Raw genomic sequence first — 66,408 nt, forward strand, 5'->3', positions numbered from 1 at the left:
AAGGACAAGTTTCTGAATTAAGAGACCAAGTCTCAGAGTTCTTGAAACTGATGAGGGAGATGTCCCAAAATAAACCTGCATCAGAGCTAAACTTGCCACTACCTCCCCCACCTCTTACGACGGTTGATTCTCACCAAGCTTCAACCTCTTTTACTTTTCAATCACCTGTTTCGGATCCGACAATCACTATCAATCCGACTCCCTTGGATAATGACCTACCCTTCTCCTACTACCCGGCTGTCCCAAATGCCGAGCCGCACCCTTCAATCCCGATCCCTCCGGTTCATCCTGCCCCTCATTTCCCAATTGGGGGAATAGCTCATGCAGTAGGAGGAGAAAGTAAAATAAGAGAGAATGAGAAGTTATCTGCTCTAGAAGAGAGATTAAGAGCAATAGAGAGACTGAATATGTACGGTTCAGTAGACGTATCGTCGCTGAGACTGGTACCAGATGTGGTAATACCACCCAAATTCAAAGTCCCGGACTTCGATAAATACACCGGGAACTCTGAGCCTCGCATTCACTTAGCTACTTACATCGCCAAGATGTCCGCCTTGACAGAAGATGATAGACTCCTGGTCCACTTCTTCCACGAGAGTCTCTACGGGGCAACCCTGAGATGGTGCATTCAGTTAGACAGGAGCAAGCTGCGCTCCTGGAAAGATTTGGCCGACGCCTTTCTGAAATAGTATAAATTCAACTGTAACGTCACCCCTACAAGGAGAGACCTCCAAAATCTAGTGCAGAGAGAAAGGGAAGGCTTCAAGGAATATGCCCAGAGGTGGAGAGAGAAAGTAGCAGAGGTGTATCCTCCAGTTACTGACAATGAACTCTGCTCCTTGTTCATTGAGACATTAAAGGCTCCGCACTTCAATCTGATGATTGGAAACACCTCCAACAGCTTCTCGAACATCATTCAAGCTGGCGAGAGAATTGAAGCTAACCTCAGGTTAGGACGATTGCAGGAGTTGACTGAGAATCCTGCAAAGAAGACTACCAGTTTTGGCAAAAAGAAAGAAGGTGATGTGCATTCCATCACCCGATAAACTCAACCTTTATTCCCTCAGAATAATTTTTGGCCATGTCCCCCTTCTCATGGCCCGACAATTGCAAACATTCCACCCCCTTTCCTAATTTATCCTCATCCATGCCCACAATATCCGCCACAAATAGCTTACCAACCCCGACCACCTCCTCAACCTATTCAATCAAGACCACCCCAAAATAACCCTAGACCACAGAGCAACCCTAATCCACCTCTTCCCCTCCCACTCAGTGAAATATACCGATACCTCCTCAGTATAAATCAAATAGTGCCAATCCCTTTTGATCCAATTCAGCCACCATACCTTAGATGGTATGATGCCAGTGCCCGATGCGAGTATCATGGAGGGGCACTCGGGCACTCGACCGACAATTGTGGAGCCCTTAGGGGAAGGGTGCAGGCCCTGATCAAAAAGGGGTGGCTTAAGGTTGAAGGGAATGGCTCTCTTCCCAATGTCACATCAAACCCATTGCCCAATCATGGTGCAGGCAATGGTGTGAACATGATAGAATCTGGGGATGAAAAGTCGACTGCAGAAATAGATCGACTAATTCCCCACTTTGAGGAAATTTTTGTTATGGCAGTAAGGGAAGGCTACCTTTTCCCTTAGACTTCAGAATCAGAAAGGAATACGGGATGTCCCTACCATGGAGGAGCAGCTGATCATGAGCTGCGCGACTGTGAGGGATTTCGGCAAGAGGTCCAGAACTTGCTGTCCCTTAAAATTTTGAGATGCCAAACTAGGTCGAAAGTGGAGGGCGAGATAAATACAGCTAGATTCAGCTAGAATGCCTCCACCTCCAATCCCAGGCTAACCTTCTCTACCCCCAATGCACCAACACCACTACCACAAGTAACAGTCATCTGAACCCCGCCTTAGCTCCCAGTCACAAACACTCATGCTGTGCCCTGAAACTACAATTTCCAAGTCTTCACTCAAGAAGCATCCAGCAGTACATCAACTCCTAACCTTGCCTATACTCCACCATCGACACCCCCTAAACCGTGCTTCGCCCCCCACGAGCACTTCAGAATGACTTATACTGGACCCTCCGGCAATGCTACTCCCCAATCAAAACCCGAACCTGTCACAACCAACAACTCCTCCCCACCTGAGCAAGAGATAGAATTTATAACCCGAAGTGGGAGATGTTATGGGAATGACGAGAAGGAAAAAAAAAGAGGGAAAGTAAAAATGGGAGAGCCACAAGAGAGCACGGAAGAGGAGGTTGAGAAAGTTGAGAAAGGAGAACCTGCTGGATCGAGTGGAGAAGAGGAATTGTTGCTTCAAATAATGAAGCAAAGTGAATATGATGTTATTGAGCAACTGCGGAAGACGCTTGCCCGGATCTCGTTGCTGTCATTGATCTTGAGCTCGGAAGTCCATCGCTAAGCCCTACAGAAGATTCTGGATCAGGCCTTTGTAAACCCCGATATCACACCGGGGCAATTCGAGAAAATAGTAGGACAAATTCAGGCATCCAGTTTCGTCACTTTCTCGGAAGAGGAGATAGACCCGGCCAGCTTGAAGCACACTAAGGCTTTGCACATGACAGTCAAATGCAAGGGGTGCATAGTCGCTAAGGTTCTGATCGACAATGGATCTGCCCTTAATGTCTTGCCCAATGCCACCTTGGCAAGGTTACCTGTCAACCGATTAAACATATGCCAAAGTGTCATGGTGGTAAGAGCCTTTGACGGCACAAGGAGGGAGGTACTGGGAGACATCGACTTGCCGCTTCAAATTGGGGCATGCACTTTCAACGTCACATTCTAGGTGATGGACATTGAACCTGCGTACACCATGCTGCTAGGGAGACCTTAGATCCATTCAGCAAATGCCGTACCTTCAACCTTGCATTAGAAAATTAAATACATCATGGATGGTAGGATCATCACTGTAAAGGGAGAAGAGGCCATGCTAGTCACCAAGCCGCAATCACTTCCTTATGTGGAAGCAGCCGAAAAGTCCTTAGAAAGTTCTTTCCAGGCTCTAGAGTTGCAAGAAACTATCCTGAGGGATGAAGGGGCTAGAGCTATGGTTGCAAAAGTGATGCTTAAGAGCAGATATGAGATAGGCAAGGGGCTAGGCGCCACATTACAGGGGATTATTGAACCCATACCGGTTATCCAGAAGATTGGCCATTTCGGCTTGGGATTTGAGGAAGATGCTCTTATGGATGGGCGATTTTGGAGGAGGAACGTGCTTCGGGATCAGAGAATTGACCAGAGAGTTGGGAAAATGAAGGTTGTCCCGAAAATCATAGATGTCTTCACCAAACCAATCCTTGAGAATCCCGAGAGGGGTGAAGAATCACCCGAAGAACCATCTGTTGATGTCATACAACTGGACTCCCTATATAAAGCCCTGATCTCGCCAATTGATGAGGGGTAAGAACTAGATAATTGGGAGGCAGAGGACCTTCTGTGCTTAATCTCGAGTAAAGTACATTTTGTTATCTACACTTGATCATTTTGTCTATGGTGACAAGTGCAATGCTGTAAATGGACCCTTTTCTTATGATTCAAATATTAATGAATTAATAGCACACTTTGCATCCAATTCTCTTTTCCTTTTTCTCTTGAAATCCATTCTTATAATATATTCCACTTTCATTTCTTCATGACCATTCATCAATTAACGCCTAATAATTCAATAGACTCAGAAATTCCTCTTTTTAATTTTGAAACTCCTATAACTACCATTACTTCAAGTGATTCTGAAGACGAACTTGCAGAAGAAAGAGGTGAAAGAGACGAACCTTCCCTAGTGCCTTGTGGAGACGAAACGAACACCATAAATCTAGGCACAGAAGAAATGAGGAGGGAACTTAAGGTTGTGGGGAGTGGAAAATTAGAAGATATGGTCAGTTTGCTCAAAGAAGACGTATTTTCATGGAGGAATGACGATATAACCGGCTTAGACCCTCACATAGTGACGCACAAAATTCCCCTAATCCCCGGGATAATTCTGGTAAAACAGAAGTTAAGAAGAATGAATCTCGACACCCTGCTCAAGGTTAGGGATGAAGTCAAAAAGCAGTATGATGTCGAATTTTTGGAAGTGGTCAAGTACCCTCAGTGGATAGCTAATGTGGTCCTGGTAATGAAGAAGGACGGGAGAGTCAGGGTATGTGTTGATTACAGGGATCTCAATAAAGCAAGCTTGAAGGATGATTTCCCTCTCCCACACATAGACGTTCTAGTAGGCAATGCTGCAGGATTGGGTAGATGTTTGTGTATTGATGGGGCATCCGGATACAATCAAATCCCCATGGATGAAGAAGACAAAGAGAAAACAGCTTTCATCACTTAGTGGGAGGTATTCTGTTATCGAGTCATGCCATTTGGGTTAAAGAATGCTGGGGCTACCTACCAATGCGCTATGGTCACGTTATTCCATGATTTGATGCACAAACAAGTGGAGGTGTATGTGGATGATATGATCATCAAATCCAGAGAGGAGGAAAGTCATGTACAAGTGCTGAGAAAAGTATTCGAAAGGCTTAGAAGGTATCAGCTGAAGTTGAATCCAGCCAAATGTGTGTTTGGAGCTAGATCTGGAAAACTGTTGGGGTTCATAATGAGAGAGAAGGGAATAGAAGTAGATCCAGACAAAGTTCGAGCCATTCAAGAAATGCCATCCCCAAAAACAGAAAGGGAGGTGCGCAGTTTCCTGGGGAAGCTGAACTACATTTCGAGATTTATTTCCAACCTCATTGCTTGTCACACCTTACCCCTTTGTAAGGCATAACATGATCCCGTAGAATACCTAATGAACTACCGAACTTCACCTACCGATAACTCATTAAGTACCCTACAAGGGATTTTAAAACAATTTTCTTCTTTTTGATAAGTGGTGAGCATTTCTAATAAATATTTAAAACATGTAATTAAATTGAAAGCTAATTGGAAATTTTGGCCCATTTTATTTTTCCGCAATTTTTATAAAAATTTTGACAGAGTTTCCTCTGTATTTTGAGAAAACCGTTCTTCAAATACCTGTAAAAAGTACTTCTAAAAATTTTTCTCAACAGCTGCTTCAATTTAATACTCAATCTCAATCAATTTCTCAAATTCACAAGTTCAATAATTCCTTCAAAATACTGTCCATCAATATCATTTATTCATATTCCATTCAAGATAAACAATTTATATATTCATCATACTAAAATTTACATTCAGAAAGTCCAAACTAAAATTTATTACAACTTTTATACAAACTTTGTACAAGCTGCTCAAGACCCATGTACATGTCCATACATTTATGTGCAATATATACATCAAAAGAAATATTCTGATTAGGGTATAAATTATACCGAAAACTTTAGGTGGTAGCTTCTCACACCTCAAGTGCTCGATCTGCGGCTCCTCTAATCTCTGTATCTGCGGCAAGAATAGAAGCTATCGCTGAGTACTAGGACTCAGTGGTGCACAATATACTAAAATAATCTTTATGCAAAACTTAAAGCACATTTATTCAAAGATTTGGCTAAACATGAAAATTAAATACAAATCATGCATTGTGAGATTTTAAATGTAAACCAAGTTCATTTCAAAGTATCAAAACACATTTCACAAAACCCACAGCTAGATCATGCCATTCGAAACAAATAGAATCTCAATAGCCAGAGGCTAAAGAGAAATCACATGAATCTCAATAGCCAGAGGCTAAAGAGAAATCATATCACAAGGCTAGCTAGCTCAAATATATGGATATCCATTCACATCCTCTTCTACTGGCACACCTCAACACTTCTCCAGAGAAGGAATCAAAATTCGAAACTAATTACCCCCACTAGTCATGCTAGTGAGGTGTTCAAATATATGGTCATGACAATGTGGTTTCAAAACTTATCTTAACAATTTGCTAAACATTGTCATTTCAAATATACACAATAACTTTCACAATTTAAATCAAACATCATAAGAATGCTATAATCCAATATTTCACATTATTCAAAACAATATGCAAAAGATGATTATAAAAGAATACGTTGTGCACAAACCTCAAACGAGTCGCCTGTTGGCCTTGACTCGACTCCTCGGGTTCTGTCCCGGTATTCTTTTTCATTGAAACACGAAATTTTACAATGTTTCAGTACTAAAACTTAAAATAAATCCAAAATAAACTTAACTCCACATTTACCTAGCTCTAACGTGTTAAATTCGACGTTCTCGAAATTTTATGTTTCGGGTTACTATTCACTGCACTATTCCAGTCAAATAGTTGACTTTTTAAGGCTTACTAGGTATGGGAACTCTAACTTCACCCACATACCACATTTTGGTCATTAAACTTGTTGGTTTTGGTCATTTTCTCAAAGCTTAGGTCATTTTGGCAAAATTGCCAATTTTCGGTTTTAGTTCTCCGAAGTTGCACTATTCCATTGGTCGATCTACTGTTGGAATTTGACAAAACTTCCTTCATAGAAAATGTTCCTTATTGTCTTAAGTGTATTCTCATTTTTGGATCACCCCAATCGGAGTTTTGTAGCTCAAGTTATGGCCAAAATAAAATTACTGTTCACGTGCACTGTTCATGCTGCAATTTTTATGCTAGCAGATTTTTAATCCAATTTTGCTCAGTAATTTGATCAAGTTAAGTTCATAATTTGGTCTCACTTTCTTCATATGAAATATTCTAATATGTCTTAGGTTTCCATCGGTTCAAGAATCGCCTAAATCAGAGTTTTCTAGAGAGAGTTATAGCTATCCAAACATTACTGCCCAAATGAAAATCTGCAGAGTTGCAGGTTTGCTAACTCAACTTAACTCAATAATTTGAATGGGTTAATGGCATAATTTGGGGTGATGTTCTTCATGAAAGTTTTAGATCTATATCTCCTCTAACCCCTGGCCAAATTTCAGGTCAATCTGACCTGTCTAACTCGAGTTATGACCAAATGAACAGTTACTATTCATTTGGTCAGTTTAGTGCAGTGGCAGCCTGCTATCATTTCACTTTGGTCAATTGTTTTACCAAGTTTTGGTCAGTTTTTGGCCATGGTTCCTTAATGAAAATTGTGCTCTTTTATGTCTATTTTCATCTCCAATTGGTGGCATATCCATTAGGCTTGTAAATTTGAGTTTTGGTCCTTCAAAGTAGGTTTGGTCATGCTGCCAGCAGCATGACCATTGGACCTACGAATTTGATTTTTATTCCAACAATTCCCACACAACTTATTTGGTCATAATTGACCATTATTTCATTTCACAATAGGTTAAACATGCCATTTATGCATTTTTCCAAATTTTGGTTCATAAACCCTAGCATTGAAACCCTAATCTCACTAACTCTTGCATTTAACCATTTCAATGCCCTTAACTATCATCACTTAACTCATTAAGGTTCATATTCCTATCCAAGCCAATCAAGCCATGCAAATTACACTCTTCACAATGCTGGCTGAAATTCCCTCTCTTCCTAATCATGCAATATTTTTCAATTTCTTCATAAAATCTCATTCATTTCTACCCTAAATCCATCATATATATACTAAAAAGAAAGGTTGGATTAGCTTACCTTAAGTGAGCAGAATTTGTCTATCCAATTCTTCAACTTTGCTTGATTTATTTACTCCCAAACTTCTTATCAAAGTTCAAACACAAGTTTTTGTTATGGGATGTAAAGATTTCATGGCAAGATTTAGGGTTTAAAGGAAGCTTTAGGTGGCTTTAATGGAGATTTTGTGTGAGGGAGAGGGAAGATGAAAGTGAAACTGCAACCAAGGGAAAAGAAGGCCAAAATTGATTTTTTTTTCATTTCTTTCCTTTATTTATTTTAGTTGATGGAAGACCACAAAATCCCATTTAATAAAATAAATAAATAAAGCCTTTATGACATCATGCATGATGTCATCCCTTTGACTTTTCCATCTTCTTCTTTTTTTTTCTATTTATTTTTCTATTAGTTCTTTAATTTAATTCTCGATCTTGAAGTTTTCTTTTCTCTGATTTTATTTGACAGTTAGGTCAGGAGTCAGCTCTCGGGGTCAATTGACCAAATTGCCCCTCGTCGGTTCATCCCGGTTTGCAAATAATCTAATATTTCTTCCGGCTCCCTGACCTAATTATTTGACTGGCTTAACAGTTCTTTTTCGTGATTTTCTCTTTTCCACTGTGTTCATAAGGGTCCTAAGGACCGCAGCGTCACTTTTTACGGTTCGAAATTTGAGTTTAAAACGACTTCGCAGTCGTTCCCGAGGAGGTCACTCATCGCTGTGACTCTCGGCTTGTTTAACCTCTTATGTTCTGTTTTTCTTATTTATAGTTAACTAATTAAACATTACTAATTATTTGTGTTTATGGCTTCTCAAGTTGTCTTAAGTGTGGCCTTAATCCCATTAATTGTCCGGACCGACACCGGTCACCGGAACAGTGAAATATACCAGGCTATGCAACGGGGGTGTTACACTGCTAAAGCTGAGCCCATCTTTAGACTACTCAGAAAGAACAACACCTCTCAATGGGATTCAGTTTATCAAGAGGCTTTCGAAAAAATTAAGCAGTACCTGTCAAACCCGCCGATATTGGTCCCTCCTGTAGTGCGAAGGCTGTTGATTCTATACATGGCAGTCCAACAGAATTCAATGGGATGTGTTCTGAGACAGCATGATGATGCAGGCCGAAAGGAGAGAGCCATTTATTACCTGAGCAAGAAATTCAATGATTGCGAGTCAAGGTACTCTTTCCTAGAGAAAACTTGTTGCGCACTGGCCTGGACGGCGAATCGGCTTAAACACTACATGTTGAATCATAAGACATTGCTCATCTCCAGGATGGATCTTATCAAGTATGTATTCGAAAGCCCATTTGTGTCAGGGAGGATAGCCAAATGGCAGGTCATACTCTCTCAATATGACATTGTCCATATGACCCGAAAAGCAGTAAAAGGTAACGTAATCGCTGATCTCCTAGCAGAAAACCCTATCCAAGATTATGAAACCTTGGATTTTAAATTCCCTGATGATCATGTTAACGAGATCGACGGCGAGGAAAAAGAACCAGCTGATGTATGGGAAATGTATTTTGACGAAGCTGTCAATTTGTCTGGTAATGGGATTGGAGTGGTGCTGGTATCCCCTGACGAAAAGCACTTCCCGATAGCTGTCAAGTTAAAGTTTGACTGCACCAACAATATAGCAGAATACGAAGCCTGTGTGATGGGTTTGCAGGCTGCCATCGAAATGAAAGTCAGGAAGTTAGAGGTATATGGAGATTCGGCCTTGATCATTTATCAAGTCAAGGGAGAATGGCAAACCAAGGATCCGAAGTTAATCCCATATCAGAAGTACCTACTGGAATTGATCAAGAAATTTGAAGAAATTTCTTTCACTCACCTCAGTCGGGACAAGAATCAATTCGCGGATGCCCTAGCCACCCTGGCTGTCATGGCTCAAATAGAAGAGGGGCAGACGACTCAGGTATTGTAGATCAAAGCAAGGGGTGAGCCAGCTTATTGTTTTATGGCCGAGGAAGAAATTGATGGCAAACCCTAGTACCATGATATCCAGGTCTATGTCAAAACTAGGGAATACCCTCCAGGGGCAAGTAGAAACGAAAAGAGAATGATCAGGAGACTAGCTTTGGGATACTTCCCCAGTGGTGAAATTCTGTACAAAAGGAGCTCCAATGGCGAACTGTTGAGATGCGTGGATGCAAAAGAAGCAAAGAAGATCCTTTTTGAGACTCATGAGGGGAATTGTGCAACCCATGCTAATGGACATATGATGGCCAAGCAAATCATGAGACGAGGATACTTCTGGACTACTATGGAGAAAGATTGCATCGAGTACTTTCGGAAATGTCATAAATGTCAAATCTATGCGGATCCGATAAATGTTCCGCCTCACCAATTGTTCAACCTCATCTCGCCATGGCCTTTTGTAATGTGGGGAATCGAAGTGATTGGTCCCATTAACCCAAGGCATCCAATGGGCATAGGTTTATCCTGGTAGCTATTGACTATTTTTCTAAATGGGTCGAAGCGACGTCATATGCCCACATCATGTAGAACACATTCCTCAAATTCCTCCAAAATAATATCACCTGCCGACACGGCCTCCCCAGCGAAATCGTCACTGATAACGCCAAGAATTTGAACGGTCCGAAGGTCTAAAGTTTATGTGACCGATACAAGATCCGACATCTCAATTCTTCACCATACCGTCCCCAGATGAATGGAGCGGTGGAAGCCGCAAATAAAAATCTCAAGAGAATCATCCGAAAAATGACAGTCACCTATAGAGACTAGCATGATATGCTTCCCTACGCCCTTCATGCATACCTGACCTTCGTAAGGACATCAACTGGGGCAACTCCATATTCGTTGGTTTACGGAATGGAAGCTGTTTTGCCTATCAAAGTATAAATTCCTTCCCTGAGGATTCTAAAAGAATCAGGAATTGATGAGTCAGAATGGATCCAATCGAGGTTGGACCAATTGAATTTGCTGGATGAGAAAAGGCTAGCAGCAGCATGTCATGGGCAACTATACCATAGGAGAATGGCTAGGGCATTTAACAAAGGCATTCGCCCGCGTGAATTTCAACCAGGAGATTTGGTCCTAAAAAAGGTGCTCCCGAATCAAAACGATGCCCGGGGTAAATGGTCGCCAACTTATGAAGGACCTTACATGGTTAAAAAGGCATTTTCTGGTGGGGCCTTGATCTTGACCCATATGGACGAAGAAGAATTTCCAAGACCCATGAATGCCGACACTATCAAAAGGTATTATGCTTGAAAAAAAAAAAAAACCCGGGAGGGCACTTTCTGTAAAATGAGTGAAGGGTGAAAACCCGAAAAGGCACCCTGAAAAAGCAATAAAAAGCTAGGGGTGAAAACCCGAAAGGGCGCCCTTAGAACCAGAAAATGGAGAAATAAGGAAGGATACTGGACCAGGGAAGGAAATAAACCGCCATGGTATGAATGTTCATCAATAGAGTACTTGAAATAATAGCAGTTAAGGGACTTCAAAGTCAACTACAAGGAATCTGTGAGATCTATCCTTGTACCCTTTTTCTTTGAAATTGTACCTTTTTCTCTCAAGCCATAATAAAATCATCCTTCCACTTTAATCTACCTTCTTTACACATTTACATTTTAATTTATCTTTTTGCTTACGATTTATCTTTCTCGTATACTCACACTCTAATGCTGTCTTTTTCTACATCTTTATTTTGTGCGCTATTAATCTGTTAAAATTTTGTCATAAAATTAGGATTTGGATATTGATAACCTCATGTACTTTGCTAAGAGACTTGCAGAAAATGTTAAAAAAAAAAAAAAGAAAAGAAGTGAAAACCCGCAAGTGCGCTTCTAGTCAAATACGCAGAGGGGAAAGTGAAAACCAGCAAGGGCGCTTTCTGTAAAATAAGAAGAAAGTCGAGAACAGGAAAGTGATCCGAGGAAGTGAATAAAAAGGGGAAGTCGTAGGTCAAGTCTTGAGACTTGTCCTCCATTAATCGTTTATCTTCGGGATCCTGTTAAGTACACTTCTCGTGTCAGGTTAGGCTTGCTTTGTAAGCATTTTAATTTTCAGCATTTAAATTTCTTGCCATCAACCTCTAGTTCCTTGATCCAAGTTAATTTTAATTTTCGCATTTTAAATTCCTGTCATCAACCTCTGGTTCCTTAATCCAAGTTGATTTTAATTTTCGCATTTCAAATTCCTGTCATCAACCTCTGGTTCCTTGATCCAAGTTGATTTTCGCATTTTAAATTCTTGTTATCAACCTCTGGTTCCTTGATCCAAGTTGATTTTAATTTTCGCATTTTAAATTCCTATCATCAACCTCTGGTTCCTTGATCCAAGTTGATTTTAATTTTCGCATTTTAAATTCCTGTCATCAACCTCTGGTTCTTTAATCCAAGTTGATTTTAATTTTCACATTTTAAATTCGATCCAAGTTGATTTTAATTTTCGCATTTTAAATTCCTGTCATCAACCTCTGGTTCCTTGATCCAAGTTGATTTTAATTTTCACATTTCAAATTCCTGTCATCAACCTCTGGTTCCTTGATCCAAGTTGATTTTCGCATTTTAAATTCCTGTCATCAACCTCTGGTGCCTTGATCCAAGTTGATTTTAATTTTCGCAATTTAAATTCCTATCATCAACCTCTGGTTCCTTGATCCAAGTTGATTTTAATTTTCGCATTTTAAATTCTTGTCATTAACCTCTGGTTCCTTGATCCAAGTTGATTTTAATTTTTGCATTTCAAATTCCTGTCATCAAACTCTGGTTCCTTGATCCAAGTTGATTTTAATTTTCGCATTCTAAATTTCTCTCATCAACCTCTGGTTCCTTGATCCAAATTGATTTTAGTTTTCGTGCATTTAAATTTCCGAGTTGATTTTAATTTTCGCATTTAAATTCCTGTATCAACCTCTGGTTCCTTGATTTAAGTTGATTTTAGTTCCTAACTTTAACTTCCAAGTCAAATTTTGAGTCTCAACGTTTTAATTTTTGATACCTAATTGCCCAAAATATGGGTCTGAATCCTTACATAATTCCTATACGGGAAAATTTTATTCCCTTCAATAGAAATTATGCAAAGAGGGGCAGCTGTCGACACCATATTTGGGCCGATCACCAAAGTCAATGAACTTTGAAAGTCAACCCCCAACTGACATTCTTCGGTTACAAGTAACTTGATTAGGAAATAAACCAATCCTGCATCTAATCGAATGCTTTCCGATCTCTCAACAAAGGAGATCACACCAATATCAGGTCCCCATGCCATCCAATCTCATTTTCGATCTCTTGTCAAAGGAAATCAAACCAATATCAGGTCTCTGTACCATCCAGTCATATTTCTAATCTCTCCTTTATAAATACTGTGGAAAATCATTTAATAAAGTTAAGGTTTCAGTCCGACTTAATAGTGTTTCCGATCTAAAGTATTCAAATCAAGTTTCCAATTTTAATGATCTGAAGTTCTACCCGGTGTTTGGTCCCGCTTGAGGCCGATCTCATGCTTACAATATTTTTCCGATCTCTTATGCTTAGTGTCGCAAGGGATTTTGCGGTCGCCTGAACGAACCCTCACCGAAGTGGGAAAGAGTGAGGAGTCGCCACCTTAGTTTTGAAGGAAACTAAAGAAGACCATTTGTGAAAATAAATTGAAACGAAACCACTTCAAGACAGAGATTCTAGGTTCGGGGTCCGTAAACGGGTGGGGAAGGTGTTAGGCACCCCACCTCGTCCCTTAATAAGGGTAAGTAGATTTAACTTTGCATTAGTTAGGAGGGCTTGAATGGACATGTTAATCCTTTTGTCAAAAGGAAAATTTAATTTTTCACTAAATTCAGATCACCCAGATACATAAGTAAATGAGACAACCTTAGTGAATTACTGTTGTATGTTAATTTTATTTGAAAGGAATATTTTATTAAAATTTAATTTTAGAATCGGATAAGAACTCTTCTCCGAACTCTTTAATGTTTGTTAAAATTCTGAGTTGAGACCGGATAAGAACTCTCCTCCGATCTCTTTTAAATTATTAAAAATTTTGAGTTGAGACCGGATAAGAACTCTCCTCCGATCTCTATTTAACGTTTATTAAAATTTTGAGTTGAGATCGGATAAGAACTCTCCTCCGATCTCTTATTTAATATTTATTAAAATTTTGAGTTGAGACCAGATAAGAACTCTCCTCCGATCTCTATTTAATATTTATTAAAATTTTGAGTTGAGACCGGATAGGAACTCTCCTCCGATCTCTTTTAGATTAACAAGAGCCTGAAAGGGACTTTTCCGATCTCCCGAATTTTAATTTCAGCTACATGTCCTAAGAGCCTAAAGCTAAGGATTCTGACATTCAAAGATGCTGGGGATAAGGCTTCTTGATACCTTGTGACTAATCGGGGAATACTAGACTTGATTTACCGACCTTCCATGTAGTCATCTTACCAATACCTATTAATGTCCGATCTATTCTGTTTCGTTTATTTTGGTTTTATTCAATTTTATGGCATCTTGCCGAATTGCCGTTTACGTCAGCCTAATAGTTTGGCTATTTTCCTGACGTGTTATTCAGGTTCTCTCTTTTAAAAGAGACCCTTAAGTTGCAGTTACCTACGTTTTACCCAACTACTTACACGCTACTAGGAGCTAGAAAACTTGCATTCAGAAATGACGAAGATTAATAAAATGATGGACTGATCACTAAAGAGATAACTCGAGAGTAACGTTCTTTGGGGTTCTTTTGCACAAAATGAACTTGGAGAAAATCGCATACGTAAGAAGAACAAAGAAAGCGTGAAAAGTAAACATAAACACTTAATAAAACAGCAATATGAGCTCTTACCTGTAAGGAGCCAAATCTTATTGAAATAACTACGGGGTGACAAATAGTGATAAGACAGCGGACTGATTAGCCTGAGGGCTGATGTTCGTCGTGAACTGAAAGGTACTTAGCTAAAATGCAATCAGATTAAGATAAAAACCGAGTGGAATGAAGTTGAGCTTGGACAATGGGAATGAAAACAGAGATGATAAAGGGCTGAAAGTGAGAGTGTGACCAGATAATGAACAAACTGAAAATGTAGAGTTCCAGTATTCAGAATCCTTTTCAAGAAAAAGACTTCAGAAAACTAGTTTCAAAAGTCTTTCTAATCAACACTTCTAAGTAGCAGAATAACAAACTGAATGAAGTTTCAGAGTTCTTCCACTATAATAACTACCTCTCTTTTTTGCCCGTCCCTTGAACAGTTTTTCATGCAGGTATTTATAGGAATCGGGTGCTCCCCATGAAGGGTCAGGATTTATTTTGAGGGAGATGGAGGGTCAAGATTTCGAAGGACATGATCGGATGTTCAGGAATTAAAGAGAATCAAAATGAATGGCTGAGATCACTCTTCAGAATATTTGTCATTTTCTTCTTTCAATCTGACGGTCCCAAATCGTCTTGTTCGAGGCGATCCGAGGGCCGGGAGTGAAAGGCGCTGGTCTTGTCGTCTTCTTCTTTGATCCAAGGGCTCCGAGCTTGTCCTTACAAGTAAGATCGACGGTGGAGATTGGGATGTCTGGATCATGACATACCACAGCACCTGTCAGCATTGCGGGCGATTCTTAGGCGTGCAGTGGAGATCTCGTCTGCCACGCTTTAACTACCTCGGCTCTGATTCTGACGACGGTTATTTGGGATTTGTCTTATTCTTTTTGCCTTCCGATCCCTCCCACGCTCCTATTCCGATCTCTCATGCTGATCTCCCATCTTCCGATCTCTATTATTCCGATCCCTAGAGATCGCCCAAATGATGTAATCCGATCTTTTGGAAATAAAAGTCAATTATTATCTTATTATTATTGCACTGATTATTTTCCGATCTCTGATGTGTTTATCCGATCTGGTTCCTAACTGAACAACCCTTAACTGATCCGCAATTCGAAACATTTATCTTAATATGCCGATCTCTAATTAGCCGTTCTCTTTATGGAATTTGAGAGACGTGTCAGAACAGCTGGCGAATCCCGTTAACCGATGCATTGCCTGGGACATCGTGAGCATTAAATGCTCGGACGAGTATAAATAGGGGTAAAGGGTTGGCCATTTGCTCCTGTATGTCATTTTCAGTCTCTCGCAAGCAATTCTAAAACTCTCCCGATTTTCAAGCTCTTCCGACTCCGTTCAAGCTCCGGTAAGGGTTTTAATCCTTCTTTTAACTTTAAGTTCTTTGTTTTCCTAAAAAATGAGCGGCGCCGAAGGTCAGAGAGCGGCAAGCCCACCTTCCGTCCATGTTTCATGGTCGTTTGATGAAGAAGAGGTGGTCGGGCTGAGCGCACAACTAGAACCTCCTAGGGTCTCCGTTCCAGCTCGGGGGCGGATCGCACCATCAAGGCAGGCACCTTCTTCGGGGAGGGAGAATCTTCCTATGGACGAGCTGCCGTCGATCTTGCAAGAATTCGATCTGCAGTCGTTTAGCCAGGAGTACAACATAGAGCCCGATTCATATGAACTTATCCGGTGTCACGGCGATCACCGAGCCGATCACTCCTTTGAAGAGAATGACATGGTGATGGTATACGAGGAACAGTTAAAGGCCGGTCTTCGGTTCCCTCTGGACGACTTCTTCAAGGAGGTCCTAAAATTCCACCCAGTCAGCATCACCCAAATTCACCCTAACTCGTGGCGGATCTTGGTAGCCTTCCGAGGCTGTGCGAGCTAAGGGAATCGGACCTCTGGCTAAGGTGTTATTTGAATCAAGACAGGCTAACTCAGAAAGGACGGCGAGCATTGGTTCTTTCAGCGAAGCCTCACTGCGGGCTCTTCACCGATCTGCCCTCCTCCTTTAAGAATTGGAAGAACCGCTTCTTCATTCTGAGGAGCAAAAATCCGACCTGCTTCGAGGACTTCCCCCGTAGCTGGTGGCACCAGGGGCCCTTGATTCCGAAGCGTATTACCCTGAACAAGGAGGAAAACCTAATAGTGATGGAGCTGAAGAATCAAGCTGCCACTCAAAAGTACTCCTGTTTAGATGCGGTGATTGCCGAGCTGCATCATTGGACGATGGAATTGATCACGCTAGGCGCTCGGGCTTGACTCTGATCTTGGCATCGGTATTTTCTATTTCTCAGATCTTTGGACCTTAGCGATCTCACTGACCTCTTTTTTGTGTAGGTATGGCGGGTGGTGAAGGTTCCAGGAAGCGAAAGAAGGAGAGAGAGATTTCCCGGAAAATAAAGGAGATGAAGCATTCGGCACTACTTCAAACACCCGGCCATGAACCTGGGGAGATACAAGGGGACCCGCCTCGACCTTCGGGACCGCCGATCGCGGAAGCTGTCCGATCTCCTCCTCGACGAGAAGAGTCGGCTCCACCTCCTCCAGTTGCTCCAAGCACAGAAGGGGGTCGTTCTCGACCTCCTGCGAGGCCCTCTTCTCGTGGCGCCCAAGTGCTGATCACTTCTTTAGAGAACAACCGGACTGTTCGGGAGAACCCCGATTTTGCCAAAGTCTTGGGGTCTTCCATCTGCCTTCGGGAGGATCGGGACAGACTGTCTCCGGACAATCTTGACGACATCCTAACCCGCTCCATGAGTCTGAATGTAGAGTGCACAGTGAACGGCACATAGTTCGGGAGAAGGCTTACCGCCTGGGTAAGGACGTCGAGAAAAAGAGTCAAGAAGTCGAAAGGAAGAGTCAAGAAGTGGCATCCCTCCGATCCCAACTCTCATCCGCTCAAGATTACATATCTCAAATTGAGGGGAGGGTGAAGTACTATGAGGATAAGCTGGCCGAACAGACTCATGTTCTGGCTGAGAGGGATCAGGCCCTCAGAGAAGTCCAGGCGCTCCGGGCCAACGAAGCTGCTCAGGTCGCACACCTTGCTGAGGAGCTTAAGGCAAAAGATGAAGAGATGGTGACAGGAATAGCCAGAGCTTATGTGAACGCTCACAAAGATCTCTTGGCTGAGCTCCAAAAGCGTTACCCAGAGGAGGACTTCTCTTGGATGGCCGACCTGGCTCCCGAAGGCGAGGAGGAAAGTGAAGAGGAGGCCGAGGGTGAGAGAGAAAATGAGCAAAATGTAGATCAGGCTGAGGGCGATCCCCCAGCCGAATGACTTGTACAAAATTTTTGAAATGAAATGAAGTGGAATGCCCTTTTTGTTCGATGAATGGTTATGATCGGAAAATTTCTAAATTATTAAACACTTGATTGTCTGAGTATGTTGAAATAACTGAAGATGATTATTAACCTAAGTGTGAGAGATCGGAAAACACAATGAGCATGAGATCGGTAGGGAAGAAATGCTGAACGGGACTTGATTAAAATTGGAAATTTGACTTGAACACTTAAGATCGAAATCCTCATTAAACCGGACCAAAACCTTAACTCTTAAACTTTTGAAATGGAGATCGGCAATAAAACTGGTAAGAAAAGATCTAGTTCACTTCGTTTATACTACAACGGATCGGAGAGATCGGTGAGCGATTTAATAGACTGGTAAGGATTTGACTGATGTGAGGACTTAACATTGGTTCAATTCTTTGAGGAGGGATCGGAAATGTGACTGTCTATCAAAGAGAGATCGGAAATGTGATTAGCTTTCGAAAGGAGACTTAGTACTGAGGTCAGTTTCAAAGTTTTATTGATTTTGGGGATCGGCCAAAATATGGTGTCGACACTTAGATTAATAATCGCTTTTAAGTTTGATGTTCTAGTATGTTCAAACAATCAAGCACTCATACAATTTGGATACTTTCCGATCTCGTCAAGAGATTGAGCAAAAGGGATTCCATTTCATTTCAAAATAAAAGTACAAGTCATTCAGCTGGAGGATCATCCCCAGCCTGTTCTACATCAACATTTCGCTCACCCTCTCTATCTCCCTCGGGCTCCTCCTCGCTCTCATCTTCGGCCTCTGGGGTGAGCTCGTTCATCCAGGAGAACTCCTCTTCCTGATACCGTTTCTTCAGCTCAGCCATAAGGTCGTTATGAGCATTCACATAAGCCCCGGCCTCCTTCGTAGTGCTCTCCTCTTCCTTAGCTTGAAGTTCCTCATCCTTGGATCGGAGCTCTTCCTCCTTCGCCCAAAGGTCTTCAGCATAACGAGCGAGATCGGCAGACCAACTAGCTCGAGAGTCTTCGAGTTCCCATTCCACTTCAATGATCCTCTCCTCATAACGCTTCATCTGATCCTCCATTCTGGCGATGTACTCGTTAGCAGAGGAGAGCTGAGCTTGTGCAGCGGAGGCATCTTGGACCGCCTTAAGGATCTCTTTCTTCAAGCCGTGGGCTTTCTCTCTGAGAATATGCTGGTTCGCGATGGCCTCTAAGCCTAAGCTCATTGTCTGAGCCAAGATATCATCCAAGCTCTCCTCTGCCAACCGGTTTCGGTCTTCTTGGAAGCAAATAGAAGCTCCCATGACTTTAGCCAGGCCAGGATTCCCCCTAGTAGAGCGGTTCCTTTCCAATGATTGGATCAGAAGCTGTGCGCTCCAGGAAAGTGTCCTGACCGTGGGACCAGATGACTCCCCTTCTACGTTGGAAGAGCTCGGAGGAGGAGGGGGAGGTGGAAGCTCGATTTGTTGAGGAGCCGGGGGGAGGACTTCTACCTCAGGGATCGATTGCTCCTGAGGTCGGGGAGGAGAGCTCGGCACCTCTATGGATTCACGATGAGGGGTCTGAGCATCAGCAGTGGTGGCCCCCTTCATCGCCCTCACTTTTCTAGAGACCTCCCTCTTTCGTTTGTGGCTCTCCCTAGAAGCATCACCGCCCGCCATACCTGCACGAAAAAGAAAGTCAGTGAGTTCGCTAAGATTCAGAGACCAGAGATATGGGTGGTACCAGGACCGAGGTCAGAGAGCTGAAGCTCGTATTCTTCGCCAGTGATCAGCCGCATCATCCAATATTGCAATTCAGCCATCACTGCGTCTAAGCAAGAGAATTTCTAAGTAGACGACTGAGACTTTAACTCTTTCACCACGGCGTCCTCGTCCTTATTTAAAGTGATCCTTTTTGGGATCAGAGCGACCAGGTGTTGCCAACTCCGTGGGATCCCCTCAAAGCCGTTCTGAATCTTGCTCCTCAAGATGAAGAATCGGTTCTTCCAATTCTTCAATGAAGAAGGAAGATCGGTAAAGAGAGAACAATGAGGTTTAGCTTAGAAGAATCAGAACTCATCATCTTTCCTTCGGGCGAGCCTATGCAGCTCGGCAAAGACTTTGGCTGTGGGTTCCAGTCCCTTAGCTCGGCAGAGGCCCCGGAAGGCTATTAGAGTCCACCAGGAGTTTGGATGCACTTGGGCTACCGTGACATGGTGGAATTTTAGGACAGCCTTATAAAATTCGTCCAAGGGAAAATGGAGCCCGGCCTTCAGTTACTCTTCATACACCATGATGAGATCGCCCTCATCAAAGAAATGGTCGGCCCAATGATCGCCAAGGCATTTGATCAGTTCAAAGGAGTTGATCCGCAGATTGTACTCCTGGCTTATAGATTGCAGATCGGTTTCTCTCAAGACTAAAGGCAACTCATCGATTGGCAAGTTGTCTCTTCTCAAAGATGACCCTCGCCTCGGTCTAGCACCCGAACTAGTTACCGGGATGAGGGCTCTGCTGGCAACCAACATAAGGAGATTCCTCTCCATTAGTTCATATTTATGATGTAAATGTACTATATATATCAAACATTTGAGCAGTTGTAGTTACCGACAAAAAGATTTCAAATTCACAGTTCGAAATTTACTTTAAAACCATTGCTCTGATACCACTAAACATGTCACACCCTACTCCCCTGTAAGATGTAACATGATCCCGTAGTACACCTAATGAATTACCGTACTTTGCCTACCGATAATCCTTTAAATATACTACAAGGGATTTTAAAACAATTTTCATGAAATTTAAATCATCGATTAAAATCTGGTGTTATAAATTTTTTTTCAAAATTTCTGCAAAGTGCCGGTTGTATTTTGAGAAAACAGTTCTTCAAAACCTGCAAAGAACACACTCCCAATATGTTTTCTCAAATACAACTTCATAACTTCATTTGAACCCATAATTCAAATCTCAATAATCAAATCAATCTCCTCATAAAAGAAACATTTCATTGATTACAAGACTCAAAATTAATATTACAAAACTATTCAGATAAATGAAATCCCAAATTTACAATTACAATAATTTACATTTAATTACATACCAAAATATTTTACAAGAGTTTTTATACAACTGCTCAAATAATTTACATACATATTATTACATGCATACATCAAAACTTATGTACATGGGTATACCTATGATATACCTGGAGCTGATATGAATGTGTCTTCAAAGAAACTTACTCACTGTTCCATGCTCTTTTTACCTACGACAGCATACAAAGCTATCGCTGAGTGGTAAACTCAGTGGTGCACAACTATAGTTTAAAACATAGTACAATATACATTGACAAAATTTACAGCAAATAATTTGGAAATCTGAATACTCATCAAATTCCAAAACTCAAAATATTCATTGCCAATAATGTAAATCATTTGTATGAAATGACTTTGATCACGAAATTCAATTTATCAAATCATGACTAACCATTTAAGGTATTTCCAACAAAATCAATTATACATAAATCATAAATGAAATCACAATTCTTTACTATTCAAAAACATTTTGTATCTCAAAAACCATGTTGTATCTCAAAAAACACGCTGTATCTCAAAAACTATGTTGTATCTCAAAAATCATGCTGTATCTCAAAAATCATGTTATATCTCAAAAATCATTCTTTATCTCAAAAATCATTCTTTATCTCACTAACTATGCAAGACTAATCCGAAAGGGCCATATTCGAAGTGATTCTAACTCCCTATGGTCGGGGAGGTCAAATCAGATCTAACTCCCTATGGTCGGAGAGGTCGAATCATCGTGCACAGTACACATCACAATAATGAATCTTCCGCAAGGGCCATAACGATAAAAAAAAAAAACTTAGATCTAATCTCAAATCAGAGGAAAATCTAAGCCTGTGCACGTACCATGGTAATCAAAACACAACTAACTCCATTGTCTTCTCAACGAATGAGAGAGACGGGTAATAACCTAGTCAAGCATCTATAGTGAGATATAAAACAATATCACAATCATTTTAGTGAGCATAAATCACAATATAATTCGATTCAAATTCAATTCCAATATCCAATAATTTTTATGCTCATCACAATTCAAATCATAAATTTGCATTTTTCCATGAAAATTACCATCACAATTCAAAACATGTTCTATCACAATTTTCCAAAACATAATTTATTCAATCCATAACAATGCTTAATACTTGTGGAAATACCATTTCACAAAGCTAAATTCATACATACTATAACAATTTCAATAATCATTGAATTAAATCCAATACTTGTTAAACATAATACATAAGAAAAATATGTCATTTAATCATATGAAATATTCAAAACAAAATCAGTTAAAAAGTAGTTGTGTACAAACCTCTGATAACTGTCTCTTAGCTCTGACTCAGTGTTTCCTTCCCCTTCCCTGAGTCTATGCTAACTGAAATACACAATTTGAAGTGTTTCAGTACTCATTTAAACTGTCTTTAAGAATAAAGCTTAATAATTAACTTATTGAATTCTATTATTTCCTTGGTCAACCTAATATATCGACCCTTGATGCATTCTAGGTAAATTAGGTTTTAATGTTACTAATATGTCACATTTGTAGCCTTTTAGGGTTAGTACATGTTACCCAATTCATTTCTATGTATTTTGTATTTTATTGCAATTTGCTGGATTCCGGGATACTAGTTTGACCTAGCCAGACGAACTAGTTCCCTCAGTTTTCGGATTTTGGTCGAAACTACAAACTTATAGATCTATGTCTTATTGCACGCAGGGCAAAATTTCAGGGCATTCTGAGTTATGTAGACCAAGTTATGGTCATTTTACTATTGCTGGTCAAAATGCATCAAAATTGGTCACTTTAGGTCATTTTAGGTTCGGCCAGTTTTTGGACCCCAACTTGTGCAAGCTGTTTGACTTGCTTATGGTCATTTCTGGGCTTTGGTGTCTTCATAAGACTTGTAGATATATGTCTTAACTATTCATGGTTAAAATTTCAGGTCAATTGGACCTGTTTTGAGTGAGTTATGGCCTAAACACTAACTGCTACCCAAATGGTCAATTTTCAGGCCTTAATTGCACTAATCCGGATTTGGTCACTTTTCAAGTTACCTTACAAGCAGAATTTTGGTAAGCTTCCTTCATGAAAGTTGGCACATTTTGTGCCTAATTTCACCTTCAATTGGTCTCATTTCAATTGGAGCCACACACTTAAGGTTCTAGGTCTAAAACATAAACTGCCCTATTGCATTTTGTTCATTACTCATCAAAGGACACTTTTAACAATTACCAAACTACACATTCATGCCAATTCTGGTTTGTACCATAACCTAAACATAATTCACAACATATTGTTGGTCATTTTGGCAGCTTATAATCACACTCAACATGCACCATATAGTGCAGAATTTTTTTCAAACTCAATTACAACAATTTAATCACCTAACCTAGCTCATTTACATGTCCAACCTCACACCATCATACATATACCCAAGCTGCCATAACAACTATCACAATTCAACATTAATATTCCATAAACCAAACATGAAATAACATCTTTATGGTTCACCAAACCAAGCTGCCGATTCATACATTACAGTCCATTAATTTCCAAGCTTCCAAATTCAAGTACACATTCACATATACTAAGTATACATCACCCAAATTAATTCCTACACACATAAACATTTAATCAACCCTTTAATCTACCATTTACAAGCAAGAATAAACTGTCCTCAAGGAGTTTCCATGGCTGCCAAAAGTACACATCCCCCTTTAAACATCAAACCTAAAAAATCTCTCCATAATTCAAGTACCCATAACATCCTTACAAACTTTAATGAAACAATAATAAAAAACACAAACTTACCACTTTGGAAATTCTTTAAAACCTCACCAAAACTTCTTAAAATTGCTATCAAACTCTTCCTTGCAAGGTGAGGATAAACTTTAATGAAGACAAGTGTGGGAAAAGATGGCTTGATCATGGAGTTGTAATGGCTTGAAGGTGGGCGGCCATGGGAGAGGTTTGAGAGCTTCCATGCGGCTAATGGACTTTTCAAATGAAGAAGATGAATTGCAGATTTGTTAGTGGATATTTCTGTCCACTTATGATATAATATGTTGTATAATGGTCCACTAACATAGTTTAATAATAAATAAATGTTAAACTTTCTATATTCCCACATTAAGTCCCTAATTTATGCTAATTGAATTAGGTACCACCAATTTAATTTTTCATGAAATTTTACAAATATAATATCATGTATTTTTAATGGACATTTAGGTCAAAAGACAACTTGGGGTGTCAAATGGCCACAATGCCCCTGTTCGGGTTGCATTCCCGATTTTTCGGTAACACCGAGTTTTGTCCGTTTTTCGATTTCTCATTTTTCTTTGTACTAATTAATTAATTTTTCTTTGATATTTCGAATGGTATTTATACTTCAATAGGTGTCTATTTAAGTCCTAAAAATATTTTCCAGGGTTCCCCGCGGTCCAGGGCTAGTCAACGGTCCACGCCGTGACTTCCCGGTGCGGTCACCCATCGCTAGGGTTCTCGGCTCGTTTAACTTGGTTACATTTATTTGTTATTATTTTTCTTGTTTTTTTTTTCTTGTATTTCATTATTTTATGTCTCCTCACTCATATCTAAGTGTAGTTCTAGGCATCCTAGCTGTCCGAACAACATTGGTCACTGGAACAGCAGAACGCACTACCGAACTTCGGAGTGTTACAATTCTCCCTCCCTTAAAATAAATTTCATCTCGAAATTTTACCTGGCATTAGTCTCTGAATAGCTGTGGGTGCTGTCTCCTCATATCCTCTTCACGTTGCCAAATAGCTTCCTGGCCTGAATGATGGTTCCACAGCACTTTAACCAGGTGTGTCTGTTTGTTCCTCTGCTGCTTCACCTCATATGCTAGAATTTCTATGGGTTCTTCATCATATGAGAGGTCTAGATTTACCTCAATCTCTTCAACTGATAGTACATGAGATGGGTCAAATCTGTACCTCCTTAACATGGACACATGAAAGACACTGTGTATCCTTGTTAACTCCGGGGTTAATGCCAACCGATATGCCAAAGGACCCGCTCTTTCCAGAATCTCATATGGTCCGATGAAACGAGGACTCAGTTTCCCCTTTCTGCCAAATCTCATAATTCTCTTCCAAGGAGAAACTTTGAGGAATACCTTATCACCCACTGCATATTCAATATCTCTTCTCTTCAGACCAACGTAGGACTTCTGATGGTCTGATGCAGCCTTGAGTCTATCTCTGATCAATCTGATCTTTTTCTCTGTCTGCTGAACAATTTATGGCCCAATCATCTTCCTTTCACCTATTTCATCCCAACATAGGGGAGTTCTGTACTTCCTGCCATACAAAGCTTCATATGGAGGCATTCCAATGCTTGATTGGTAGCTGTTGTTATAAGCAAACTCAATCAAAGGCAAGTGTATATCCCAACTACCTTCAAACTCAATCACACAAGCCTGTAGCCTATTCTCTAATATCTGAATTACCCTCTCAGACTGGCCATCTATCTGTGGGTGGAATGCCGTGCTAAAGTTCAATCTAGTTCCTAGGGCTCTCTGAAGACTACCCCAGAATCTAGAAGTGAACCTAGGATCTCTGCCTGATACAATCAATACTGGCACTCCATGCAGTTTTACAATCTCATTTATGTACAATCTGGCCAATCTTCCCAGGCTATAGTCCATTCGGACTGGCAAAAAGTGAGCAGACTTGGTTAGTCTATCAACTATAACCCATACTGCATCATGACTATTATGTGTCCTCGGAAGTCTCATCACAAAATCCATAGTTATCTGTTCCCTTACAATGTTTCATAGGGTGCCACTTATATGCTAGCTTGACACTTATTAATGTATACAAATTCTGTTAGTGGGATGTATCTGTCCCATCTCCCCTCGAATTCAATGACACAAGTTCTCAGTATATTCTTGAGGGCTTATTACATATTACAAGTTATTATTATCATTTCATTATTTATAGAAACTCAATGAGTTTCAAAATTTACCTGAATCACTTGTTTCGACTGTCCATCCGTCTAAGGATGACAAGTCGTACTAATATCTCTATGCTTATAGCAATTACTGTGGTACAGGTAATTCACATTAATGTAACCGAGTCACTAACTCTAGCTACCTCACAAGTGTAGTCGTTTGATAGGCTAGTTCTAAAGTTTTAAATTTCTTACTAGAATTTTCACATTTATTTCCCGTAATAGTACTCTATTCGGGCGCAACTGTATCAATTTATAGATTACTTACAAATATTCTTAATTTATTGTACCATGAGGAAGCACGTAGCTCTACATAATAATCCCGTGTCGGTACTGTAATCTGCAGCTTACAATACAAACATCGAGAACATTATATAGTCACTACGTTATAACCTCATGGGCTAGGTTTTCTAACATCTTATCTTTCTCGAATCCACTAATATCCTAAATCGATTCTGATTACAATTTCCTTTGACAATTACTAACAGTAACATCTTTGCCCTCATCTAGAGCAATTCTATTACTGTAACTTACTTTTAGGTCCTCTTGCCTTACATTAAGTAGGCTCACCAATTAGCTTTATAATTTATGGTGTTTTAGAAAATACTTTTAGCTAACAATTCTTCCAAAATTAATGTCAATCATACTTGTTATTATAGTTTTTATCCTAAAAAAAACTAGTCACTAAAACATCAAAATTTATTCCCCTGTAAAGGAATAGCAACAAAACATAGAATTCTAACACTAACATATAAATAAGTAGTGCTGGGATCAAATAATAACTCATTGTTTCTTTCAAAAATTAAGAACTTACCAGCAGCTACATCCGAAGTTTCTGCTCTTTCTCCTTGGCGTTTAGTGAATGCTCTGACTGGTGCGCTACTATATTCGGGTTGATTCACTGTGTTATAGTGGTGAGGAGTACCAACTCTATTTCTATCTCGACTCTGACTGACGGTCTGTGAACTCCGGGGAGCAGATCGAGGTGGTCTAGTACAATCTCTAACAAAGTGTCCAAGCTTTCCACAATTGTAGCAGGCTCCAGAGGCCCTTCGACAAATACCTCCATGTAGCTTGCTACAAACATGGCAGAAACTAGCAGAATAGGAACTTCTAGTTGTTCGACGACTAGATCTTGGTGTTCTCTGCCCTAATGATCCGCCTCTGTCATATCTCTGAGCTCGGGGTTCCTCAAATTCTTTTCTCTTCCCCAAATTACTGCTCGAGTTCTGACCCGTAGATTTCTCCCTCTTTTCTATTTCACACTGCCCTTGTGGGGGTTGGGTCTGTACTTGGGCTTGGGCTGACAGATTATCAGCCATTTGTTGGAAGAAAGTGGCCATTTGCTGGGCCATTTGTGCAGTAATTTATACTGGTAAAACTGGTACAGTCGGGCCTTCGACACTTTGTGGAGTTGGGGCCTCAACTTGTACTTCTGCCATCACGGACTGTTCTATTGTCTCATTCTTCTCTTCCATACCTTTTCACAAGATTTTCTATTCCTATACAACCAACATAAGGAGATTCCTCTCCATTAGTTCATATTTATGATGTAAATGTACTATATATATCAAACATTTGAGCAGTTGTAGTTACCGACAAAAAGATTTCAAATTCACAGTTCGAAATTTACTTTAAAACCATTGCTCTGATACCACTAAACATGTCACACCCTACTCCTCTGTAAGATGTAACATGATCCTGTAGTACACCTAATGAATTACCGTACTTCGCCTACCGATAATTCATTAAATATACTACAAGGGATTTTAAAACAATTTTCATGAAATTTAAATCATCGATTAAAATCTGGTGTTATAAAATTTTTTTCAAAATTTCGGCAAAGTGCCGGTTGTATTTTGAGAAAACAATTCTTCAAAACCTGCAAAGAACACACTCCCAATATGTTTTCTCAAATACAACTTCAATAACTTCATTTGAACCCATAATTCAAATCTCAATAATCAAATCAATCTCCTCACAAAAGAAACATTTCATTGATTACAATACTCAAAATTAATATTACAAAACTATTCAGATAAATGAAATCCCAAATTTACATTTACAATAATTTACATATAATTACATACCAAAATATTTTACAAGAGTTTTTATACAACTGCTCAAATAATTTACATACATATTATTACATGCATACATCAAAACTTATGTACATGGGTATACCTATGATATACCTGAAGCTGATCTGAATGTGTCTTCAAAGAAACTTACTCACTGCTCTATGCTTTTCTTACCTGCGACAGCATACAAAGCTATCGCTGAGTGGCAAACTCAGTGGTGCACAACTATAGTTTAAAACATAGTACAATATACATTGACAAAATTTACAGCAAATAATTTGAAAATCTGAATACTCATCAAATTCCAAAACTCAAAATATTCATTGCCAATAATGTAAATCATTTGTATGAAATGACTTTGATCACGAAATTCAATTTATCAAATCATGACTAACCATTTAAGGTAGTTCCAACAAAATCAATTATACATAAATCATAACTGAAATCACAATTCTTTACTATTCAAAAACATTTTGTGTCTCAAAAATCATGTTGTATCTCAAAAACCACGCTGTATCTCAAAAACTATGTTGTATCTCAAAAATCATGCTGTATCTCAAAAATCATGCTGTATCTCAAAAATCATTCTTTATCTCAAAAATCATTATTTATCTCACTAACTATGCAAGACTAATCCGAAAGGGCCATATTCGAAGTGATTCTAACTCCTTATGGTCGGGGAGGTCAAATCAGATTCTAACTCCCTATGGTCGGGGAGGTCGAATCATCGTGCACAGTACACATCACAATAATGAATCTTCCGCAAGGGCCATAACGATAAAAAAAAAAACTTAGATCTAACCTCAAATCAGAGGAAAATCTAAGCCTGTGCACGTACCATGGTAATCAAGACACAACTAACTCCATTGTCTTCTCAACAAATGAGAGAGACGGGTAATAACCTAGTCAAGCATCTATAGTGAGATATAAAACAATATCACAATTCTTTTAGTGAGCATAAATCACAATATAATTCGATTCAAATTCAATTCCAATATCTAATAATTTTTATGCTCATTACAATTCAAATCATAAATTTGCATTTTTCCATGAAAATTACCATCACAATTCAAAATATATTCTATCATAATTTTTCAAAACATAATTTATTCAATCCATAACAATGCTTAATACTTGTGGAAATACCATTTCACAAAGCTAAATTCATACATACTATAACAATTTCAATAATCATTGAATTAAATCCAATGCTTGTTAAACATAATACATAAGAAAAATATGTCATTTAATCATATGAAATATTCAAAACAAAATCAGTTAAAAACTAGTTGTGCACAAACCTCTGATAATTGTCTCTTGGCTCTGACTCAGTGTTTCCTTCCCCTTCCCTGAGTCTATGCTAACTGAAACACACAATTTGAAGTGTTTCAGTACTCATTTAAACTGTCTCTAAGAATAAAGCTTAATAATTAACTTATTGAATTCTATTATTTCCTTGGTCAACCTAATATGTCAACCCTTGATGCATTCTAGGTAAATTAGGTTTTAATGTTACTAATATGTCACATTTGTAGCCTTTTAGGGTTGGTACATGTTACCCAATTCATTTCCATGTATTTTGCATTTTATTGTAATTTGCTGGATTCCGGGATACTAGTTTGACCTAGCCAGACGACCTAGTTTCCTCGATTTTCGAGTTTTGGTCGAAACTAAAAACTTGTAGATCTATGTCTTATTGCACGCGGGGCAAAATTTCAGGGCATTCTGAGTTATGTAGATCAAGTTATGGTCATTTTACTATTGCTGGTCAAAATGCATCAAAATTGGTCACTTTAGGTCATTTTAGGTTTGGCCAGTTTTTGGACCCGAACTTGTGCAAGCTGTTTGACTTGCTTATGGTCATTTCTGGGCTTTGGTGTCTTCATAAGACTTGTAGATATATGTCTTAACTATTCATGGTTAAAATTTCAGGTCAATTGGACCTGTTTTGAGTGAGTTATGGCCTAAACACTAACTGCTGCCCAAATGGTCAATTTTCAGGCCTTAATTGCACTAATCCGGATTTGGTCACTTTTCAAGTTACCTTACAAGCAGAATTTTGGTAAGCTTCCTTCATGAAAGTTGGCACATTTTGTGCCTAGTTTTACCTTCAATTGGTCTCATACCAATTGGAGCCACACACTTAAGGTTCTAGGTCCAAAACATAAACTGCCCTATTACATTTTGTTCATTTTTTTCAAACTCAATTACAACAATTTAATCACCTAACCTAGCTCATTTACATGTCCAACCTCACACCATCATACATATGCCCAAGCTGCCATAACAACTATCACAATTCAACATTAATATTCCATAAACCAAACATGAAATAACATCTTTATGGTTCACCAAACCAAGCTGCCGATTCATACATTACAGTCCATTAATTTCCAAGCTTCCAAATTCAAGTATACATTCACATATACTAAGTATACATCACCCAAATTAATTCCTACACACATAAACATTTAATCAACCCTTTAATCTACCATTTACAAGCAAGAATAAACTGTCCTCAAGGAGTTTCCATGGCTGCCAAAGTACACATCCCCCTTTAAACATCAAACCTAAAAAATCTCTCCATAATTCAAGTATCCATAACATCCTTACAAACTTTAATGAAACAATAATAAAAAACACAAACTTACCACTTTGGAAATTCTTCCAAACCTCACCAAAACTTCTTAAAATTGCTATCAAACTCTTCCTTGCAAGGTGAGGATAAACTTTAATAAAGACAAGTGTGGGAAAAGATGGCTTGATCATGGAGTTGTAATGGCTTGAAGGTGGGCGGCCATGGGAGAGGTTTGAGAGCTTCCATGCGGCTAATGGACTTTTCAAATGAAGAAGATGAATTGCAGATTTGTTAGTGGATATTTCTATCCACTTATGATATAATATGTTGTATAATGGTCCACTAACATAGTTTAATAATAAATAAATGTTAAACTTTCTATATTCCCACATTAAGTCCCTAATTTATGCTAATTGAATTAGGTACCACCAATTTAATTTTTCATGACATTTTACAAATATAATATCATGTATTTTTAATGGACATTTAGGTCAAAAGACAACTCGAGGTATCAAATGACCACAATGCCCCTGTTCGAGTTGCATTCTCGATTTTTTGGTAACACCGGGTTTTGTCCGTTTTTCGATTTCTCATTTTTCTTTGTACTAATTAATTAATTTTTCTTTGATATTTCGAATGGTATTTATACTTCAATAGGTGTCTATTTAAGTCCTAAAAATAGGTGTCCAGGGCTAGTCAACGGTCCACGCCGTGACTTCCCGGTGCGGTCACCCATCACTAGGATTCTCGGCTCGTTTAACTTGGTTACATTTACTTGCTATTATTTTTCTTTTGTTTTTCTTGTATTTTTTTTCTTGTATTTCATTATTATGTCTCCTCACTCATATCTAAGTGTAGTTCTAGGCATCCTAGCTGTCCGGACAACACTAGTCACTGGAACAGTAGAATGCACTACCGAACTTAGGGGTGTTACAGTTTCTTTTAAATTTATTTTCACGAATGATTTTCTTTAATTTCCCTCAAAATTAAAGTGGCGACTCCTCACTCTTTCCCACTTCAGTGAAGAGCTTTCGTCCAGGCGATCGCAAAATACCTTGCGACAATATTGTTACCATAAAGTCCCGCAACTTAAAAAATATTATATAAAAGTCTCTCAATTTAAAAATATTACATAAAAGTCTAATGCTAGAATCCCACGCTACAAAATGAAAAGGTCGATTTTGTTTAGTATTGTTGTTAGAACTGCTATTAAGAAAAATATTTTCTAAATATGATTTAAATAAATTTAATATGCTTTAGTATAAGAACACCAAAATAAGAAAATAATTTTTTTTAAACTACTTTTTCCAATAGCATCTAAAATTGTACTTTTTCTAAAAAAATGTTTTTTGACATTTGAAACTCAATGTCAAATAGTTTTGAGAACTTTTTTCTTGTGCAAAAAAATTGGGGTAAGTATGTTAGATGGGTTTTATGATTTTAAAGTTGGAATTTCTTCTTTTTTTTTTTTGGAATGATTTCTTATGCTAAATATACCAAATTTATGTGTTTAGTTATGAAATTGCAGATTTCCAATTATTATATGATTAATAGGGATAAATTTTAACAACTATTCCTGAACTTATATAGTTGTAACACTACAGTCTTTTAACTTTAAAATGTAACATAAAACCCCCTAAACTTTTAAATTTTACATAGTAAAATCCCTTTGACTTTCGGTTACTAATTTTTCAGTTAGAAACTGATGTGAATAGCTCCCGCATAATGCTTAGTCAATAATTCTCTCTCCTCTCTTATGCAAAGTGTAAAATTATTATCTTTACGTATGAAAATTTATTCTGTCTATAGAGAGAAAAAAGATTCAATTTACACATGGCTTGAGAGAGAAAAGAGAAATACTGACTAAACTCCTTGCTGAAACTGTCCAGTCAGTGTCTAACTTAAAAACTGGTAATTGGAGGTTAGAGGGATTTTAATGTGCAAAATTTGAAAGTTGATGGGGTTTTATGTTATATTTTTAAGTTGAAGGACTGTAATGTTACAACTAGATAAGTTTAGAGACAGTTGTCATAATTTATCCTGATTAATAGACATGAAGTAGAAATTGCAAGAAAAAGACTAACATCAATTTCATATGTGACACTTTAGTTTCTTTCATTTCTTTTTATCTTACAATATAGCACTACCGCATATTAGATTAGTCGGAGATATGATGAGATTCTTATATGAAATACATTTATGTAATGTTTTCTTAAGTTGAGAGATTTTATGATAACAAAATAAAAATAAAAGATATAAGTGTAACAAACTCTAAAATTGAGGGATGGCTAGGGAAAATTAATGAAATTTTTAAGCCCTTAATCTTTTGAAAATTTCAACTTTTAGGTTTTCCATCAACACCATTTCAAGCAATAACTCTTAGTGACAATTCCATAATATGTATTTGAAGATATCATCCCGCACTTTGGAGTTATAGTGTACAATCAGTCAGTTCGATTAGGATTTGAACCAAGTTATACTAACTAAAAAATCGAAAATTAAAATTATAAAAATCAAATAGAAATACAAGAGAGATCTTATAATTTCAATTTCAATTCCTTTTAACTCCTAAATCAAAATTGCCGATCTTGATTCATAATGGATTAGGTTAGCCTATGTAAAATGTAAGACACGTGGTTAATGGAACTGCCCAATAATTTGCATCCTTCATCAAACAAAATTTTAATACTATGATTATCATTAATGTGTTTTCTTATTTTTATTTTTAATTTTTTATTTTATTTTATTATTAAATTAAATGTCATAAAATTATTCATGATAACTATCAGTAAATTAAAATTTATTTTATAAAAAAATAAAATTATAATACAAAAATCCGATTATTAGATATGACTTTAATAATTAAACATATAATATACAAGTTTAGCCAATATTTTTAATTCATAAAATTTTAAATTGATAGCCTAATAAAGAATCATAATATGTTAATATTTTCAATTTTGACAGTTAAAATCTGCAAGATAATCATATGGGAGGATTGAGAAGAGAATATTTAAGTCAAGATAATCATATGCTTCTCAATACTTCGATCTTTCCAAGCTTCCTTCCACACTATATTGCTCCGGAACTTTACCAAAACCCAGAAAAATACAGCAAGAGTTAAATTTCTTCATTTAACATAATTATTTCAACAACTCTCTAAATATATGCTTAATAGATAACTATACTTTAATCAACTGAATTAAACATAAAGATACATTAAAAACACTAAATGTGATGAGAGTAAAATTAATAAATTATGTACTTATCACTACTAAAGCGTTAGTCAATAAAATTTCCAACTAAATAATTAGTAGGTAATTCGTGAGCAAATGGTAAGGAACGTGAGAATTAACAACTCTCTAAATATATGCTTAATAGATAACTATACTTTAATCAACTGAATTAAACATAAAGATACATTAAAAACACTAAATGTGATGAGAGTAAAATTAATAAATTATGTACTTATCACTACTAAAGCGTTAGTCAATAAAATTTCCAACTAAATAATTAGTAGGTAATTCGTGAGCAAATGGTAAGGAACGTGAGAATTAACCATCATTTACCGACTATTATTTAATTGGTAATTACCGACTAATTTAATATAATCAGTAATTACCAAATAGTAGGTAGTGTTTTTATATTAATTTTTATTCCAAATAATATAACTTAAAAATAAAATAATGAAAAAAATGGTTAATATTTTATTAATTTTCAAAGAAAATAAATTATCAACAGGTAATTTTTTATATTAATTTCTATTTTAATTGAAGAGCAAGTTTTGTTGGGTAAAAAAAGTTAATTGAACAACTTGAGCTTAATTAGGGGCTTGAGAAAGGAACACTGAAGTCTAGTACTGTAAATTTAACAATGTCTTGTTAGTATTCACAACGGCAGAAAAAGGTAATTCAACGACCTAGGCTTGTTGTTTACGTCTAGAAATTTATATATTTTGCATTTTTTATTTTTTTAAGAAAATTTTTATTTTTATTTTTTATAAAATGCAAGAGAAAACGTGAAAATCGGGCTCAATAATTTTCTAATTCAAAAAATAAATGGAAAATTATTCTTATCTTTCATATAATTATATAAAAAAAAAAAAAACAAATCATTGTAAAATATATTTTATTTTTGAAATTTTTTAACATGTGTATTTATTCATTTATTTTATAATAATATGATTATTTTTATCATTCTAAATAATTATTCAATTATATGTACAAAAAGTTACGGTATAACTTTGATTATAAAAAAAGTAATTGTTTTCCACTTAGAAAATAGTTTAATAACAAAATTTTTGTTATTAAAAAAATAATGAAAAATTCAAATCTTAATTAAATTTTTGCAAAACTGATTTTGCAGTTCTCTATTTGTAAAACTGACACATGTGAACATAAAGCTCTATTTTAATTCTCTAAGTTAACTTTTGTACCAAACTATCTTAGTTTTCCAAAAAGTGAACAAGTTTTCAAAGTTTCTATGCGGAGAAATTTTAGAATTCAACTATTGTATTATGATCATTCATTAGAGTATGCTTCATTTGAATCTAAGAATAATCAACGGTTAAAATTTATTCATTGTACAACACCAAATAATTTTCCAGGGGCTTGTCAAAGAACAATGAAGTCGAGGCTTGTTGGTATTCGCAGTGCTAAAGGCATTTGAACAACCTTGCCCGACGGGGGAGCTTGCGAAGGGAACACTGTAGTCTTGTTAGTATTCATATAGTGAACTAAAGCTACATATATAAGTGTAGATGGAATTCTGAAATGTAGAGTAAACAAACTATGGCAACATTGACCTTGGAGAATCTGCCTTCCCTCGTTTCCCTTGTTCTTTTCTTTCTGTTACATTTTTCGCTTCATGTTGCTTCAGACTCTGCTGAAGAAGCAAATGCTCTTCTCAAATGGGCAACCAGTCGTCAAAACCAGGAGCATTTCAACCTATCTTCATGGCCTTTACTTCCAACAAATGCCACCAATTCCGAACCAAAAACAAGCCCGTGCACTTGGCTTGGAATTTATTGCAACCGTGGAGAAAGGGTCTTTCGATTAAACTTGACAAATGCAGGTTTAAACGGTATGCTTCACGACCTTTCTTTCTCATCCTTTCCTGATCTTGAGTTTATTGATTTCAGCTCCAATGGACTTTTTGGTACGATCCCACTTGAAATCACTCAGCTTTCCAAACTCAGATATCTTGATTTATCAAATAATCAGTTATCAGGGATAATCCCATCAGGGATTGGCCTCCTAACAAATCTTGAAACCCTGCACTTAGGTGAAAATGAACTAAATGGTTCAATTCCTGAAGAAATAGGTCAGTTAAGTTTCCTTATTGAGCTTTTCTTATATAGCAACTATTTAGACGGTCATATTCCTATTTCACTGTGTAATTTGACCAAGTTGTCTGCATTACACCTCTATGATAATCAATTTTCTGGTACTATTCCTTTGAAAATGGGAGACCTCGCCAATTTGGTTGAACTTTTCATGGATTCCAATAGCTTTGAAGGTCCTATCCCTTTCACTTTTGGAAACTTGACAAAGCTAACTTATTTGTTCATGTACCAAAATCAACTTTCTGGTTCTATTCCCTCGGAAATTGGAAACTTGAAGTCTCTCAACTGGCTAAGCCTTTTTGGAAACAATCTTTCTGGCCCAATTCCAAGGTCACTGGGTGGTCTGTCAAACCTCACCCTCCTTCATCTTTACAGAAATCAACTCTCCGGCTCCATTCCTGAAGAGTTAGGAAACTTAACGTCTATTTCTGATCTAGAGTTGAGCGCAAATCAACTTAATGGCTCTATTCCTTCTTTCTTGGGTAATTTGAGCGACTTACAATATTTAAAGCTCCGTAGAAACCAATTTAGTGGTTCTATTCCTGCTTCTTTGAGTAATCTAAGGATCTTAAAAATCTTAACAGTCTTTGACAACCACTTAACTGGCCCTATTTCCTTGAGTAATCTGAAAAAGTTGTCAATTTTAGAACTCTCTGGCAATCGGTTTACTTCTTTTTTGCCTCATAATAATTGCATGAGCGAATCACTTCTGGTTTTGGATGCAAGAGACAACAATTTGAGAGGTCCAATCCCAGAAAGCTTGAGAAAGTGCACGAGCTTAGTTACAATTTTTCTTGGTAGTAACCAACTCGACGGAAACCCATTTGAGGACTTTGTTGTCAACTCAAACTTACGATACATGGATCTAAGTCGCAACAAATTTTCTGGTCAGATCTCAAGCATTTGGCAATGGAGGTCACAAATAGAGGCCATACGTGTTGCAGGAAACAATATTACTGGCATGATACCACCTGAGATTGGAAACTTTAAGCAACTACGTGAACTTGATCTTTCTTCAAATCATATATCTGGGAAGATTCCGAATGAACTGAGAGAGTTAACGTCTCTGCTGGAGCTAGCTTTGAATCAAAATCAACTTTCTGGAGCTATACCTTCAGAACTTGGATCTCTGACCAATCTTGAGTACATGGACTTGTCCACAAACAGATTGAGCGAGCCAATTCCAGAAGATATTGGTGACTTGGTGAAACTACACTACTTGAATTTGAGCCACAACAAGTTGAACAAAGCAATTCCAAAGCAGCTGGGTGAGTTGCTTCACCTCTCGCAGCTAGATTTGGGTCATAACTTGCTGACAGGAAATATTCCTATAGAATTCGCGAAACTTGAGAGCTTGGAGGAACTGATTATCTCTCATAATAATCTCTCTGGTTTCATCCCCAACGCTTTTGAAGAAATGCATGGTTTGTGGAATATCGATATATCCTACAACCACTTTCAGGGTCCAATTCCCAATAGCAAAGCTTTTCAACATGCTTCTATAGAAGCTCTGCGTGGTAACAAAGGATTGTGCGGCAATTTTAGTGGCTTGGACCCTTGCTCGGGGCAAAAACAGGTCTCGAAGAAGGGCACTAAAGTTATGCTGATAATTTTACTCCCTGTTTCAGTAACAGGTGCTCTTTTATGTATGTTGGTTGTTCTGTTCTTCAGGTTCCAAGCAAGGAAGAGAGGTTCAAAGAGAGAAGTTGAAATGAATAGTGAAGGGTTGCTTGCCACATCAATTTTTGATGGAAAAACATTGTACAAGGAAATCATACAAGCAACCAAGAATTTTCATGATATGCACTGCATTGGAGAGGGTGGATTTGGAAAGGTCTATAAAGCTGAGTTGCCATCAGGAAATACTTTAGCTGTGAAGAAATTCCATTCACTGAATCAAGGTGAGACAGCAGATCAGAAAGAGTTTCTGAATGAGATAAGAGCATTAACAGAGATAAGACATCGAAATATCGTGAAGTTCTACGGCTTTTGCTCGCATCTAAGACACTCGTTTTTGGTCTATGAGTACCTGCAGATGGGCAATCTGGACACTGTGCTAAGTAATGATGAAGCTGCAAGAGAATTGGATTGGAATAAAAGGTTGAATGTCATAAAAGGTGTGGCAAATGCCTTGTCATACATGCACCATGAATGCTTGACACCAATTATTCACAGAGACATATCAAGCAAGAATGTTCTGCTGGATTCAGAATTTGAAGCTCATGTTTCAGACTTCGGCATAGCCAAGCTTCTGAACCTAGACTCTTCCAATCAGTCTATGCTAGCAGGCACATATGGATATATAGCACCAGGTGATGTACTGTGTAGTTACTCCTCTAAACATTGAGTTAGTATTGTAAATTATCTACTATAACTACATATTTGGCATTGCAGAGCTTGCCTACACAATGACGGTGACTGAAAAATGCGATGTCTATAGCTTTGGAGTGTTGGCGTTGGAAATCATCAATGGAAAGCATCCAAGTGATTTAATCTCTAGAATTTCATCACAATCTGCAGACACTGAGGTAGAGATGAACAATATGTTGGACCAAAGGTTATCTCCTCCGACACATGAAGTTGAAGACAAATTGGCGTTCACCGTGACTCTGGCATTCTCATGCATACGTATGAACCCACAGTCCCGGCCGGCTATGCAGTTTGTTTCTCAGCTCTTGTCAAACTAACTTTATTTTTCAGAGCCGTCACTGCCCTGTACTATGCAAGCTGAAGCGCAATTGCTGGGCAGCTGCTATCTAATTCCTCCACTTCATCGCAATGCACTTATTTTCATAGAGAATAATTAGCAACAGCTAAACCAATTAAAATTTAAGAAATTATGTTTTTAGTAGGACCTCCATATTTTTTGGTGGGATACACAGTGATTTTTAGTAATGTGTTAATTGAGTGGAAGTATACACTTGAATAAATGTAGGCAAGAAATTTTTGGTTAATTTTTACCAATATTCTCTCAATCTTAGAGTTTGTCACACTTTCATCCTCAGTTTCATATTGTTACCATAAAGTCCCTCAACTTAAAAAATATTATATAAAAGTCTCTCAATTTAAAAAATATTACATAAAAGTCTCTCATGCTAGAATCCCACACTATAAAATGAAAAGGTCGAGTTTGTTTAGTATTGTTGTTAGAACTGCTGTTAAGAAAAATATTTTCTTAAATATGATTTAAATAAATTTAATATGCTTTAATATAAGAACACCAAAATAAGAAAATAATTTTTTTCAAACTACTTTTTCCAATAGCATCTAAAATTGTACTTTTTAAAAAAAAATGCTTTTTTACATTTGAACTCAGTGTCAACTAGTTTTGAGAACTTTTTTCTTGTGCAAAAAAATTGGGGTAAGTATGTTAGATGGGTTTTATGATTTTAAAGTTGGAATTTCTTCTTCTTTTTTTTTTTTTTGGAATGATTTGTTATGCTAAACATACCAAATTTATGTGTTTAGTTATGAAATTGCAGATTTCCAATTATTGTATGATTAATAGGGATAAATTTCAATAACTGTCCCTGAACTTATATAGTTATAACACTACAGTCCTTTAACTTTAAAATGTAACATAAAACCCCCTAAACTTTTAAATTTTACACAGTAAAATCCCTCTGACTTTCAATTACTGATTTTTCAGTTATAAACTAATGTGAATAGCTCCCGCATGACGCTTAGTCAATATTTCTCTCTCCTCTCTTATGCAAAGTGTAAAATTATTCTCTTTACGCAAGAAAAATTATTCTGTCTATAGAGAGAAAAATAATTCAATTTACATATGGCTTGAGAGAGAAAAGAGAAATACTGACTAAACTCCATGCTGAAACTGTTTAGGTCAGTGTCTAACTGAAAAACTAGTAATTGGAGGTTAGAGGATTTTAATGTACAAAATTTAAAAGTTGATGGTATTTTATATTACATTTTTAAGTTAAAGGACTGTAATATTATAACTAGATAAGTTCAGGAACAGTTGTCTTAATTTATCCTGATTAATAGACATGAAGTAGAAATAGCAAGAAAGAGACTAACATCAATTTCATATATGACACTTTAGTTTCTTTCATTTCTTTTTATCTTACAATGTAGCTACCACATATTAGATTAGTCGGAGATATGATGAGATTCTGATATGAAATACATTTATGTAATGTTTTCTTAAGTTGAGGGATTTTATGATAACAAAATAAAAATGAAAGACATAAGTGTACGTAACAAACTCTAAAATTGAGGGATGGCTAGGGAAAATTAATGAAATTTTTAAGCCCTTAATCTTTTGAAAATGAAAGACAAAGTTTATTTCAACTTTTAGGTTTTCCATCAACACCATTTCAAACAATAACTCTTAGTCACAATTCCATAATATGTATTTGAAGATATCATCCCGCACTTTGGAGTTATAGTGTACAATCACTCAGTTCGATTAGGATTTGAACCAAGTTATACTAACCGAAAAATCAAAAATTAAAACTATAAAAATCAAATAGAAATACTAGAGAGATCTTATAATTTCAATTTCAATTCCTTTAACTCCTAAATCAAAATTGCCGATCTTGATTCATAATGGATTAGGTTAGCCTATGTAAAATGTAAGACACGTGGTTAATGGAACTGCCCAATAATTTGCATCCTTCATCAAACAAAATTTTAATACTATGATTATTGTTAATGTGTTTTCTTATTTTTATTTTTAATTTTTTATTTTATTTTATTATTAAATTAAATGTCATAAAATTATTCATGATAACTATCAGTAAATTAAAATTTATTTTATAAAAAATAAAATTATAATACAAAAATCCGATTATTAGATATGACTTTAATAATTAAACATAGAATATACAAGTTTAGCCAATATTTTTAATTCATAAAATTTTAAATTGATAGCCTAATAAAGAATCATAATATATTAATATTTTCAATTTTGACAGTTAAAATCTGCAAGATAATCATATGGGAGGTTTGAGAAGAGAATATTTAAGTTAAGATAATCATATGCTTCTCAATCCTTCGATCTTTCCAAGCTTCCTTCCACACTATATTGCTCCGGAACTTCACCAAAATACTGAAAAATACAGCAAGAGTCAAATTTCTCTATTTAACATAATTATTTCAACAACTCTCTAAATATATGCCTAATAGATAACTATGCTTTAATCAACTGAATTAGACATAAAGATACATTAAAAACACTAAATGTGATGAGAGTAATATTAATAAATTATGCACTTATCACTACTAAAGTGTTAGTCAATAAAATTTCCAACTAAATAATTAGTAGGTAATTCGTGAGCAAATGGTAGGGAACGTGAGAATTAACCATCATTTACAGACTATTATTTAATTGGTAATTACCGATTAATTTAATATAATCAGTAATTACCAAATAGTAGGTAGTGTTTTTATATTAATTTTTATATTTTTTATTTTTTATTTTTTTAAGAAAATTTTAATTTTTATTTTTTATAAAATGCAAGAGAAAACATGAAAATCGCGCTCAATAATTTTCTAATTCAAAAAATAAATGGAAAATTATTCTTATCTTTCATAATTATATAAAAAAAAAAAAACAAATCATTGTAAAATATATTTTATTTTTGAAATTTTTTAACATGTGTAGTTATTCATTTATTTTATAATAATATGATTATTTTTATCATTCTAAATAATTATTCAATTATATGTATAAAAAGTTACGGTATAACTTTGATTATAAAAAAAGTAATTGTTTTCCACTTAGAAAATAGTTGAAAAACAAAATTTTTGTTATTAAAAAAATAATGAAAAATTCAAATCTTAATTAAATTTTTGCAAAACTGATTTTGTAGTTCTCTATTTGTAAAACTGGCACATGTGAACATAAAGCTCTATTTTAATTCTCTAAGTTAACTTTTGTACCAAACTATCTTAGTTTTCCACAAAGTGAACAAGTTTTCAAAGTTTCTATACGGATAAATTTTAGAATTCAACTATTGTATTATGATCATTCATTAGAGTATGATTCATTTGAATCTAAGAATAATCAACGGTTAAAATTTATCCATTGTACAACACCAAATAATTTTCCAGGGGCTTGTCAAAGAACAATGAAGTCAAGGCTTGTTGGTATTCGCAGAGCTAAAGAAGGCATTTGAACAACCTTGCCCTACGGGGGAGCTTGCGAAGGGAACACTGAAGTCTTGTTAGTATTCATACAGTGAACTAAATCTTTGGGAAATGAAAAATAATGTACAACTTCTTGAGACCTTACTTCCAAATGCTTTATCTTTTTAATTTCAATTTTAATTTTAGGTTAAGGCATAACCCTTATTTTATGTAATTCATACATGACAAATAGAGTAGAAATGCTTATGAAGTGTTTGAAGGAGCAATTTGTTCAACTTCCAAATTGCAATTCATATACACTTCCTCACCTTTACCCAAAAACTTCAATAAATGTGCTTTACAATCTAGTCCATAGGCCATTTACCTTACAATTTCATCATGACAATGTTTTTCCATCTAACATTATTTCAACACGCCAATTATAATTTCAAATAAAGCATTAGTCTAGTCAATAACAATGATAGTTTTTACTTCTTTTTTATCAATTAAGATTTGACTGGACTAAGGATTATTCTAAAATTATTTTTTAAAATCATAAATATATCAAATCGATCAATAAGGAGAAATATACCTTAAAAGCAATTCAGAGAAAAGATTTAATTTTAATACACGTAAATTGATATAAATATATCTTGATAAAAGGATTAATAAAAATAGCAATAAGTAAAATATTTATGAAAATTACTATATATATATGTACTTTTTAAAAGAAACAAAAATATTTTTAAAAAATTCAACTATTTAATTTTATCAAAATTAAAATCAATATCTAAACCAAACTGAAAGTAAAGAGATCTTACAGTTTCAATTTCAATTTCTTTAACTCTTAAATCAAAATTGCCGATTTTGATTCATAATTGGTTAGGTTAGCCTATGTAAAATGTATGACACGTGGTTAATGGAAGTGCCCAATAATTTGGATCCCTTCATCAGAGAAAATTTTAATACCATGATTGTTAAGGTGTTTTCTTATTTTTATTTTTTAATTTTTTATTTTATTTTTATTATTAAATTAATTTTTATCAAATTTTTCATGATAACTATCAGTAAAATAAAATTTATTTTATAATAAATAAAATTATAATAGAAATATCCGATTATTCGATATGACTTTTATAATTAAACATACAAGTTTAGTCAATATTTTTAATTCATATAATTTTAAATTGATAACCTAATAAATAATCATAATATATATTAATATTTTCAATTTTCACAATTAAAATTAGCCAAATAATCATATTATTATGGAGATTCATAAGTTTATATTGTTTGGTGGCAAAATATTTATATTAGCATTTAGAAGTTAAGAGAGTAGTTCATTAAAAGTTATTCCTCCTAATTTTTAGATACCGAGTGACTGTTTTAATTAGGGTCAATGAGATGATACCATTATTTTTACATTTAACAGCTAATCTAACAGATATTTTTATAGAATACTCATGCCTTAAATTACTATATAAATAGCTAACAAACCGCTAACAACTGAATAACCCAAGTCTTATTAGATAAAAAGGTTATTATGACAGTTAATAACCTTGAGCTTGGAGGCTTATTAGATAAAAGGTTATTATGACAGTTAATAACCCAAGTCTTATTAGATAAAAGGTTATTTTTATAGAATACTCAGTTGACAGTTATTATGACAGTTAATATTGTCGAACAGAACCCAAGTCTTATTAGATAAAAAGGTTAATTGAATAACCTTGAGCTTGGAGGCTTGAGAAATGAACACCAAGTCTAGTTTTGTAATCTAATAGTTAAGTCTTATTAGTATTTAATAGACATTTTTACTAAACACTGTGCTTTAAATTATTATCTAAATTTTTCATTTTTTATAGAAAACAAGAGAGGACATGCAAAATGTGTTTACCTGATTTTCTAATTCAAAAAATAAAAGAAACTTATTCATTTATTTCATAATTATAAAAAAAAAATAATTGTAAAATATTATTTAAAAGTTATTTTATTTTTGAAAATTTTAACGTGTTATTCATTTATTTTATAATAAAATAATTAATTTTTATCATTACAAATAAATATTTTTCTAACTAATTATTTAATTTTAGTTATATAGAGTTATGGTATAACTTTGATTATAAAAAAAGTCATTGTTTTCTATTTAGAAAATAGCTGGAAAACAAAATTTTTGTTATAAAAGAAAACAATGGAAAATCCAAATCTTAATTAAATTTTGGAAAATTAGTTTTGCAATTCTCTATTTGTAAAATTGGCACATGTGCAAGCAAAACTCTATTTTCTAGTTTTAAAAGAAAAATTTTTTACAAAACTATCTTAGTTTTCCACAAGTAAATAAGTCCTTAGAGTGTCTGGATGGAGAAATTTTAGATTATAACTGTTGTATTATAATAATTTATCATGGTAGTCTTCGCGTGAATCTCATAATAATCCACTATTAAAATTTATCATTATACAACACCAAATAATTTTCCAAGGGTTCGTCAAAGAACAATTAAGTCAAGGCTTGCTAGTATTCACAGTGCTAAAGAAGGCATTTGAGCAACCTCGTCCAAGGGGGAGCTTGTGAAAGGAACACTGGGTCAAGTCTTGTTAGTATTCACAGTGCACTAAAGCTATATATATATCCATGGAATTCTGAAATGTAGAGTAAACAACTATGGCAAGATTGACTTTGGAGAATCTACCTTCCCTTGTTTCCCTTGTTCTTTTCTTTCTGTTACATTTTTCGCATCATGTTGCTTCAGACTCTACTGATGAAGCAAATGCTCTTCTCAAATGAGCAGCCAGTCTTCAAAACCAGGAACAGTTCAACCTATCTTCATGGCCTCTACTTCCAACAAATGCCACCAATTCCAAACCAAAAACAAGCCCGTGCACTTGGCTTGGAATTTATTCCAACCGTGGAGAAAGGCTCTTTCGATTAAACTTGACAAATGCAGGTTTAAACGGTATGCTTCACGACCTTTCTTTCTCATCCTTTCCTGATCTTGAGTTTATTGATTTCAGCTACAATGGACTTTTTGGTACCATCCCACTTGAAATCACTCAGCTTTCCAAACTCAGATATCTTGATTGTCACGACCCAAAATTCTGAATCGTGACCGGCGCATAATTTAAGTATTCTTAAATCATGCAAGCCTTATCAGAGTATCTTAAATGAATATATTGTCACTTACTAATCCCAAAAATAGACAAAATCCAAATAAATAAAATGCTGAATAAACATCATAAATATCCCATAAGTAAACTGCGGAGTGTCTACAGATTTCAATAAAAACTTAAACTGTTCAATAAACTAAACTAATTATTAGCCCGAGAAAACTTGAATTCGGGCATACCATGAGAACAAATCGAAGTTGTCCCTCTCCAGAAAATGGACTGAATATTTGGATCAGCTGCAGAATTCTCTTGATCCAAAGCAGATATGAGAAAACGTGGTTTGAGCTAGATGCTCAGTGAATGATAATTATAGCACACAACGGAATAGGAACAGGCAGACGCTTGATTAATTTCACAATAAATTTTCTATTCAATAAAATTATGCTCATGCTATCAAAATCATTAATAAAATAATTTCATAAAACATATATATAAAATAAATTCATTCAATAAAAATTTTATGGTACAGTGCACCAGGGTGATGATACCCCACATCACCAAAGGCCAGATGGTAAGCGCGCTACCAGATATCAGATACTTTCCTCCTCCTTCACAGATATCAATGCATATGATACTAATGCAACCATAAACTGCAATGATGCATGACTCAACAATGCAACCTAATACCGTGATAGTCCACGGCGGGGCGGATAATGAAAAGCGAATCGGGCACAGGTACCAATTCAAAACAGAAAACCAATTTGTACAAATCAATCAAAATCAATAAAAAAAATTTCAGATATCAAATAATAACTGATAGTGCAATTCCAATAGTGTATTTCAATAATTTCAGAGAGTCGAATAAATCAAATCAATCTCAAATCAATTCAATAAAATCAAATCAATCTCAATTCAATTCAATAAAATCAAATCAATCTCAAATCAATTCAATAAATCAAATCAATCTCAGATCAATTCAGTAACACATCGGTAAATTTTATAGTCAAATATCAATCAATATAAATACATTAAAGGCCTGTTCCCGGAATCCTAATGGGTCTAATGCAGAGATAGTTAGCAAAATCAATTATTTAATCAAAATTGAAATAAAATTTAATAATAAAATAAAACTATAGAAAATCACATATAAAATCATTGTTAAAATATTAATTTAAAATTTTATTTAATAACAAACTTAATGTTAAGAAATTTTAAAAGGGACAAAAACGGTGCCATGCACTATAATTACCACTCACCTGGAACCTCTAAAATAATAGCTAGATTCAATAAAAGAGACAATTTCAATTGTAATGAATATTTGAATCTCCTACATACCAAAAATATAAAAGAAAAATATTAAATAATAATAAAATAAAATAACTTTTATATATACATATATATATTAAAACGAGTCGACGCATGGTGCGGATTTAGTGAAACAGCTATATATATATATATATATATATATATATATATATATATATATATATATTAAAACGAACTGACGCATGGTGCGGATTTGGGTGATGAATATATATATATATATATATATATATATATATATATTAAAACGAACTGATGCATGGTTGTGGGACGAAACGGGACGAGGTAGGATATATATATATAATAATTGATTATTGTTTAATAGTAATTATGATCAATCCGATTCAATACTAATAATCAAGGAAGTAAATTTTTAGGGTAGTTGTAACAAATCAATGAAAGAAAATAAAATCAAATTCACCCATTATTGAATAAAGAATGAGAATTTTACCTTGAAAACAGAATCGAACGTGATGCATAGAGAAGTAAAAATTTAGGGATTCTATGTTGAGAGTATTTGATAGAAAAAAAAAGAGGTGACAAACAGGTTTTGAGAGCAAAGTTTAGCAGAAGAGATGATTAGGGTATATATATATATTTTAAGAGTTCTATTAGGTGTAGGATGGGATAAGAGTTATTATTGAACTAGGTTGTTCAGATTGCAGATATATATTTAATTTCAAAATAATATATATATATCTAAAAATAAATAAGCAGACCATCTAATAAAAAAAATATATATATATACATTTTTTTTTTATAAATATATTAAATTATTGTTAGCTTATTAAAATAAAATAATAATAAATAATAAATGTATATGGGTTTTCACATACTTCCCCCCTTAAAAAAAATTCGGTCCCCGAATTTGAATAGACAAAATTCTAACCTGAAGAATCAAATAAGTGAGGATATTTGGCTCGCATTTCAGATTCTGCCTCCCATGTGGCCTCACTACTTGAGTGATTATGCCACAAGACTTTGACCAAAGCCACTTCCTTAGATCGGAGTTTCCTAATTTGTCGATCTAAAATCTTTACTGGTTGCTCCTCATATGACATATCATCCCTAAATTGCATGGTTTGAGGTTGTAAAACATGAGATGGATCTGGTACATACTTCCTAAGCATAGAAATATGGAAAACTGGATGTACATGTGCAAAACCAGGTGGAAGGGCTAAACGGTAAGCAACTGCTCCAATTCTCTCCAAAATTTCAAATGGACCAACAAAATGAGGGCTAAGCTTTCCTTTCTTCCCAAACCTCATGATTCCTTTCATAGGGGAAACTCTCAGAAATACATGATCACCAATCATAAATTCTACATCTTTACGCTTAGGGTCAGCATAACTTCTCTGTCGACTTTGAGCAGTCAAAAGTCGATCATGAATTAGTCAAACCTTCTCTGAAGTTAATTGTATCAACTCTGGTCTAGTAAGCCTTCTTTCTCCAACTTCATCCCAACAAATCGGTGACCTACACTTTCGACCATATAATGCCTCATATGGAGCCATCTCTATACTTGCCTGATAACTGTTATTATAAGCAAACTCCACTAAAGGCAAATGATGATCCCAACAGCCACCAAAATCCATAACGCATGCACGAAGCATGTCCTCTAATGTCTGTATGGTCCTTTCTGATTGTCCATCCGTCTGAGGGTGAAAAGCAGTACTAATGTCTACTCGTGTTCCTAAAGCTTCTTGGAATATCTTCCAAAATCGAGAAGTAAACTGAGTACCACGATCAGAGACAATGGAAACTGGAACTCCATGAAGACTAACAATCTTGTTTATATACAACTGTACAAGTTTAGCAAAGTCATATGTAGTCTTCACAGGAAGGAAATGAGCAGATTTTGTCAATCTGTCCACTATCACCCAGATTGCATTGTAACCACCTCGTGTACTAGGTAAACCCACAACAAAATCCATGGCAATATGCTCCCACTTCCACTCAGGAATAGGCAATGGCTGAAGTAACCCAGATGGTCTCTGATGTTCTGCCTTAACCTGCTGACAAGTCAAACATTTAGCAACAAAGTCTGCAATATCCCTCTTCATGCCACCCCACCAATAATGCTCCCTTAAATCACGGTACATCTTAGTTGAACCTGGGTGTACTGTGTAAGCAGAATGGTGTGCCTCCTCCATGATTTCTCTTCTCAACTCATCAACATTGGGGACACAAAGTCTAATGCCATAACGAAGAACTCCATCATCAGTTAACATGAACCCTTGAGTTTGGCCTTGATGAATACTATCTATAATCACACATAGCTGAGAGTCCCTCTTTTGAGCAGCCTTAATTCTATCAATCAAGATAGGCCTAACTCGAAAATGTGCTAAGAATGATCCAGCTATGATTTCAAACTCTACTCCCTGATCTAGCAACCCATGTAATTCACCAATCAGAAGCCTCATCTTGGTAGATATATGGGCTAAACTACTAGAAGACTTCCTGCTTAGAGCATCAGCCACTACATTAGCTTTTCCAGGGTGATACTATATGGTGCAATCATAATCCTTCAGCAATTCTACCCATCTCCTTTGCCTAAGATTAAGATCACGTTGGTCAAAAATGTATTTGAGACTTTTGTGGTCAGTGAAGATTTTACAAGTCTCACCATACAGATAGTGCCTCCAGATTTTTAAAGCAAAAATTACTGCAGCCATTTCCAAATCATTAGTTGGATAATTCTGCTCGTGCCTTTTTAACTGACGAGAAGCATATGCAATAACCCGTCCATGTTGCATCAAAACACATCCTAAACCAATCCTAGAAGAATCACAATATACTACATAACCCCCTGATCCAGATGGAAAAGCTAACACTGGTGCTGTAGTTAAACGAGTCTTAAGCTCTTAAAAACTTTTTTCACAAGCCTCAGACCACTAAAATTTCACATTTTTCTGTGTCAACTTAGTTAAAGGTGCTGCAATACAAGAGAAGTCTTGAACAAACCATCTATAATACCCTGCTAAACCCAAGAAACTACGAATCTCTGACACAGTTGTGGGTCTAGGCCAATGAAGCACTGTCTCAACTTTCTTCTTATCAACGCACACCCCATCCTTAGATACTGTATGGCCTAGGAAAGCCACACTATCTAACCAAAACTCACATTTTGAGAACTTGGCATATAGCTTGTATTCTCGTAAGGTCTGAAGGACAATTCTCAAATGCTGTTCATGCTCCTCCTTACTCTTTGAGTACACTAGAATGTCATTGATGAACACTATAACAAATTGATCTAAGAAAGGCTTGAAAACTCTGTTCATGAGATCCATAAAAGCAGCCGGAGCATTGGTAAGACCAAAAGACATTACAAGAAATTCATAGTGTCCATACCTAGTCCTAAAGGCTGTCTTGAGTATGTCTTCTTTCTTAACTCTCAATTGATGATGCCCAGATCGAAGATCAATCTTGGAAAAATACTTTGCACCTTGAAGTTGTTCAAACAGGTCATCTATGCGTGGAAGAAGATACTTATTATGCACAGTTACCTTATTCAATTGCCTATAATCAATGCACATTCTCAAAGACCCATCCTTCTTCCGTACAAATAACACAGGAGTACCCCATGGAGAAACACTAGGGCGAATAAACCCCTTATCTAGTAGGTCCTGTAGTTGCTCCTTCAACTCCTTAAGTTCTGCGGGTGCCATACGATAAGGTGGCATAGATATGGGCTCAGTTCCAGGGACTAAGTCTATACCAAATTCTACCTCTCGCTCCGGGGGTAAACCTGATAAATCTTCTGGAAACACATCAGGAAACTCCTTAACCACTGCAACATTCTCTAAACCTGCACCTTCTACCTGAACATCTTTAACATAAGCTAGATACCCTTTACACATCTTTCGCAATAATCGTCTAGCACTCACTACAGAGATAAGATTACTAGAGGCTATACTGCGATCTCCCTGAAATTTAAATTCTGCCTCCCCAGGAATTTTAAAGAGTACAACTTTATTATGACAATCCAATGAAACGTGATAAGTGGCTAACCAATCCATGCCTAAAATCACATCAAACTCAAACATATCCAAAGAAACAAGATCTGCAGCTAATTCCCTATCTCCAATGTGAACTATACATCCCCTATACACCATATCAGTGTCTATTGCATCCCCCATAGGTGTTGATACAGATAAAGGATACTCTAACAAAGTAGGTGGTGTACTAAATCTCATGGAAAAGTATGGAGAAACAAATGAATGACTGGAACCAGGATCAAACAGTACTCTAGCATCAAATGAGCAAATAGGAAGTGTACCTGTCACTACTGCATTAGATGCCTGAGCATCCTGCTGAGTCAAAGCAAAAACTCTAGCTTGACCTCTACCACCAGATGTCTGTCCCTGAGTTTGACCAAATCCTCTACCACCAGAACCTCTACCACCCTGACCGCGACCACCAAAACCCTGACTTCTACCACTATACTGTGAAACTGGTTGAGCCTGAGAGGGAGCAGAATGTGTTGCTTGACCAGCACCCTGAGTTGTCTCACTAGTAGGGCGATCCATCACGGTGTCCCAGCTGTCCACAACCAAAGCATGCTCCAGTGACCCAATGACAAGTGCCCTTATGTGGCTTACCACAATGATGACAAAGAGTGGTAATAGGCTCAGTGCTAATCTGGTTATACCGAGCATTCCCTGTATGTGTCCTCTGCTCACGTCCCTGACCAACTCCAGATTGATGTGCCCTATTGCCAACTGTAGACTGAGAACCCTGCTTATTATCTTGATAAGAGCCCTGATGACTTTGTCCTTTGTTAAATTGATTACCTTGACTATCTTTCTTAAACCGCTTGCGCTGCTCACGAGCCCAACGTTCATCATCATACATCTCCATCTGTCTAGCCCGATCAACCACCTCCTCATATTTAGGTAGTCGTAAAGGAGCTACACGATCAATTAGCCTGTCTCGTAAGCTCCTTTCAAACTGCGAGCCTTCTTCTCCTCATTTGGAATCAAGTGTTTACCAAAGGGATAATTTGGTAAACTTCATTTCATACTCTGTAACTGTCATTTTACCTTGCTTCAAGGTTTCAAACTCCAAGGCCTTAGACTCTTGAACACTAGGAGGGAGAAATCGCTACAAGAAGAGAGAGTGAAATTCAGGCCATAGGATAGAAACTTAATGTCTCCCATTCTTCTTAGAGATATACCACTCACGAGCAACTCGCTTAAGGTGATTTCCTGCCAACATCACCATCCTAGCACTACTGCAACCCCGAGTGTCATAACACCTCTCCATGTCATCTAGAAACTCTAAGGGATCAGCTAATGCATCCTCTCCAGTGAACTCCTTTGGTCTTAGCTTGAGAAAATCAGAGAGTCAAGGAATCGAGCCTATCCCAGCTGGTGCTAAAGTAGAGCCAACCACCGGTTGTTGTGGTTGAGTTGTAAGGTACTCGGCTATAGTATTAATAAAGACGATTCACCGCATGTAATCCCGCACGGATCACTCTGATAAGAATTTGACCAAATCTAGGTGCTTGAGTGCAGAGCTAATTGGAATGGTTGTGCCCGCCTTAGCCATAGGCGTGCTCTGTCGATGTCGATTACTAGTTTGAGGTGGTACCTCCTGTTGGATCAAGGTTTGCACCATTAAGACCCTTGGCCTTAGTTCTCCTCTTGCGTCTAATAGACCCAGGCACCTATTCATTTTAATAAACAAGCATTAAATATGAAAATGTGATCCAAATTAAGACAGTTGAAAAAGTACAAAGGATGCAGATATCCAAGCAATGATAAACCAAAAGACGTTAAGGATCCTATGCTCCGCAAGTTTACTAGACCTCAACCGAGCTCGATACCAACTTTGTCACGACCCAAAATTCGATCAGGATCGCGCATAATTTAAGTATTCTTAAATCATGCAAGCCTTATCAGAGTATCTTGAATGAATATATTGTCACTTACTAATCCCAAAAATAGACAAAATCCAAATAAATAAAATGCTGAATAAACATCATAAATATCCCATAAGTAAACTGCGGAGTCTTCAGATTTCAAATAAAAACTTAAAACTGCTCAATAAACTAAACTAATTATTAGCCCGAGAAAACTTGAATTCGGGCATACCATGAGAACAAATCGAAGTTGTCCCTCTCGGAAAATGGACTGAATATTTGGATCACCGCGAATTCTCTTGATGCAAAGCAGATATGAGACAGAAAACGTGGTTTGAGCTAGATGCTCAGTGAATGATAATTATAGCACACAACGGAATAGGAACAGGCAGACGCTTGATTAATTTCACAATAAATTTTCTATTCAATAAAATTATGCTCATGCTGTCAAAATCATTAATAAAATAATTTCATAAAACATATATATAAAATAAATTCATTCAATAAAAATTTTATGGTACAGTGCACCAGGGTGATGATACCCCACATCACCAAAGGCCAGATGGTAAGCGCGCTACCAGATATCAGATACTTTCCTCCTCCTTCACAGATATCAATGCATATGATACTAATGCAACCATAAACTGCAATGATGCATGACTCAACAATGCAACCTAATACCGTGATAGTCCACACGGCGGGGCCAGATAACAGAAACAGATACTGGGCACAGGTACCAATTCAAAACAGAAAACCAATTTGTACAAATCAATCAAAATCAATAAAAAAAAAATTTCAGATATCAAATAATAACTGATAGTGCAATTCCAATAGTGTATTTCAATAATTTCAGAGAGTCGAATAAATCAAATCAATCTCAAATCAATTCAATAAAATCAAATCAATCTCAATTCAATTCAATAAAATCAAATCAATCTCAAATCAATTCAATAAAATCAAATCAATCTCAGATCAATTCAGTAACACATCGGTAAATTTTATAGTCAAATATCAATCAATATAAATACATTAAAGGCCTGTTCCCGAAATCCTAATGGGTCTAATGCAGAGATAGTTAGCAAAATCAATTATTTAATCAAAATTGAAATAAAATTTAATAATAAAATAAAACTATAGAAAATCACATATAAAATCATTGTTAAAATATTAATTTAAAATTTTATTTAATAACAAACTTAATGTTAAGAAATTTTAAAAGGGACAAAAACGGTGCCATGCACTATAATTACCACTCACCTGAAACCTCCAAAATAATAGCTAGATTCAATAAAAGAGACAATTTCAGCTGACAGAATGAATATTTGAATCTCCTACATACCCAAAATATAAAAGAAAAATATTAAATAATAATAAAATAAAATAACTTTTATATATACATATATATATTAAAACGAGAGCTGACGCATGGTGCGGATTTAGTGAACAGTTATATATATATATATATATATATATATATATATATATATATATATATATATATATATATATATATTAAAACGAGAACTGACGCATGGTGCGGATTTGGGTGATGAACAGTTATATATATATATATATATATATATATATATATATATATATATATATATATATATATATATATATATATATTAAAACGAGAACTGATGCATGGTTGTGGGACGAAAACGGGACGAGGTAGGATATATATATATAATAATTGATTATTGTTTAATAGTAATTATGATCAATCCGATTCAATACTAATAATCAAGGAAGTAAATTTTTAGGGTAGTTGTAACAAATCAATGAAAGAAAATAAAATCAAATTCACCCATTATTGAATAAAGAATGAGAATTTTACCTTGAAAACAGAATCGAACGTGATGCATAGAGAATTAAAAATTTAGGGATTCTATGTTGAGAGTATTTGATAGAAAAAAAAAAAGAGGTGACAAACAGGTTTTGAGGACAAAGTTTAGCAGAAGAGATGATTAGGGTATATATATATATTTTAAGAGTTCTATTAGGTGTAGGATGGGATAAGAGTTATTATTGAACTAGGTTGTTCAGATTGCAGATATATATTTAATTTCAAAATAATATATATATATCTAAAAATAAATAAGCAGACCATCTAATAAAAAAAAATATATATATATACATTTTTTTTTATAAATATATTAAATTATTGTTAGCTTATTAAAATAAAATAATAATAAATAATAAATGTATATGGGTTTTCACATTGATTTATCAAATAATCAGTTATCAGGGATAATCCCGTCAGGGATTGGCCTCCTAACAAATCTTGAAATCCTGAACTTAGCTGAAAATCAATTAAATGGTTCGATTCCTGAAGAAATAGGTCAGTTAAGTTCCCTTATTGAGCTTTTCTTATATAGCAACTATTTAGACAGTCATATTCCTGTTTCACTGTGTAATTTGACCAAGTTGTCTACATTACACCTATATGATAATCAATTTTCTGGTACTATTCCTTTGAAAATGGGAGACCTCACCAATTTAGTTGAACTTTTCATGGATACCAATAGACTAGAAGGTTCTATCCCTTTCACTTTTGGAAACTTGACAAAGCTAACTGCATTGCTCATGTACCAAAATCAACTTTCTGGTTCTATTCCCTCAGAAATTGGAAACTTGAAGTCTCTCAACTGGCTAAGCCTTTTTGGAAACAATCTTTCTGGCCCAATTCCAAAGTCACTAAGTGGTCTGTCAAGCCTCACCCTTCTTCATCTTTACAGAAATCAACTCTCCGGCTCCATTCCTGAAGAGTTAGGAAACTTAATGCCTATTTCTGATCTAGAATTGGGTGAGAATCAACTTAATGGTTCTATTCCTTCTTCCTTGGGTAATTTGAGCAAGTTACAATGGTTAAATCTCCGTGCTAACCAACTTAGTGGTTCTATTCCTGCTTCCATGGGAAATTTGAGCGAGTTACAATATTTAAAACTCGGTAGCAACCAACTTAGTGGTTCTATTCCTGCTTCTTTGAGTAATCTGAAGACCTTAGAATTCTTAACAGTCTATGACAACCACTTAACTGGCCCCATTTCCTTGGGTAATCTGAGCAACTTGTTGATTTTGGAACTCTCTAGCAATCGGTTTACTTCTTTTTTGCCTCATAATAATTGCATAAGCGAATCACTTCATGTTTTGGATGCAACAGACAATAATTTGAGAGGTCCAATCCCAGAAAGCTTGAGAAATTGCACGAGCTTACTTAGTATTTCTCTTGGTAGTAACCAACTCGACGGAAACCCATTTGAGGACTTCGTTGTCAACTCAAAGTTACTACGCATGGATCTAAGTCACAACAAATTTTCTGGTCAGATCTCAAGCATTTGGAAATGGAGGTCACAAATAGAGGCCATACGTGTTGCAGGAAACGATATTACTGGCATGATACCACCTGAGATTGGAAACTTTAAGCAACTACGTGAACTTGATCTTTCTTCAAATCATATATCTGGGAAGATTCCGAATGAACTTGAAGAGTTAACGCCTTTGCTGAAGCTGGCTTTGAATCAAAATCAACTTTCTGGAGCTATACCTTCAGAACTTGGATCTCTGACCAATCTTGAGTACATGGACTTGTCCACAAACAGATTGAGCGAGCCAATTCCAGAAGATATTGGTGACTTGGTGAAACTACACTACTTGAATTTGAGCCACAACAAGTTGAACAAAGCAATTCCAAAGCAGCTGGGTGAGTTGGTTCACCTCTCGCAGCTAGATTTGGGTCATAACTTGCTGACAGGAAATATTCCTATAGAATTCGCGAAACTTGAGAGCTTGGAGGAACTGATTATCTCTCATAATAATCTCTCTGGTTTCATCCCCAACGCTTTTGAAGAAATGCATGGTTTGTGGAATATCGATATATCCTACAACCACTTTCAGGGTCCAATTCCCAATAGCAAAGCTTTTCAACATGCTTCTATAGAAGCTCTGCGTGGTAACAAAGGATTGTGCGGCAATTTTAGTGGCTTGGACCCTTGCTCGGGGCAAAAACAAGTCTCGAAGAAGGGCACTAAAATTATGCTGATAATTTTACTCCCTGTTTCAGTAACAGGTGCTCTTTTATGCATGTTGGTTGTTCTGTTCTTCAGGTTCCAAGCAAAGAAGAGAGGTTCAAAGAGAGAAGTTGAAATGAATAGTGAAGGATTGCTTGCCACATCAATTTTTGATGGAAAAACATTGTACAAGGAAATCATACAAGCAACCAAGAATTTTCATGATATGCACTGCATTGGAGAGGGTGGATTTGGAAAGGTCTATAAAGCTGAGTTGCCATCAGGAAATACTTTAGCTGTGAAGAAATTCCATTCACTGAATCAAGGTGAGACAGCAGATCAGAAAGAGTTTCTGAATGAGATAAGAGCATTAACAGGGATAAGACATCGAAATATCGTGAAGTTCTACGGCTTTTGCTCGCATCTAAGACACTCGTTTTTGGTCTATGAGTACCTGCAGATGGGCAATCTGGACACTGTGCTAAGTAATGATGAAGCTGCAAGAGAAATGGACTGGAATAAAAGGTTGAATGTCATAAAAGGTGTGGCAAATGCCGTGTCATACATGCACCATGAATGCTTACCACCAATTATTCACAGAGACATATCAAGCAAGAATGTTCTGCTGGATTCAGAATTTGAAGCTCATCTTTCAGACTTCGGCATAGCCAAGCTTCTGAACCTAGACTCTTCCAATCAGTCTATGCTAGCAGGCACATATGGATATATAGCACCAGGTGATGTACTGTGTAGTTACTCCTCTAAACATTGAGTTAGTATTGTAAATTATCTACTATAACTACATATTTGGCATTGCAGAGCTTGCCTACACAATGAAGGTGACTGAAAAATGCGATGTCTATAGCTTTGGAGTGTTGGCATTGGAAATCATCAATGGAAAGCATCCAAGTGATTTAATCTCTAGATTTTCATCACAATCTGCAGACACTGAGGTAGAGATGAACAATATGTTGGACCAAAGGTTATATCCTCCGACACATGAAGTTGAAGACAAATTGGCGTTCACCGTGACTCTGGCATTCTCATGCATAAGTATGAACCCACAGTCCCGGCCGGCTATGCAGTATGTTTCTCAGCTCTTGTCAAACTAACTTTATTTTTCAGAGCCATCACTGCCTTGTAATATGCTAGCTGAAGTGCAATTGCTGGGCAGCTGCTATCTAATTCTCCACTTCATCGCAATGCACTTATTTTCATAGAGAATAATTAGCAACAGCTAAACCAATTAGAATTTAAGAAATTATGTTTTTAGTAGGACCTCCATATTTTTTGGTGGGATACACAGTGATTTTTAGTAATGTGTTAATTGAGTGGAAGTATACACTTGAATAAATGTAGGCAAGAAATTTTTGGTTAATTTTTACCAACATTCTCTCAATCTTAGAGTTTGTTACACTTTCATCCTCAGTTTCATATTGTTACCATAAAGTCCCCCAACTTAAAAAATATTTTATAAAAGTCTCTCAATTTAAAAAATATTACATAAAAGTCTCTCATGCTAGAATCCCACACTATAAAATGAAAAGGTCGAGTTTGTTTAGTATTGTTGTTAGAACTGCTGTTAAGAAAAATATTTTCTTAAATATGATTTAAATAAATTTAATATGCTTTAGTATAAGAACACCAAAATAAGAAAATAATTTTTTTCAAACTACTTTTTCCAATAGCATTTAAAATTGTACTTCTTCTAAAAAAATGCTTTTTGACAATTGAAACTCAATGTCAAATAGTTTTGAGAACTTTTTTCTTGTGCAAAAAAATTGGGGTAAGTATGTTAGTTGGGTTTTATGATGTTAAAGTTGGAATTTCTTTTTTTTTTTTTTTGGAATGATTTGTTATGCTAAATATACCAAATTTATGTGTTTAGTTATGAAATTACAGATTTCCAATTATTGTATAATTAATAGGGATAAATTGCAACAATTGTCCTTGAACTTATATAGTTGTAACACTACAGTCCTTTAACTTTAAAATGTAACATAAAATCCCCTAAACTTTTAAATTTTACACAATAAAATCCCTCTGACTTTCAATTACTGATTTTTCAGTTAGAAACTGATGTGAATAGCTCCTACATGACACTTAGTCAATATTTTTCTCTTCTCTTTTATGCAAAGTGTAAAATTATTCTCTTTACGCATGAAAAGTATTCTGTCTATAGAGAGAAAAATGATTCAATTTACACATGGCTTGAGAGAGAAAAGAGAAATATTGATTAAACTCCATGCTGAAACTGTCTAGGTCAGCGTCTAACTGAAAAACTGATAATTGAAAGTTAGAGGGATTTTAATGTGCAAAATTTGAAAGTTGATGGGATTTTATGTTACATTTTTAAGTTAAATGACTGTAATGTTATAATTAGATAAGTTCAGGGACAGTTGTCATAATTTATCCTGATTAATAGACATGAAGTAGAAATTGCAAGAAAGAGACTAACATTAATTTCATATGTGACACTTTAGTTTCTTTCATTTCTTTTTATCTTACAATGTAGCACTATCGCATATTAGATTAGTCGGAGATATGATGAGATTCTAATATGAAATACTTTTATGTAATATTTTCTTAAGTTGAGGGATTTTATGATAACAAAATAAAAATGAAAGACATAAGTGTAACAAACTCTAAAATTGAGGGATGGCTAGGGAAAATTAATGAAATTTTTAAGCCCTTAATCTTTTGAAAATGAAAGACAAAGTTTATTTCAACTTTTAGGTTTTCCATCAACACCATTTCAAACAATAACTCTTAGTGACAATTCCATAATATGTATTTGAAGATATCATCCCGCACTTTGGAGTTATAGTGTACAATCGGTCAGTTCGATTAGGATTTGAACCAAGTTATACTAACCGAAAAATTGAAAATTAAAACTATAAAAATCAAATAGAAATACTAGAGAGATCTTATAATTTCAATTTCAATTCCTTTTAACTCATAAATCAAAATTGCCGATCTTGATTCATAATGGATTAGGTTAGCCTATGTAAAATGTAAGACACGTGGTTAATGGAACTGCCCAATAATTTGCATCCCTTCATCAAACAAAATTTTAATACTATGATTATTGTTAATGTGTTTTCTTATTTTTATTTTTAATTTTTTATTTTATTTTATTATTAAATTAAATGTCATAAAATTATTCATGATAACTATCAGTAAATTAAAATTTATTTTATAAAAAATTAAAATTATAATACAAAAATCCGATTATTAGATATGACTTTAATAATTAAGCATAGAATATACAAGTTTAGCCAATATTTTTAATTCATAAAATTTTAAATTGATAGCCTAATAAAGAATCATAATATGTTAATATTTTCAATTTTGACAGTTAAAATCTGCAAGATAATCATATGGGAGGATTGAGAAGAGAATATTTAAGTCAAGATAATCATATGCTTCTCAATCCTTCGATCTTTCCAAGTTTTCTTCCACACTATATTGCTCCAGAACTTTACCAAAACCCTGAAAAATGTAGCAAGAGTCAAATTTCTCCATTTAACACAATTATTTCAACAACTCTCTAAATATATGCCTAATAGATAACTGTATTTTAATCAACTGAATTAGACATAAAGATACATTAAAAACATTAAATGTGATGAGAGTAAAATTAATAAATTATGCACTTATCACTACTAAAGCGTTAGTCAATAAAATTTCCAACTAAATAATTAGTAGGTAATTCGTGAGCAAATGGTAGGGAACGTGAGAATTAACCATCATTTACCGACTATTATTTAATTGGTAATTACCGACTAATTTAATATAATCAGTAATTACCAAATAGTAGGTAGTGTTTTTATATTAATTTTTATTCCAAATAATATAACTTAAAAATAAAATAATGAAAAAAATGGTTACTATTTTATTTAGTAGATATATTTTTAATTTTCAAAGAAAATAAATTATCAACAGGTAATTTTTTATATTAATTATTTCTATTTTAATTGAAGAGCAAGTTTTGATAGGTAAAAAAGTTAATTGAACAACTTGACCTTAATTAGGGGCTTGAGAAAGGAACACTGAAGTCTAGTACTGTAATTTAACAAAGTCTTGTTAGCATTCACAACGGCAGAAAAAGGTAATTCAACGACCTAGGCTTGTTGTTTACGTCTAGAAATTTCTATATTTTGCATTTTTTATTTTTTTAAGAAAATTTTTATTTTTATTTTTTTATAAAAATGCAAGAGAAAACATGAAAATCGCGCTCAATAATTTTCTAATTCAAAAAATTGATGGAAAATTATTCTTATCGTTCATAATTATAAAAAAAAAAAAACAAATCATTGTAAAATATATTTTATTTTTGAAATTTTTTTACATGTGTATTATTCATTTATTTTATAATAATATGATTATTTTTATCATTCTAAATAATTATTCAATTATATGAATAAAAAGTTACTGTCACGACCCAACCTATGGGCCGGACCGGCACTAGGACCTAGGCCGGACTAAAGCCCCCGAGGCCTGTAGTAAGCCGAACTATTCCTCAACCCATGACCAGACCCACAATTTAGGCCCAATATGCATATAAAATAATTTGAATTAAACTGTTATAATTTTATTTGGGGCCACCTTAGCCTAGTAATTATCATAAGCTAAAATTAGAGGAGCCCAGCTCAACCCTGTTACACCATTTACAAACTGTTTAAATACCACATAAATCTTCATTTATTAATCTCAAAAATTTAAATTAACACGATTTCTAATAAGGTTCACACTATTACTAATACATGCGGAGTTCTAGATTTTAAATTTTGAAAAATAATAAAACAATTAAGTAACCGACGTTAAACCTGCAAGGAAGAAAGCAGGTTGCTCTGTAAAAGAACTCCTCCTGTAGCCGGGAAAAATAGGTGAACAGGAGTGAGCGTTCGACTCAGAGAGTAAAATATCAATTTTAACCATAATCTCTATAACTATCTAAAACTAATGCACCCTGTAGAGTGAAATGCAACATCAGCAATATTTTCACATCATAATAGCAAAAAGGTAATTTGGAGCACTCACACACCCAATAATATCAAATCATAAATATATGGGAGCTGATCCCCTATATAGCTCTCTTAAATCCAACCTGTGCCAGCGAAGAACTCAGCTCGGACTTCCACTTAATAACCAAATCGGGGTCCCAGCGAAGAACTCAAGCCGTGTCTACCCCGAAGGACCGGGTCCCAGCGAAGATCTCAAGCCGTGTCTACCCGTCCTATCATAGCCAACACCACATCACACGCACGCACACTGCTCCAAATTACCACAACAAGATCCATGGCACTTTAACAGTTGTGAATACAATATAAAACGTTCCTAGAGTTTGACTACATAGATATATACATATAAGTGATGCATAGGCATGCTTGAACATATAATAATATCGAAATTACAATTAAAATTAATATTTTACTCACAGTATACTGATGACTATTGTGGCTGCTAGATGCAGAAAAATAGCTGATCTCGATCACCTAATAATTAAATTATAAATTTATTAGTACTAAGTTAGAATAAAACTCTAAAGAGGCAACAGACAGCCTAATTCATGCCAAAAATTCAGCAGAGTTTCCCCTATACCTGGGACCTACCCAACCTGCAAAAAGGCTCAAATAACACTTCTAAATTCAACTTATAGCTCATTATCATTATATGGCCCCTCTGGGCCCTCCAACCCAAGCAATACTCAAAACCTTAAAAATTACGTTTTAGTACCTATAATTGACCTTTTGTAAAAATCCACTCAAACAAGCTCTAAAAATTCTAAAATTTTACCCCGCGGTCCTTAACAATATTATAAGGCTATTGCAAAAGGAATTGTAATTTTCTAATCACCCATGAATATTTTACTCAAAAATATTACTCAATTTCATAAGTTTCCAACAGCTAACATATTCTTAATTCAACCCAATTTAATATTCACATATTTAAACCTCCATCCTCAAGCTTCAACCAATCATATAAAATTTAAATATCTTAATTTCAAATAATCTTATATGCCCATATGCTAAAAATCTAACTAAAATCCACCTATATTTCTCAAAAATATTCTACAATCACTCAAAAATTCAACAAACACCATAGAATATTTCCAAATAATTTTACTTTCATCATATATTTTTCTTAGAATTTTTCTCCAATTTTTCCTGTTTCAGAAACACTGTATTTATGCTCCACAGACAGAGAAATAATGAAAATAGTCTTACCCGAAGTTTATCTGTGGCTCAAAAATTCCAAAAATTTATGAGGAAGCCTCTGGAAGTTGAATCATCTCCAAAGCCCACCGGAGCCACTGCCGGAACCACCGCGCACGGTGGCCGGCCTCCGGTCGCAGGCGACATTTGCCGGATATGATTATACCACCATGTTCCTCTCCTCTTCCTCAGTCCATAGGTGGTCTCGGATCATCGATCCAACGGTCGGATCGTCTTAGATCTGACGAAAAAGCTTGAAAAACCCGAAACTTCTCTCCTCCATATCTCACTCATCCGACCTCCATTTGCTGCAAAATTGGTATCAAAAGAAAGGTCTCGGAACAAGCTTTCCAACGCCACCTGAATCGCCTCGATCGAACGTCGGATGAAGCCGGAATCGCGCCGGAAAGCCGCTGCCCACTGTGCGCGCGTTTTCTCTCTCTTCTCCCTCTCTTGCCGCCGCGTCTGACGGTGCTACCGGCCGGCTGGTGGCTCGCCGGCGTCGCCTGAAGCCGCTTGGTCGCCGGTCAGTGGTGGTTGACCCCTCACCGGTCGGAAAGTGTAGAGAAAGGGAGAGAAGAGATGAGAGAAAGAGAGATGCGTGAGGGAGAGAAAGGGGGGGGGTCTGCTGGTTCTGTTTTTTTTTTTTTTTTTTAATTCTGGGAATGAACCTGGACAGACATGTTGTCCAGATTCATTCCTGGAAAAAAAATATTAAATATTTAAATGTTTAATTTAATTTTTAATTAATTAATTTAATTATTATTATTATTATTTTTAAATTTTTTGGGTTGTTACAGTTACGGTATAACTTTGATTATAAAAAAAGTAATTGTTTTCCACTTATTAGAAAATAGTTGAAAAACAAAATTTTTGTTATTAAAAAAATAATGAAAAATTCAAATCTTAATTAAATTTTTGCAAAACTGATTTTGCAGTTCTCTATTTGTAAAACTGGCACATGTGAACATAAAGCTCTATTTTAATTCTCTAAGAAAACTTTTGTACAAAACTATCTTAGTTTTCCACAAAGTGAACAAGTTTTCAAAGTTTCTATACGGAGTAATTTTAGAATACAACTATTGTATTATGATCATTCATTAGAGTATGCTTCATTTGAATCTAAGAATAATCAACGGTTAAAATTTATCCATTGTACGACACCAAATAATTTTCCAGGGGCTTGTCAAAGAACAATGAAGTCAAGGCTTGTTGGTATTCGCAGTGCTAAAGAAGGCATTTGAACAACCTTGCCCTACGGGGGAGCTTGCGAAGGGAACACTGAAGTCTTGTTAGTATTCATATAGTGAACTAAATCTTTGGGAAATGAAAAATAATGTACAACTTCTTGAGACCTTACTTCCAAATGCTTTATCTTTTTAATTTCAATTTTAATTTTAGGTTAAGGCATAACCCTTATTTTATGTAATTCACACATGACAAAAAGAGTAGAAATGCTTATGAAGTGTTTGAAGGAGCAATTTGTTCAACTTCCAAATTGCAATTCATATACACTTCCTCACATTTACCCAAAAACTTCAATAAATGTGCTTTACAATCTAGTCCATAGGCCATTTACCTTACAATTTCATCATGACAATGTTTTTCCACGTAACATTATTTCAACACACCAATTATAATTTCAAATAAAGCATTAGTCTAGTCAATAACAATGATAGTTTTTATTTTTTTTTATCAATTAAGATTTGACTGCACTAAGGATTATTCTAAAATTATTTTTTAAAATCATAAATATATCAAATCGATCAATAAGGAGAAATATACCTTAAAAGCAATTCAGAGAAAAGATTTAATTTTAATACACGTAAATTGATATAAATATATCTTGATAAAAGTATTAATAAAAATAGCAATGAGTAAGATATTTATGAAAATTACTATATATATATATATATATATATATATATATATATATATATATATATATATATATATATATATATGTACTTTTTAAAAGAAACAAAAATATTTTTAAAAAATTCAACTATTTAATTTTATCAAAATTAAAATCAAAATCTAAACCAAACTGAAAGTAAAGAGATCTTACAGTTTCAATTTCAATTTCTTTAACTCTTAAATCAAAATTGCCGATTTTGATTCATAATCGGTTAGGTTAACCTATGTAAAATGTATGACACGTGGTTAATGGAAGTGCCCAATAATTTGGATCCCTTCATCAGACAAAATTTTAATACCATGATTGTTAAGGTGTTTTCTTATTTTTATTTTTTAATTTTTTATTTTATTTTTATTATTAAATTAATTTTTATCAAATTATTCATGATAACTATCAGTAAAATAAAATTTATTTTATAATAAATAAAATTATAATAGAAATATCCGATTATTCGATATGACTTTTATAATTAAACATACAAGTTTAGTCAATATTTTTAATTCATATAATTTTAAATTGATAACCTAATAAATAATCATAATATATATTAATATTTTCAATTTTGACAATTAAAATTAGCCAGATAATCATATTATTATGGAGATTCATAAGTTTATATTGTTTGGTGGCAAAATATTTATATTAGCATTTAGAAGTTGAGAGAGTAGTTCATGAAAAGTTATTCCTCCTAATTTTTAGATACTGAGTGAGTGTTTTAATTAGGGTCAATGAGATGATACCATTATTTTTACATTTAACAGCTAATCTAACAGATATTTTTATCGAATACTTATGCTTTAAATTACTATATAAATAGCTAACAATTAACAGTTATTATCTAACCGCTAACAACTAGTAAAATAATTGATAGTTACTAAAACAGTTAAAAGCTATTATGACAGTTAATATTGTCGAACAGAACCCAAGTCTTATTAGATAAAAAGGTTAATTGAATAACCTTGAGCTTGGAGGCTTGAGAAAGGAACACCAACTCTAGTCTTATAATCTAACAATTAAGTCTTATTAGTATTCAACAGACATTTTTACTGAACACTATGCTTTAAATTGTTATCTAAATAACTAATCATTAACAACTAATATCTAACAGGTAACGGCTAGTAAAACAATTGATAGCTATTAAAATAATTAATAGTTATTATAACAATTAATATTATTGAACAGAGCCTAAGTCTTATAAGGTAAAAAGGTTAATTGAATAACCTTGAGCTTGGGGGTTTGAGAAAGAAACACCAAGTCTGGTCTTGTAATTTAACAATCAAGTATTGTTAGTATTCAATAGTCAATTTTACCAAGCACTCATGCTTTAAATTACTATTTAAATAGCTAACCATTAACAACTAATATCTAATAGCCAACAGTTAGTAAAATAATTGATAATTACTAAAACAATTAACAACTATTAGAATAGTTAATATATAGAACCCAAGTGTTGTTCGGTAAAAAAGGTTAATTGAATAGCCTTGAGCTTGGAGGCTGGAAAAAGGAACACCAAGTCTAGTCTTCTAACTTAACAGTCAAAGTCTTGTTGGTATCCACAATGCTAGAAAAAAGTAATTCAACAACCTTAGGCCTGTTTACTTATAGAAAACAATTTTTGCATTTTGTATTTTCCATTTTTTAACAAAATTTTTCATTTTTTATAGAAAACAAGAGAGGACATGCAAAATGTGTTTACCTGATTTTCTAATTCACAAAATAAAAGAAAATTACTCATATATTTCATAATTATAAAAAAAAATCATTGTAAAATATATTTTAAAAGTTATTTTATTTTTTAAAATTTTAACGTGTTATTCATTTATTTTATAATAAAATAATTAATTTTTATCATTACAAATAAATATTTTTCTAAATAATTATTTAATTTTAGTTATATAGAGTTATGGTATAACTTTGATTATAAAAAAGTCATTGTTTTCTATTTAGAAAATAGCTGGAAAACAAAATTTTTGTTATAAAAGAAAACAATGGAAAATCCAAATCTTAATTAAATTTTGGAAAATTAGTTTTGCAATTCTCTATTTGTAAAATTGGCACATGTGAAGAACTCTATTTTCTAGTTTTCAAAGAAAATTTTTTTACAAAACTATCTTAATTTTCCACGAGTAAATAAGTCCTTAGAGTGTCTGGATGGAAAAATTTTAGAATATAATTGTTGTATTATAATAATTTATCATGGTAGTCTTTCGCCTGAATCTCATAATAA

General features: G+C 35.2%; 3 protein-coding genes across 3 annotated transcripts; all 3 read left to right on the plus strand.

Annotated features, from left to right (window-relative positions):
- The first annotated feature begins 35,100 nt into the window (after nucleotides 1-35,100).
- LOC131172016 (MDIS1-interacting receptor like kinase 2-like) lies at nucleotides 35,101-38,588 on the plus strand. Its single transcript, XM_058132961.1, has 2 exons — nucleotides 35,101-37,966; nucleotides 38,049-38,588. The coding sequence occupies exons 1-2, from the start codon at nucleotides 35,101-35,103 to the stop codon at nucleotides 38,339-38,341; spliced, it is 3,159 nt and encodes a 1,052-aa protein (XP_057988944.1). The 3' UTR covers nucleotides 38,342-38,588.
- Nucleotides 38,589-54,243: 15,655 nt separating this feature from the next.
- Nucleotides 54,244-56,534, plus strand: LOC131172017 (MDIS1-interacting receptor like kinase 2-like). The gene is made up of 2 exons (XM_058132962.1): nucleotides 54,244-56,371; nucleotides 56,506-56,534. Exons 1-2 carry the CDS (start codon nucleotides 54,244-54,246, stop codon nucleotides 56,532-56,534), a joined length of 2,157 nt encoding a protein of 718 aa, XP_057988945.1.
- A 76-nt stretch (nucleotides 56,535-56,610) lies between these two features.
- Nucleotides 56,611-57,157, plus strand: LOC131172018 (MDIS1-interacting receptor like kinase 2-like). Its single transcript, XM_058132963.1, has 2 exons — nucleotides 56,611-56,782; nucleotides 56,865-57,157. Exons 1-2 carry the CDS (start codon nucleotides 56,611-56,613, stop codon nucleotides 57,155-57,157), a joined length of 465 nt encoding a protein of 154 aa, XP_057988946.1.
- Nucleotides 57,158-66,408: the final 9,251 nt, after the last annotated feature.

Source organism: Hevea brasiliensis, chromosome 13 (assembly GCF_030052815.1).
Source record: "Hevea brasiliensis isolate MT/VB/25A 57/8 chromosome 13, ASM3005281v1, whole genome shotgun sequence".
In the NCBI taxonomy this organism is placed as follows: Eukaryota; Viridiplantae; Streptophyta; class Magnoliopsida; order Malpighiales; family Euphorbiaceae; genus Hevea; species Hevea brasiliensis.

Bases quoted from the DNA above. Each gene is read 5' to 3' on its own strand.
- LOC131172016 (XM_058132961.1), top strand. From the start codon at position 35,101: ATGGCAACATTGACCTTGGAGAATCTGCCTTCCCTCGTTTCCCTTGTT. The intron at 37,967-38,048 runs GTGATGTACTGT...TTGGCATTGCAG, and splicing joins ATATGGATATATAGCACCAG to AGCTTGCCTACACAATGACG.
- LOC131172017 (XM_058132962.1), top strand. From the start codon at position 54,244: ATGGGTTTTCACATTGATTTATCAAATAATCAGTTATCAGGGATAATC. The intron at 56,372-56,505 runs GTGAGACAGCAG...GAGTACCTGCAG, and splicing joins ATTCCATTCACTGAATCAAG to ATGGGCAATCTGGACACTGT.
- LOC131172018 (XM_058132963.1), top strand. From the start codon at position 56,611: ATGCACCATGAATGCTTACCACCAATTATTCACAGAGACATATCAAGC. The intron at 56,783-56,864 runs GTGATGTACTGT...TTGGCATTGCAG, and splicing joins ATATGGATATATAGCACCAG to AGCTTGCCTACACAATGAAG.